Below are 60,948 nucleotides of genomic sequence, written 5' to 3'. Positions count from 1 at the left end.
CTGGCCAAGAAAAAAAGAGTCCTGTCACTTCGATAGAGGTCTAATCTGCGGAAACAGGCAAGTTAAGATTTTCATGGCACAGAGGTAAATAATATCACCAGTTAGCTGCTGCAGACCAAACTGATATTAAAGTCGGCTGCGACTTGACGGCACTTTACACACACACACAAAGAAACAAGCTTAAAAGCTCTGCAACCCTAGGGCCAGGTTGGGGGGGGGGGAGAGAAAGTTGCAATTGCATTAGTAACTGTGTTTGTGTCTTTTGAAGTCTTGAGTATCAGTATCTCTAGCTAAGCCTGGTCAATAATAGTAGAAAAGAGCAAGAGTCCAGTAGCACCTTACATAAGAAAACGTCTGGCAGGGTATCAGCTTTCATGAGCTACAGCTCTACCACAGAACACAAGGAGCACACCCATGTGCCACCTCCAGGATTGGGAAAGCTCAAGGAAACCATCCTCAGAAGACTCCTATCGGGTGGGAGAGGTGGGATGGGACATGGAAAATGCTCTGAAGCGGCTTCTGCCTCATTTGGGGGGGGGGGGCTCTTTGCCGAATGAATGTAAAGTGGACCCTCTGTCAGTTTTAAGGCTCCAGTAAACAATCTTGCTGAACTTCAGGATCTGGCTTTTGGAGAGCCCCAGATTCCTTTACACAAAGAATACAAAGCTGCATCTCTCAGATTAAATAGGTGCAAGTGCACAGCTACAAACAGGTGCAGTAGGCACTTCACCAGAAAGATTTACCGTCCCCCCCACCCATCCTTTCTCACCTTTTCCCAATCAAGTCCTCCTCCAGGATTTCCAGGTGGATCTTCTTCTGCTTCTCAGCTCCTGCTCTCTTCCAACAGGAAAGAAGGAGCCCTCTCTCCCTGTGCCACTTAGAAGACTGTATACCGGCTCTAGGCTGGACATAAGAAGAAAGTGTAAGGGGGGAACCAGGAGAGCAGGGCTTGTCAGTGCCGGGGGGTGGGTGGGAGAGAGAGGTTAGCCCAGGACATGGGGCAGAGTGATCAGCCATCTACTCCCTGGGTATTAATCACCCTCTGAGCTCATGGAAACTCAAAGAACAGCTAATGAGCTCAGGGTGAAAGAAGGAGATTGTCACAGGAACCAGCACAAAGGGCGGGGAACGGCAGGAGATGCCTTGGTGAAGGAGACAGGGGAGGGATCCGCCAAGGTGGGGAACCAGGGCACGGGTGGGGGAGGTAGGTTGGCCTGAAGCCCCTGCTCCTGTGCCTTTAGATGCATCTGAATCTGCAGATATCAGAAGGGGAAGCTCTTCATGCTGTGGAAAGAAACACTTGGGCCTGCACAGTGTCAGACTCCACACAGCCAGTCAGTGATAAAGGCACAGGATCAGGGTTGCCAACCTCCAGGTGGGGCCTGGCGATCTCCCAGTATTACAGCTGATCTCCAGACGACAGATCCATTCCCCTGGAGAAAACGGCTGATTTGGAGGGAGTACTTTCTGGCATCATACCCTGATGAGGTCCCTCCCCTCCCTAAATCCTGCCTTCCCCAGGTTTCACCTCCAAATCTTCAGGAATTTCCCAACGTGGACCTGGCAACCCTGCAAATTAAACCAGTTGGCAACCCACAGGAAGACCTTCGGGAAACAATCTGTTCTTCTTCCAATATGAATTGTTTATCCAGCACCAAGTCCTCACATCCCTCTCCCAGCCTGCGGACTGTTTCTCTGCCACGCCCCGTGGATAATCCCTTGGGATTACATGACAAGGCTCTCCTTAATGAGATCTCAAGTTGCCACCTTTCTTTTTTTTCCCCTGGCATTCTCCAGGGCCTTTAACAGAAACTTAAGCTGGGCTGAAGTTTATTCATCCCTTTTTCGTCATGCCTGGAAAAGCTTCACCTGTTGAATTTCTGCACATTAAGCTGCTGTTCAGGGCGAAGGGAAAAAAGGGGGGGCTAGCAATGCTGTAGCTATTCCAAGAATCTTCTGTCCCTCCTGTCTGGCAGGATAATGTTTAATATTATATTTAATAGTTAATATTGAATCTTCCACTTTGACTTAAGGATGATCAACGATGTTAAAGCTTGCTGGGTGGGGTAATAGTTGAAAACACAAAAAACGCGGGGGGGGGGGTGTTGGAGAAAAAAAAGTAGTATGATGCAATATATAAGTGAATAAATTCAATTATGCACATAAAGCACCAGTAATTTAATATGCTTGCCAGGTGACCATGGGCCAGTCACTCTCTCTCAGCCTAACCTTATTGTTGTTGTTGTGAAATAAAATGGAGAAAAATGAAAAATGAAAGCTGCATTGGTTCTCCATAGGGGACAAATGAAGTAAATAATGAAGCAAATAAAAAAATAAAAGGAGCCCAGTGGTGCAGACTGGTAAACTGCAGTCCAAGCTCTGCTCACTACCTGAGTTTGATCCCAATGGGAATCAGTTTCAAGTAGCCGGCTCAAGGTTGACTCAGCCTTCCATCCTTCCGAGGTCAGTAAAATGAGTACCCAGCTTGCTGGGGGTAAAGGGAAGATGACTGGGGAAGGCACTGGCAAACCGCCCCGCAAACAAAGTCTGCCTTGGAAATGTCGGGATGTGATGTCACCCCATGGGTCAGGAATGACCCGGTGCTTGCACAGGGGACCTTTACCTTTTAAATAAATAAAGGGAACAGAACCAAAACAGACACTTTAAAAAACGTTTCGCCTTACGCTGTGCTCTTGCTCTGTTTGAAATGCAAATTCTGCATGTGAAAATGAGGCATTAATATTAAGCTGACACAATGGCACACTGAAGAAGGTTGCTTGCTGAAACGGTGGAATATCTAGATTTACCGTATGTGCTGTGGCTAATGGAGAAGTCGTCATCAAACTCTCCTGAAGGATTTGGAGCTTGGGACTTTTGATGCCATGATCCAGACTGTTGGATTCTCCTTTGTGACCAATTGATCTGTTGTAATATGTTTTCTGATATTGGTTATGAGTTTATCTCAAGAACTGTATTTGTGATAATACAACTATACTGAATTTGTAGTTACCTAACAGAATATGCAGAGTCACTGGAAAAGACAGTCATGCTAGGAAAAGTTGAGGGCAGCAGGAAAAGAGGAAGACCCAACAAGAGATGGATGGACTCAATAAAGGAAGCCACAGCCTTCAATTTGCAAGATCTGAACAAGGCTGTAAAAGAGAGGACATTTTGGAGGACTTTCATTCATAAGGTCGCCATGAGTCGGAAGCGACTTGACGGCACTTAACACACACAAACAGAATATGCAAGCTTCGAAGCAGCACAGACCTCCGCATCAAGCAGATTGCATGGATTAGTCACTCGTGATGAAACGTCAACTCTGGATTCAGACACGGCTCCCCATCTGGAAGCGTTGAAAGGGAGCTTTGGTTGCCACGGTTACATTCCCATGCCTTGTTTCATGCTTTATAGACTCTCTGGCCCACGGCCAAATCGGGGACGACGACGACCATAGCCCAGATATCATAGGAAAGTGAATGACAGAATCCTAATCCTTGGAGATAATTCACAGTGGGTAGCCGTGTTAGTCTGTCTGCAGTAGTAGAAGAGGGCAAGAGTCCAGTAGCACCTTAAAGACTAACAAGAATATTTTCTGGTAGGGTATGAGCTTTCGTGAGCCACAGCTCACTTCTTCAGATATCTGAAGACTGGCAGCGGCTCTCCAAGGTCTCAGATGGGCCTTTCACATCATCTGCCTGCCTAGTCCCTTTAACTCAGTGGTTCCCAACCTTTTTTTGACCAGGGACCACTAGGACTTTTTTGTTCGGCGCAGGGACCCCAAAGTTCAAAATAAAAATTCAGAAAATTTGAAAACAAACTTTAATCATAACTGTTAGTTAAACATTAAACTTAGAATAATATTTGAATATATTTTTAAAATAGAGAGCTTTTAATTAAAATATTAATTTATTATGGGTTTATAACTTTGTTTAATGGACCTTAGTTCTCATGGACCCCTGGGGGTCCACGGACCCCTGGTTGGGAACCAGTGCTTTAACTGGAGATGCCGGGGACTGAACCTGGGACCTTCTGCATGCCAAGCAGAGGCTCTACCACTGAGCTATAGCCCCTCCCTTATGTGGCTTTTGCAGGAGGTCTCCTGTGCAGACGCTGGTGAGACCCAGACCTGCTGTTTCAGAAAGCTGCGGCATGAGGTGCTTTCTAAGCAAACCCTGGTTCTAGTGCTTGGTCATGGGTGTGCAGGAAGAGCGTTCTTCAGATATCACTTCTTCAGCTCATACCCTGCCAGAAAATATTCTTAGTCAAAAAGGGCAAGAGTCCAGTAGCACCTTAAAGACTAACAAAAATATTTTCTGGTAGGGTATGAGCTTTCATGAGCCACAGCTCACAAGCTGTGGCTCACGAAAGCTCATACCCTACCAGAAAATATTTTTGTTAGTCTTTAAGATGCTACTGGACTCTTGCCCTTTTTGACTACTGCAAACAGACTAACACGGCTACCCACTGAGAAAATATTCTTGTTAATCTTGAAGGTGCTACTGGTCTCTCGCCCTTTTCTACTAAGCCTTGGAGTTCAGGCCCCGTAGAGGAAGCTTCCCCACTTCTTCGACCGAGACGCTCTGGTCTGGACAGGCTTCTCTATGGTCGTGCGCCGCCTCTGCGCTTCCCCCCCCCCCGGCCCCGCCCGTCGAGGAGGCCGGGCGTTCCCTCCGCCCCGCCGCCGCCGGAGCCCCCGCCGCCATGGCGTCCACGCAACGGGTGGTGAAGGCGGTCGCGGGCATGGTGGGGATCCTGGGACTCGGGGTCGGGCTTTGGGCGGCCATGACGCCCGACGAGGCGCAGCTGAAGGAGAGGATCAAGGTGGGCCAGGGGTCCCGCCGAGCGGCTGCACCGGTCGGGCCGAGCGCAGGTGGCGCTGCGGAGCGCGTGATGGGTTGCCAGGTGCCGCTCCCTAACCGGCGGGAGGGTTGGGGGCGGAGCCTGAGGAGGGCGGGGCTTGGGGAGGGGAGGGGCTTCAGTGCCATGGAGTCCGGTGGCCAGAGTGGCCGTTTTCTCCAGGGGAACTGATCTCTCTTGGCTGGAGGTCAGTGGTAATAGCGGGAGACCTCCAGCTAGGGCCTGGAGGTTCAATCAACACGATGTGTACTGATAAAAGGTACGCAATCCTAAATATTAATTAATTAAATAAATTAATACTCAGTACACAGCCACTGATAATTACAAATATTCTACTGTAATTATGACGTGAACATCAGTGTGTATACAAGTTACCAACTTTTCACATTCAATTAACCTATCTTTGGTTATAAATCCAGTTCACGGTGATCCTGGAATCAGAAAACACTGTTGGTAATAAGTGGAGCGTTCCGGAGAGATGGTCTATATATGTTTTCAAACAAAATTAGTCCTGTTGTGATGAAAGGATGCACACTCAGTGTGCATCCTTTCATCACAACAGGACTAATTTTGCTTGAAAACATATATTACCAACAGTGTTTTCTGATTCCAGGATCACAACAGGACTACGGTAATTTTGCTTGAAAACATATATTACCAACAGTGTTTTCTGATTCCAGGATCACAACAGATCTAATTTTGCTTGAAAACATATATTACCAACAGTGTTTTCTGATTCCAGGATCACAACAGGACTACTTTTGCTTGAAAACATATATTACCAACAGTGTTTTCTGATTCCAGGATCACCTATCCTATAACCAAAGATAGGCTAATTGAATGTGAAAAGTTGGTAACTTGTATACACATTGATGTTTATGTCATAATTACAGTAGAATATTTGTAATTATCAGTGGCTGTGTACTGAGTATTGTTTCCTTTAGGATTGAGTACCTGGAGGTTGGCAACCCTAGTGATGCTTGCACAGCGTTTCACTCTGGCAAGGGCTAGAATTGGGGGTCATTTTAGGGTTGCCAACTCTAGGTTGGAAAGTTATTGTAGGTTGGGGTTGGAGCCTGGAGAGGGGCAGTGTTTGGGGAGGGGTGGGAGCTCCACAGGTATAATGATGAAGAAGAGTTGATTTTTATACCCTGGTTTTCTCTACCTTTAATGAGTCTCAAACCGGCTTACAATCCCCTTCCCTTCCTCTCCCCATAACAGAGACCCTGTGAGGTAGGTGGGACTAAGAGAGTTCTGAGAGAACTGTGACTAGCCCAAGTTCACCCAGCAGCCTTTATGTGTATGAGTGGGGAAACCAACCCGGTTCACCAGATTAGAGTCCGCGGCTCATGTGCAGGAGTGGGGGATCAAACCTGGTTCTCTAGATGAGAGTCTGCCACTCTTAACCACTACACCACACTAATGCCATATAGAGTCCACCCTCCGAAGCAGACATTTTCTCTAGGGAAACTGATCTCAGGCCCCCCATCTGGAGGTTGGTAACCCTAGAAAAGATCTCCAGGCCCCACCTGGAGGATGGTGACCCTAGAAAGCATGTAGAGGGGACAGCAGAGTGTGATGGAGTAATAGACCACTTGCTTTAAAAGCCAAAGATTCCAGGTTCTTTTTGTGGCATCTCAGGGCTGAGAAACATCCTTTCAAAAGCAGTTATGCATCTGAGTACCCCATACCAAGCGGAATGGACCAATAGTTTGATGTGATACATTAATAGATTATTTTAAAGTTGTGACAAAAGAGGTATGATTTCACGTTAGCTTAAATTCTGCTGAGTACAGGAATTTGTGTATCTTGTTTATTATTTCTTAAATTTTGGATCCCATTGTTCTTTGAAGGAATTCATGGCGGCGTACATGTTTTTATTCTTACAACAATCCCATGAGGTAGATTAGACTGAGAGCTACTAGCTCACGGTTATACAGGGAGCTTCACAGCAGAGTGGGGATTTGAACTCAAATTTGAAGTCTGACACTCTTGACTGCTATCTCCATGCTTAACAAGCGTGGTGTACTTTATAAGTGATCCCATTTTGCATCACAGCTGCCGTTTAAAGGGAAACGCCTTTACTTTTTGAAGTGATTTTGAATTGTTTCTTCTAGAAGACCATAAAAAATAGTGAAGAATTCTAAAACTATTCTTTGTTATTTCTCGGTTTTTAAAAATAGAACATTTTGGAGGTCGTTAATTCATAGGGTTGCCATATGTTGTAAGCAACTTGACAGCGCTTAACACACGCTCACAATAACATACATCATCTTCACAGAGTAAAATGAACAAAAACTAGGGCCCTGCTCCCAGGAGCCTGCTGTCTAAACTTTGACAGTGAGAGAGGTAACTGACAAGGGTGAAGAGACAGAGAAGAAGAGTTGGTTTTTATATGCCAATTTTCTCTACCTTTTAAGGAGAATCAAATGGCCTTACAATCTCCTTCCCTTCCTCTTTCCCCAACAGACACCTTGTGAGGTAGGTGGAGCTGAGAAAGTTCAGAGAACTGTGACTAGCCCAAGGTCACCCAGCTGGCTTCACTAGCCATAGTGAGTAAAGGGATCCTTCATATACAAAGGCAGCAAACCTATGAATACTAGTGCTAGGAGGCAACCTTGGGGGAAGGCCTTAGTCTCTATGCCCTGTTTGTCTGGTTCTCCAGGGTGACTGGGTGGCTTCTGTGGGAAACGGCATGCTGGACTAGATGTACCATCAGTCTGATCCAGCAGGGCTCGTCCTGTGTTCTGTTTTCTCCTCCAGGACCTTCCTCGTTCCAGCCCTCAGCAGCGGGCTGAGCGGCGACATCTGAATGCCCAGGTGATGGCAACTATCAAAGAGGCAGCTGAAACCAACGAGAATGTGGCCCGGAGGACGTGGCCCTGGCACAAGTAGCGGCAGCTGGCGGTGGAAACAGTCTGATCAGCGTGCCTGTGCTCCAGAGTCCACATGGAGAGAGAGACGGTTCTTTGCCGAGGATGCTCGGGGACTGGCTAGTAGTGGCATGACGGAACTTGGAGGATTTTTGAGGTTTGCCTACTGAGGATATCATCTGGTTTTCAACTACAGCCGTCTACCTCTGCCGTGGAGTATGGCATGCTGTTGTGGAAACAATGACCGACGAAAGGGCCTTCATAAATGGCAACTGCACCTTGCAACGGCTTGTTGGGCTTATTTATTGGCTGGCTGTCCAGTTTCTTGACCAGTCATGATGACGAACGGGGAGAGAGAGCTTATACATTGCAGGGACCAAGGGGTTGGGAAATGTGTCTCTGTGCATTGCACACATGTACATACCTTGCTGTGGGTCTGGCCACCCAGTGTACAGAGTGGGCACCAGTTTTTGCAACAGTGTCCCCATGCAGGGGGTTGGACTAGATGACGCTGGTGGACCATTCCAACTCTATGATTCTATGACGGGTTCCCCCCACCACCACCACCAGGAGTTAGCAGCCACCGTACAAGAGAAAATAAGGGTGTTCAGGGGAGCCGGCAGAGTAGAAGCTACACCTATTTGCTGCCACAGATCAAGCCTGTTCTTCTCTGTGTTGCTTTGCTGACAGAGCCCCCTTCCCCAGCAAAGCCTTATTCTGGGGTTCTTTATTTTGTCATGCCTGCTACTTCCCCAAGGCGGCTTATGAACACATGAAGCTGCCTTATACTGAATCAGACCCTGGTCCATCAAAGTATTGTCTACTCAGACTGACAGCGGCTCTCCAAGGTCTCAGATGGGTCTTTCACATCTCCTACCTGCCTAGTCCCTTTAACTGGAGATGCCGGGGACTGAACCTGGGACCTTCTGCATGCCAAGCAGAGGCTCTACCACTGAGCTACAGCCCCTCCCCTATGTGGCTTTTGCAGGAGGTCTCCTGTGCAGACGCTGGTGAGACCCAGACCTGCTATGTTTCAGAACGTTGCGGCATGAGGTGCTTTCTAAGCAAACCCTGGTTCTAGTGCTTGGTCATGGGAGGGTGTGCAGGAAGAGCGTTTCCTTTTTCCTAAGCCCTACCTCCAAGCATTTCTCCCCTACTCTAACCGAGCTGACTATATTTTGCATTGTCCCTCTGCACCCAGAGTTCCTTCTTTGCAACACTCCTATATATGAAGTTCCTACACATGAAGCCAGCTGGGTGACCTTGGGCTAGTCACAGTTCCCTTAGAGCTCTCTCAGCCCCACCTACCTCCCAGGGTGTCTGTTGTGGGAAGGGGAAGGGGAAAGCTGGTTTGATTCATCCTTAAGTGGTAGAGACAGTCGGTATATAAAAACCAACTCCTCCTCCTCCATTCTGACTAGGATATAAGGGCTCAGGTATCTTATGTGGCCTTTGCAGGAGGTCTCCTATGCAGACACTGGTGAGACCCAGACCTGCCGTGTTTCAGAAAGTTGCAACATGAGGTGCTTTCCAAGCAAACTAGTGCTCGTTCATGCATGGGAGGGTGTGCAAGAAGAGCATTTCCTATTTCCTAAGCGCTGCCTACCTCCAAGCATTTCTCCCCTACTCTAATCGAGCTGATTATATTTTGCATTGTCCCTCTGCATCCTGAGTTCCTTCTTTGCAACACTCCTCCCACATTCTGCCTGGGATGTAAGGGTTCAGGGATCTCCATTTCTACTTGGTGTCTGATGAAGGGGAGCTGTGACTCTCAGAAGCTTATACCCTATTGGTCTCTGAGGTGCTACTGGACTTGAATCTTGCTGTTCTACCGCAGACCAGCGCAGCTACCCACCTGAAGCTATGTGCACACTTGTTTTCCACAGGTGAAAACTGGGAGACTCAGGTACCTTTTCAATGTCCTTATTCTCACATCAAGGGCTACCCTCTCTATTCACAGGCAGAAAACTTTTAAATACCCTTACTAGGAGGAAGCATTGGGGAAGGCCTTGGTCTCTGTGCCCTGTCATTGGCCTGCAGGGCAATTGGTTGACTAGATGGACCACTGGTCTGATCCAGAAGTGCTCTCCTGATACTCTTATGGGGTCTTTCACAGAGTGGCAGTTCTCTTGAACTTTTCTTGCCACTGCAGATGCTGGCCAAACGTGGTGGCAAAAGGGCTCCCACAGGCAAGTTTCCTTCCACTTTCCCTAACTGATTCCTGTGGCTGCCACGCCTCTACTGGAGGGCTTTTTTCTAAAGCAGAAAAGTCCAGGGAGGACTAAAGCAGTCCTTTCTAAAGCAGAAAAGTCCAGGGAGGGGGGGATGCCATGGGCAGGAGACTGGGACAGGATCCACTCTTCCCTGTCCACACAGCTCAGTTTGTAGAGCTTCTGCCTGGCATGCAGAAGGTCCCAGGTTCAATCCCTTGCATCTCCAGTTAAAGGGACTAGGCAAGTAGGTGATGTGAAAGACCTCTGCCTTGAGACCCTGGAGAGCTGCTGCTGGTCTGAGTAGACAATACTGACTTTGATGGACCAAGAGTCTGTTTCAGTATAAGGCAGCTTCATATGTTCATGTGTTCACAAGTGGCAAAGTGTACAAAGGCAGCATAGTGCTGTGGGGAAGATGGGAGAAAAGAAACTGCTTGTCAGTAGCACTCAAGCTGTAACCAAACACCAGTGTAGAAGACTCTTGCATTCATTTTATTTTTTTATTTCAGTGGAGGATTGGTCTGACGCTGGCTGTTTAGCCACAATAGTTTAATGGGAACCTCTGAATTCAGAGCAGCCAGCAGGCTCTGGTTGCACATTTCCCTGTGGCACCTGGCTAGCCAGTGTTGAATACTGGACTATAGATGGACCCTTGAGAGAGCTGCCAACTCTGTATAGGGAAATTCCTGGAGACTGGCCTGTTGTTCTGATGTTTCATGGGCATTGAAGATTCATCACCTTTCCACTTCAAAGGGAAAGGAAGCTGGAGTACGAAGAATGGTGCTTGTGGGTAGAGAAGGAACTATTTAAAAAGCCAACCGGAGGATTTTGCCAAAATTGGGACTACGTTTCTTAGGGCTGGGTAGCAAAAAACAGGGACTCTCCCTTGAAGACAAAGACTGGTGAAGCTGATTATCTCAACAGCAGTTGCGTTTTGCAAGGGTCTGTAGGGCGAGGGGAGAGTGCAATACATGTGTGCTCTGATCGGGCTGGCTTCTACCTGCTTTGCTGTTGGGACATTAAAGACCTCTTGTTCTGGGAGCGAGGGACTGGAGCATTCACTCAGCAGTGGGGACTAATATATTAAGAATGAGAGGAGGAAGAAATAGCAGGAAAATTCTGACAATAATAGCAATAGCCAGTGTGCCCCCTTTGCATCTCTGCAAGGCTAGATCGTTTTTATGGGATTAAAAATCAAATCAATCTCCATTTAGAATATTCAGCTCCAGGAGGGGCTGTCCTTGGAAATAATTTGGATGTTTCAAATAAGGCTGCAGCTGGCTGCCTTATGCATTCGAGGCCTTACAAACGAAGGCTGTTGTTGAAAGAGCTGCTCTGCTTGCCAGTGGGCTTCTGGGTTCAGGTCAAGGCGCCGGTTCTTATCTTTCGACACTGCTTTAAGTGCCATCTCTGCTGATGTGACCCCATGCCAACTTTGGGTCCGCCCACCACGCCCTCCCGACTGTTCTTTCCATTTGAAGGCTGCATTCAATCTGTAACATCGCAGGCGTCTTCCGTTGCTTCTCTGAACAACTGCGTATCGCTATTTCTCCATCTATGTACCCAGCAGGCTGTTTCTCCTGGCCATTTTGCACGCTTCGCAGAGAGGCAAAACCCAAATTGGACACCGATTCGCCTCTTCCCTCCTAGCCTAACCCCCCACTTTTAGAAATATTTTCTGGCAGGGTATGAGCTTTCGTGAGCCACAGCTCACTTCTTCAGATACAGAAAGCTCATACCTTGCCAGAAAATATTCTTGTTAGTCTTTAAGGTGCTACTGGACTCTTGCTCTTTTCTACCCCCACTTTTAGGTTACACATTTTTACCCTCCCCCCGAAATTCCCTTCAGTCTGCCCACCCCTGACTACCATGCGGAGCAATTGCATAAAGCGGAACTAATGTCCGCGAAGGCATCGGCTGTCCGGACTGCAATTGTGGGTGGCACACGGCTGGCTTCCTTCCATAGAGACGGAAAAATAATAGAGGGTCAAAAAAAACAAACGGGCTTCCGTCGTCCTACGCGAGCCGCCGGCCGCGCGTGTTTGTGGGCGCTGCCATTTTTCCTTCCAAGGGGGTGGCGAAGGATGGCGTCCGACTCCATGGAGGCGGCCCCTCCAGCCCCCCACAAGCCTCTGTTCGGGTCCTGCTGGGCCTGCCGCCTTCTGAGCGGGATGGCGCTGATCGGCTCCAGCGTCTGGGTCTACCTGGGGCCTCGCAGGGTCATGCAGCAGAGGATCCCCCCCAACATGTGGCACATCACCCAGCTGGCTTTCGCCATCGGTAAGTCTTGGGGGGGTGGGGCTCACCTGGATGGCCCGGGCTAGCCCGATCTCGTCAGATCTCAGAAGCTAAGCAGGGTCAGCCCTGGTTAGTATTTGGATGGGAGACCACCCAGGAATGCCAGGGTTGCTGTGCAGAGGAAGGCACTGCCAAACCACCTCTCTTAGTCTCTTGCCATGAAAACCCCCAAAAGGGGTCGCCATAAGTCGGCTGCGACTTGAAGTTACTTTACACACACACACACACAAGTCTCAGGGGCGCGGCTGGCCAAAATGCCTCTAAGCCTGGCAGAAGCTCCACCGCTGGAGCATGTCGGTGAAACGGTAAATAGTGCCTCTGAGCATGTGCAGACCTGCATTTTTCTTCTCGTCGTACAACTTAGGCCACATTTGAACCCTCCAGGTTAAGTAATAAGTGTGGTATTATTTACTGTGATACATGTGTATAATGGTACAGCCATAGCATCACGTGGTGGTGTGTTAAGTGCCGTCAAGTTGCTTGCGACTCATGGCGACCCTATGAATCAACGTCCTCCAAAATGTCCTATCCTCGACAGCCTTGCTCAGGCCTTGCAAATAGAGGGCTGTGGCTTCCTTTATTGAGTCAATCCATCTCTTGTTGGGTCTTCCTCTTTTCCTGCTGCCCTCCACTTTTCCTAGCATGACTGTCTTTTCCAGTGACTCTTGTCATCTCATGATGTGACCAAAATACGATAGCCTCAGTTTAGTCATTTTTGCTTCTAGGATCAGTTCAGGCTTAATTTGATCTATAATCCACGGAATCCGTAACACTCTCCTCCAACACTACATTTCAAAGGAATCTATTTTCTTCCTATCAGCTTTCTTCATTGTCCAGCTTTCACACCCATACATAGAATAGAATCATAGAGTTGGAAGGGACCATCAGGGTCATCTTGTCCAACCCCTTGCCCAATGCAGGAAATTCACAACTACCTCCCCCACACACACCCAGTGCCCAGAAGATGGCCAAGATGCCCCCCCTCCCATGAACTGCCCAAGTTCATAGAATCAGCATTGCTGACAGATGGCATCCAGCCTCTGCTTAAAAACCTCCAGGGAATGAGAGCTTACCACGTCCCGAGGAAGCCTGCTTCTCCCCCATTATCTGTAGGAGTTAGGTCCCACAGGGTGGAGTTCTTGCTATCAGTTTCTAGTTTAGTTGATGTTGCTGTGAGCTGTAGATGGGGCCTGTTGGAGTTGATGTTATGCAAATAAAAGCTGTTGGATGGACCCGGAAGTGAGTACTCTTGCCTGATTCTGTGTGCCTTGAAAGGAGATAGGTACAATAAGGTTTTTAGGTTGGGGGAAAATTGGAGAAGACCCCAGCTGGATTAGGTCCAGGGTCTCAGCATCTTGTTTCTGCTCCAACCAATGATTCTCCAACGGAGCAAAAGCCTGCCAGTTATTATTTGTTCCTAGTATTTGGTACTGAGAGGTAGTTGCGCCTGGTTTGCTATAATAAATAACCGTTGGTTAACCGCTTTGAATGCTGCCTTGCTGTTATCAGCCTTCTTTACTGCGTCTTAATTCCAATTTCAAAACCATATAGAGGGACCACCAAACAAAATCTAGTAAAATATTGTCGAAGGCTTTCACGGTCAGAGTTAATTGGTTCCTGTAGGTTATCCGGGCTGTGTGACCGTGGTCTTGGTATTTTCTTTCCTGACTTTTTGCCAGCAGCTGTTGCAGGCATCTTCAGAGGAGTAACTCTGAAGGACAGTGTCTCTCAGTGTCAAGTGTGTAGGAAGAGTAATATATAGTCAGAAAGGGGTTGGGTTTGAGCTGAATCATTGTCCTTTTTGCAGGACAATGATTCAGCTCAAACCCAACCCCTTTCTGACTATATATTACTCTTCCTACACACATCTGTTGCAAGATCCACATACTGGCCATACTCAGCCTTTCTATGCTTCAATAGAATAGCTGGATAATGTTCCTTCCATTGATAATTTGGGTCTGTGAATCTCAAGGAAGATTGGCTTCTATCCTAGGTGTTAGCTTCCTCGCGTCTCTCCACATTGCCCCAAGCCTTTGGCATTCCCTGCAAAGCCTGTTTTCAGCGGGTATTCAATTAGATAATAACAGTCAAGCCTTTCCTCCACTTCTAGGGAGTTTTGCTGGTTATGGGATAGGCCCCTTGTTTTGCTGTGTAACGTTAATTAAAAAAGTTATGCTGTGTTTGAGTTTCACTACCTTGGTGGTCTTTTGATGGAAAGGCTGGATGAAAACCATTTAACAAACATGCTTCTCTGCCGCTAACATCTGCCCTCTATTCTCCTAGGTCTTTTCTCTTGGGGTGCTGTAGTGATTGTTGATCCGGTTGGGAAACAGAAGCGGAAAGGGGAGTGAGCAACGTCGCTTTATTGTCAGGTCACCCACCTGTCTTCTCTGTCCAGCATTGCTTTATGTTACCTCCAGGAAAACAGTGAGATGTTGGAAAGAAGAAACCCCAGAGGTTAATGACAATGATTGCATCACAGCCTAAGAGAAGAAACCAGGCCAGCATCTTCCTCTCACTTTAAATTGACGGTTTTGTTTTTCTGTTTCCATACAGCCAATGCTAGGTTGCTTGTTCCCACCTGGAAAGTACAGAGAGTCTACGTTCTTTTGAATAATAATAATAATAAACCATCTTGTACAGAAAACCAACTTTGTTCAGAATAAATCAGACTCAATCCATGAGGCATAAATAGCATGTAGTATCTATCAGTGGTTACAAACTGAGATGGGGGTATGTTATTTTTGGGTTATACTTTCAATGCACTTTGAAGCTGGATTTTACTGTGTGAACTGGCAAAATCCACTTGCAAACGAAAGTGTATTGAAAGTGTATTGAGGGTGCACTACTTGGCACTCCTATTAAGTGCCCTTAATAAGAGTATCCTTGCGGGTCAGGCCAAAGGCCCATGCCATCCAGCATGAAATCTGCCCATGGCATTGTAGGTCAGAAAAGCAATAACCCTCTTCTCCCCTCCCCTCAATAATATTTAGCGGTAGATTGCCTCTGGAGGTGGATGTTCTCTGTCAGGAGTCTGCGGTAACCCATTTGTGAAGGGGGGATGGCAGGCAAAGACTTTTTATGGGCCTGAAGGGCTCCTTGAAGATGCTTTACAGAAAGGGAAATGATAGAACACACCACTCAGAGTGCTCCTGGATGTGTTAATTACATATGAGTTCTCATATATTCCACTGCATAATAAAGGACTCACAATCACCAATGTTTACTAGTTATATAAATTTCATTTATGCAGATGGGTCCCTTACACTAGCTCTTTGTTAATCACTTGCTCAGAATTTTAGTATAGCTTGGCCTTCTGATTGTAAAAAATTGGCAGACCCCCTAGGTCATTTGGTGCTCACATGCCCGATATGTGATAGGGCCCTTCCTCTATTAATCTAATCTCATTTAAAAGTAGTTTAAATTGGAGTCCGTTTTGAGCAGCGAATTCCATGGATGAAGCAGCGTGTGGGAAAGTACTTTATCTGTCCTTGAACCAGTTACCACACAGTTGCATTGGATAATGGCACGCTGTAGCAGAAACACTTGGACTTGTTCACGGAGCTAGATTATCGCATTTTGCAGACATTTAAGAAACCAGATCCAGTGACTTCAGCCACACAAAAGGGAGGGGAGAGAATGGTCTCCTTGAACCACCACCCCAACAAGCAGAACCCAGATTTTTTTTTTTGCAGTGCAAAAAGATGTGTACACCCTAGGCAGGCCCATGGGAGCACAAACATGACTACCTAAAAAAAAAAAAGGTCCACCAAGCCCCAATCCTCGCTCTGCCTCTCTGCAGGTAAAGAACAGCCAGAACAAGAAGCAGAAGAGAAAGAGGTTTTTTATTCGTGGTGCAACCCCTCCCCCCCCGCAGGGCAGCCAAGTTGCAACACTGCCCCTCCGCACCAAGAGGCTGGGTGGGGGTCAAACACCTCTATACCAACCCTCCTGCCTCCAAGCATAATTTATTCTGAATCCCAGCCCGAGTTATGTCGCTGCTTTTGGAGTCTCTGCAGTCAGAGCCGGTTGGAAAACCAGGGGGAGGCCTGTGGGGCAGCCCCCGAAGGTGGAGCACAAGGAAAGGAGAGATTCACCTCCAGCAGCTGCAAAGGAAGGAGAGCCGAGACCAAGGTTGAGAGTGCAAAGAGGGTCCCCTTTTCAGCTGTTCCCCTTCTTGGCAACGATCAGCACAGCTGAAGGCACCAGACCTGCGGAGAGGAAAGAGAGGAGTTGAAGGGGGAGCTTAGCAAGGACACTTGGGGCGAGGGGGGAAGACAGAGAGACAATGAAGGAAGAAGAAGAGTTGGTTTTTATATGCCGACTCTCTACCACTTAAGGGAGACTCAAACCAGCTTACAATCACCTTCCCTTCCCCTCAACAGGACACCCTGTGAGGTAGGTGGGGCTGAGAGAGCTCTAACAGCTGTAACTTGCCCAAGGTCATCCAGCTGGCTTCGTGTGTAGGAGCAGGGAAACAAATCCAGCTCACCAGATTAGCCTCCGCCACTCATGTGAAGGAGAGGGGAATCAAACCCGGTTCTCCAGATTAGAATCCACCGCTCTTAACCACTACATCACGCTGGCTACAACTCCACACACACACAAACCGGGCTACCCATTCCCTAGATGGGCAGAACTTACAGCGGAAGAAGGAAATAACTGAAAAGAGGGGGTAACTTCCCTATGTGTGAAACACCCAACAGTTCCTTTAAGACCTCCACCTTTGGGCTTCAGGGCACTCCCAGCAAAATTTCCCTCTTGTTATTCTTAAGGACAGCTTTGGATACTGCTACCAGGAGAAAGTGGAGCCATCCTTTGTCACGTGATTCTGCCCAAATTATATTGGTGGGGAAGGCTGGGAATCTTCAAAGTCTGGACAGTCATTTTGCCAGGGATGCTACAGCTTCAGATTTCCTGTACAGAAAAGGGGCTTGATGACCTATATGCCCCCTTCCAATTCTGTGGTTCTGTGTTCCAACAATCCAATATGAGACTCATATCTAACTTTTGGAGATGCCAGAGCTAAGTCTAGGTCATACACCCACACCTAACTATTTAGCCACAGCAAAGATGTCAGCTTTTAACCAGCATTTCCAACACCACCCATTTTCACAGCAAGTATCACACACAGCAGTCACTGGAAACTGAAGAATTTCTGTAGTTCATCCATCTCTTGTATTTGCTCTACAACACGGAGGAAACAAGCCCCCCTGCTGAAGGGGGTTCGCAGTCTGGTGGGATGCGGAAAAAAGACCGGAGGAAAATGAGTCCTGGTGGTTTACAACAGGCAAGGATCCAACAGTCAGGATTCTCAAAGGGGCAACTCAAGGTGGAGGCCAGATGTCTATGCTCCGAGGTGCGGGGGGCAAAATGTGCTGCTACTCAAGGGGGAAGCTGCGCCTCTCACTCTAGGCAAGCGCTACTGAAACCCCAAGTCCTGCCTGGAGCTGCAGGAGAGGGAACCCCGCGAGCCACCCCAGCTGTCCCAAACTCACCCAGCTCCTGCAAGGGCTTCTCCATGTCTTCCTCAGTGAAGACGCGCCGGGGGAAGCTCGTGAGGAGGACGAAGGGCTCTTCGCCGTTGTCCTTGCGATTCAGCTCCACGTAGAGCCGGACGGCCGCCAGCTGCTCTTTGGCTCTGAAGGTCTGTGTGAGTGACGTCCCGTCCAGCAGCCTCACCTGTCAAAGAAGAGAGGTTGGTCCAACTGAGGAGGCTATGCGTGCCACAGGAAGGGGGGGAGCCTTCAGTGCCCACAAAACCGACGGCATCTCCCTTACAGAAACATTGGCCCTGACTATGTGCAGCTGGCCAGTCTGCAAACGTGTGGAGGGAGGGCCTGTTTGTGTGCCCCTCCCTGTGATCCGTGACGCTACTTTCCGAATGTTGCCGTTCATGGGGAAGAAGCACGGACTGGGCCGCTTGCTCTGCACATGTGCAGATTCTTTTTTTCACGTTTGTTGATGTTATACATATCCTGAAATGCTGGACACCATATACTTTACTTTAATGATATTGTTCATATGGCCAATTCGCCCCTGAACAATGTCACACTGAGATAAAAAAGAAAAGAAAAAGTAACTATCTAACTAGCCCATAAAGAAATTAATATTTTTTAATCTTAATTGTCTGGGAAAGAAATTTGGCGACTGCCAATGTAATGTTAAAATCCACCCCTGCTAAAATAACCCTCAAATTGTCCAATTTGGAGTCAGATTCCCGGATAAAAGGATTTATCCATCTGTCTTTAGCCTCGCTGAGCAAGTCACAGCTATTTATTTATTTATTTATTTATTTACCTTGTACAACATTTGTGTATATGTCAGGATGTGTACTGTAAAATTGTGTATGTATGACCACTGAGGAAGGCCTGTAAAAGGCCGAAACGTCTCTGGTCAGATTTGGGTCAATTTATGTACTAACACCAACTGTTACATGCTGGTAATATTTGTAACTAGGTAGATGATTCCACTGTCGAACAACTTCTACTGTAAAAAATTTCCCCCCTAATATCCACCTTTTCTCCTGCAATTTAAACCCATTATTGTGTCCTCTCCTCTGCTGCCAATAGGAACAGCTCCCTGCCCTCCTCTAAGTGACAGCCCTTCAAATACTTAAAGGGAGCAATCTTGTCCCCCCCTCAACCTCCTCTTCTCCAGACTGAGCATTCCCAACTCCCTCAGCCTTTCCTTGCAGGGCTTGGTCTCTAGGCCTCTGATCATCCTTGTCGCTCCCCTCTGCACCTGCTTGATTCTGTCCACATCTGAAAGATTTGGCTAGGCAATGAGAATAATTTTCTCTGAAAAATTTATATTCCTTTTTTTTAAAAAGCAGCCAAACATCTTTCAATGCTGCTTCCAATACAGACCAGAGCAGAAACATAAATAACCATAACGGCAGCAGAAAGGACTCTGTTACACCAGTAAAATGTTGAGCAAATTTCAGCAAAACTAATTGGCGCCGACTGTGACTGATGCAGAACTCAAAGGGATAAACCAGGAGCAAGGCGGAGGTGGGGGAGGGGAAGAGAAAGAGTTCTCCAATCAACCTAAAGCCTAAATTAAAAATGCTTTCATCTGACACCTCGGAAGTGTTCTGGGCAAACAGACTTTGAGAGGGAAAGGCTAGGGGGCCGCTGCATAAGAGGTGCTGTCTTAAGCAAGCAAACACTCACCTGGGAAAGGGGAATACAACAGAAGACCTTGGGATGGATCCACACTTAACTAGCCATTCCCACCATTTCCCCCTTCCCAACACAGCCCCCTCCCGTGTCATTCCTCAGGGTCCCCCAGGAGAGGCATTTTGTGGAGATCAGTGGGCTGCAGTGAGAGAGGGGAGGTCCGGTACTTAGACTTCTTTTATCAAGAATACTTATCTGCTGCTTTCCCACTACTGTTCAATGCAGACTGCAACAGGATTTATACAGAGCTGGATCACTTTCCTGAGTGCCAGCCTTTACAGCAGGGATCTGCGGGATTATACGCTCTAGCATGCATTCTCCCTCTGTACCTTCAACAACCACCTTACCAGGTGAACCAGTATCCTCACTTCCACATTGCTGCAAACCGAAAGCAGCCTGACCTTAAGGAATACGTGAAACATTCGTGGAGCAGGAGAGGTCAGAACCGGGGCTTGCACTGGCCCTCTAAGATCGAGATTGCTCTTAGGGGCTGCCTGGAACAACCGGAGGACTGGGGAGAAGCTGTCACACACCAAGCCAGACTGCTGGTCTGTTTAGCTCAGCACAGTCTCCTTTGATTGGCAGTGGCTCTGAGACCTGCGATCCTTTGAGCTGGAGATGCCAGGGATTGAACCCAGGACCTTCTGTGTTCTTCTACTGAGCCACAGCCCTTCCAGTTCAGTCTCAGCCCAGGCGAGGGAAGCTCCACCCAACATCCAGCATGATCAGGTCTGGGCTTGCTGCCAGAGCACACGCATGCGCTTCCCCTTGCGGCTGCTGCGGTCATCAGAAACTAACTGCAGCGGCAGCAATTGGAATACCAGGAGAACTGGCGTGAGAGCTTACAATGCCGCTAACCACGACGTGGCCTGGAGCCAATGCTAGCTCCAAATTTACTTACTCGCTGCTTTCGGTTCTTCTGTGTGAATCATTGGAGAGCACACCCTATGAGGAACGGCTGAGGGACTTGGGAATGTTTAGTCTAGAAAAGAGGAGTTTGAGGGGGGCATGATTACTTAATACCCTATTAAGTAAATACCCTCATTTGAAGGGCTGTCACTTAGAGGGGGCAGGGAGCTGTTCCTGTTGGCAGCAGAGGATAGCACTCGCAATAATGGGTTTAAATTCAGGACAGAAAGATACTGTTTGGATATTTAGGAAAAAGTTTTTTACAGTAAGAGTTGTTCAATAGTGGAATCGGCAGCCTAGGGAGGTGGTGAGCTCCCCCTCACTGGCAGTCTTTAAGCAGAGGCTGGACAAGCACTTGTCAGGGATGCTCTAGGCTGATCCTGCATTAAGCAAGGGATTAGACTAGATGGCCTGTATGGCCCCTTCCAATTCTATGATTCTATTATTGTCTTTGGTCTACTGATCTCAATGCGGATCGCAGTGGTTGCAATCCAATCCGGGAGCCGGCTGTGGCTGAGAAGCAGGGTACACACAGAGGGGCACACACACATAAAATACACATTTTTAACCAGGTAGGACGGCAACCAGCAAAGCCTTGCCTCTCCACTGCCACCTCGGCAAGAGCATTTGTCTTTAGCAGAGCCCGCCCTGTGCAAGAAAAGCTCTGGAGGCCTTCCCCCCTCCCACGCCTGCCTGTGATCCATTACCTGTATTCTGCACTGATCATACTCTCGCTTGACAGGGGGTTCTTGGCTAGGCGAGGAAGGAACCGGTGCAGGGGCGATGGGCTCGGGTGGGGAGGATGCCTGGGAAGAACTGCTGCAGCCACCAAACTGGAGAAAGGAGAAAAGAGAAAACGATTCAAGCCGCCGTGCACTACGCCAGCTGACCGGAGTTGCTCCAGAGGGATGGAAGCCCCTGCGTGAAGAGGAGCTTGCGGGGCATTCCTCTTTTGTTTGCTCTGAGCGCAGCAGATCCAGCCAAACAGCTATCAGCACTTGGCGATCTGCACTCATTTTGTTAGGCCTGGCTTGACAGCATAAGCAACCCAAGCCCCTGCTCCAGGTAACGTTATTGCCAGAGTGCCAATGTGTACTTTCTCCAGCGGAAACCGTTGTCTAGGGCCCAGAGTCAAATGTCTTCAGTGCCCGAACTAAGGTCATTTTCTACTGGTAAAGCCAGATTTCAATCCAATAGCACCTTAAAGACCAACAAGATTTCCAGGGTATAAGCTTTCAAAACAGAAGGATGTATTTTATCTCCCTGTTTCTTCAATCTATACGCAGAACTCTGATCTCCTCCCCACACTGAAGACCAGCAGCACAAACACCCCCTTCCTCTGTACACCCACCTTCTTGGCTCTCTCAGCCTTGTCTCGTTCAATCTTCTCTCGCACCCGCTGTCTGGGGGGGGAAATAAAAGAACAGCTCTAATAGAGGCAGGAGAGGATGCTACGTCACAGGTCCGGTCTCTGTAGAAGTCCTTGGTGCAAAGACTGGATTCCACATCCCAAAGCCTTACATATACTGAGATCAGCCTTTTCAGTGGTTTTTAAGCTTCTTCCCAGGCAGCAGTGCCCAACAGAGGCAATCTGGGGAAGGCTTCCTGTGTCCTAGAGAAGCAGGACCGTTTTCCTCCCATGTTCCTCCAGCCGCTGCATTCTCTCCACCTCCAATTTCCAGTGACACCCCTCCTTCCAAGCCCTCCTTTCCTCCTCCGCAATGCCTTTCCCTCACCCAAGCGCCTATCCCTAAGTGCTAACTAAGAATTCCTCATTCACCAAAGCGATGTCCACCTGCCCAACATTTCCAAATGCAGAACAGGAATGGTTGAAGCTGGCAGAGGAGTTACGTACAGCTAGAGATCAGTTCACTCCTTTCCTTGGGTCCAGATCGCCCCTTCCACCCCAACACCCTCAGTTGCTTAGGAATGTGTCTTTAGCTGTCATCTAGCAAGTCATAGACCAGGAGCCACTTTCTGGTGGAAGAAGGAGGCAAGAGGGGGAGTTTCCCATCCCAAGCTTTAGTTAAAGACAGTGCCTTCTGTGTGCAGAGCAGGGGCTCCTTCACTAAGTGAGGACTCTTATCCAGTAGCAATACAGGAAGCTGTCTTATATCCTTAGCCAATTTAGTCCAGTTTTCTCCAGTTCTGCTTTACAGTGACATCCTTCTGTCAGGAGATGCCAGAGACTGAATGGGGAAATACCCTCAGCACATAAATACGCAAAACACACACACACACACACAAAGCTGCCTTATGCAGAATCAGACCATCGGTCCAAGGTCAGTGTTGTCTACTCAGACAGGCAGCGGCTCTCCAAGGTCTCAAGCAGAAGTCTTCCGTATCACCTGTTACCTGACCACTTTTAACTGGAGATGCCGGGGATTGAGCCTGGGACCTTCTGCAAGCAAAGCAGATGTTCTTCCACTAAGCCCCTTATGGCCTGTTACTTTGCCTAAACCCACAGCTAGGCTTCCTGCCATCCAGCCCATAGACATAGCCTCCCTGCTTAGGGGAAGGCTTTCCTTTCCCTCTTACTTTGCCAGCTTCTCCTCCATCTTCTCCTTGCGCCGGTCTTCAGCCAGCTTCTTCATCTCATCCTCTTGCAGCTTCTGGCGGATGAGGGAGAGCTCCTGGCCCTGCTTTCGGCGCTGCTTCTCCCGCTCGATGCTCTCCCGTTTCTCCCGCTCCTCTCGCTCCCGCTGCTTCTGAGAAATCAGCTCCATCATCCTGAACAGGCAGAGGGGTGGGTCAAAGTGTCGCTTTGTAGCCCTGGGCTCTCCCAGAACCCCCTGCTTCAAGGCTGCACAGAACAAGTTATATTAGTTTTAACATGCACACCTGCACGCAAACGCACGCACACACCCTGGATGATTACCTCTTTGTCTGTTCCCGTTTCTCTTCTTCACTCAGGGGGTGCCGGTTATCCTCCTCAACTAACTCCTCTAATGTGGGGTCTATGGGGAGAAAAGTATATTATCCTCTGACCAATGGAAGGGGAAAGCTGAGTGTTTTTTAGGAGGAGACCAGGGAACTAAATACTCATTATTTGGGGAACTGGATTCACCCCTCACCAAACACCTCAAGGATGCTGTTACTAAACAGAACTTGAAAATGTACCTCTTCTCTAAAGATTTTGACCTTGAACCTCTGTCTCTCCTTCCCTAAATTATACCACTGCCTTAGACAGAGACAGGCCACTGGTCCATACAGCTCAGTGTTGGGCAGCAGCTCTCCAGGATCTCAGGCAGGGAAGAGTCTTCTACAGCTACCTGCTGCCTGAGACTCTTTTGTCAGAGATACCAGGAAATGAAATGTGGGACCTTCGGCATGTGGTGTACCATTGGCCACAACCCCTCCTGTAAAGTAACTAGAGAATACCCCAGTACATGATGCTGCTGTATCACCAGTCATTGGCACATCTAGCTCAGTGTCCTCTTCTCTGGGCCCCAGGCAAAGAAAGGGACTTCCCAGCACCTACTCCTGAAGATACTATAACTGGACCCTCTTTCCCTTGGTGTCCACTTCCCTTTTCCTGCTGCCTCTAAGCAGAGCCTATCTCTTTTTAATATATGTTTTGTACAGCGTTTAGTTAACATGGCGCTTTATAAGTAACATATATCAAGGGTATTCAGATTTTTCTTTAAGGTCTGAGATGGTGAGAGAGGATTCAGAAAGAAACAGAAGCAGTTAACATGATGGACTTGTGGGGTTTGGCATAGCATTCTCTTCCTCCTGCAAAATTCTGTGAGCCTCTGCATTTATTTTAACAGGCAGAAAGTTTCCACAGGCCACCTGTAGTAATCAAAGTCTGGATTTACGAATCCTTAGAGTCTTGCTGCCTGACTACGGGCAATGCCACGAGAGTTTCTTGCAATTTCGCACCAGGTCTTCCTTAGCCAGCTTGAAGATCTGTTCTTTGGCACCTCAAGGAGTTATATTTCAGCCATATGAACACTGGGATGTAAAGTCATTTAAATTTGTTTTCAATCTAGAGTTGTTGTATTCACAATTCTGAGATATAAAATATGCAAAGATTAATTGGCAATTGTACAAACGTTTTAAAAAGAGAGACTGTCCAATTGTACAAGCGACATTTTCTGGTTGCACAATTCTAAAGTCACTGGAAGAGCAGCCTGTGACTGTCTCAGCCTAGCTTGAAAGAGCAGCCATGAAAGGTAACCAAATTTACCTCCTTTACACCCTCCACCCACGGCAGATGTCGGCAAGAACCAAGCCGAGATAAAGGTGATTCTCTGCTGACATCACCACATACCAGCTCTCCCACCTCAGCACGTCCCAATTTGCTCTGACCTGTTTCGCCTTGCACCGCCTCAGGTGTCCTTCCCTCAGGAGGCTCCTCCGTGCTCAGCACGTGGCCCTGGGGTGGTACGTACGGATCATCCAGGTCAGGGTCGTTCTCATGTTCCATTAGCCTGGAGAGGAAAGAGGCGCACTAGTCAGGGGGAAAGAAAGGGGAAGGCTGGGAAGGAGTCTGCAGTACAGACAAAACACAGATAACACTCACCAATCCATCGCTTGTTCAATGCCCTGGTTCCCTGTTAGAGCCAGGGCCTTCTCTCTGAAAGAGAAAGGGAAAATATACTTGGGCTGGGTTTCACGGCTCCCTTGAGAAAAGCTGGCAATGTACATGTGCAAGCCCACCCCACCTCTCCACTGGCAGATATGCAGAGTAGTCCCTACCCATGCCCATTAAAAAGCCCAAGAATCTGGAGACCAAGTCCTATGAGGAAAGGTTGAAGGAGCTGGGTATGTTTAGCCTGAAGAGAACACTGAGAGGGGTTATGATAACCATCTTCAAATACTTGAAGGGCTGTCATATAGAGGAGGGTGCTGAGTTGTTTTCTGTTGCCCCAGACCAGAACCAACGGGTTATAATTAAATCGAAAGAGTTTCCATCTAGACATTAGGAAGAATTTTCTAAGAGTTAGAGTGGTTGCTCAGTGGAACAGGCTTCCTCGGGAGGTGAAGTGCTCCTTCCCTGGAGGTTTTTAAGCAGAGGCTAGATGGCCATCTGTCAGCAATGCTGATTCTATGACCTTAGGCAGTTCATGAGAGTGAGGGCATCTTGGCCATCTTCTGGGCATGGAGTAGGGGTCGCTGGGGGTGTGTGGGGGAGGTATTTGTGAATTTCCTGCATTGTGCAGGAGGTTGGACTAGATGACCCTGGTGGTACTTTCCAACTCTATGATTATATAATCCTCCCCTTTTTTCTGTTACTGCTTTCTATAGAACCAGCTGTGTGCTCAAGCACAGATGGACAGCAGGGAAGCATTCTCGCACAGACACACAAACTCACTCCCATGTGCCTTTCTGAATTAAGCTTTGGATGTGGCACTTCACTTCCAGTGCCCCCCAGAATCATGGAACCATTTCCAAAAGGGCTGCTTCCCCCACTTTTCTGTTTATGTTCTTATTTAATCTATCAAATTTGTATCCCACCCTTTGCAGGGATAGAGACGTACGCTCTGTTCTGGGGGAAGCCCATCTCGATGAGGCTCTCCAGGGCCGTGCACTCCATCATGAACTGCTGCAGCAAACCCTGCCGAAAGAAAACAACAGAAGCCCGGGGGTTGATCGCTGGTCTCAGCTGCAGAGCGCTGCCCACTCACCCCTCCCTTGTACCCCTTTCAAATCCAGCACTGTAGAGAAAGTGGGTAAAGAGAACTTTCCCTCGCTCTCCCGTAATACTAGAAGTTAGGGGTGATCAATGATAAGCAGAAGACTAAGGGTAGACAAAGGAAGTACTTCTTCAGTCAAAAGAAACAATTGGCAACTGGAATTTGCTACCATAGAATATAGTTGGTTTTAAAAATGGAGAGACAAATTGCAGAAGGATAGATCCATTGTTGGCCATCAGCCATGATGACTAAATGGAATCTAAATAGCCAGTGTAGTGGTTAGAATCGGACTAGGATATGGGAGGCCCACGTTTGAATCCCCACTCTGTTGTAGAAGCCTGCTGTGTGACCTTGGGCCAGTCACACACTTTTAGCCTAACCTACCTTGCAGGGTTGTTGTGAAGATAAAATGGAGAAGAGAACTACGTAAGCCACTCTGGGTCTCCAATGGGAGTAAATAAATAATAATAAAACCTTCATGTTCAGAGGCAGGAATTCTCTGAATACCAATATGGGGGAGGGGGCAACAACAGCAGGCACTTTGCCTTCCAAGCCCTGGCACACTACTTATGGGCACATCTGGTTAGTCACTGAGTCAAACTAAATGATGGGCTAGACAGATCATGAGTCCGATCCAGCACAGCTGAGCTTGTGAAGGCAAAGTAGCTCATTTCTGCATGCCAGCGTACTGCAAGGATAATACAATAAAAAGGAGGAAGACCCTGCACATTTGTGGGCAGCTCCAACTTTAACAAATCCAACTATTGTAACCTTAGCAGATCATGAGAGGGAGGACAGGAAGGGATGAGTCAGTATATTGTCGAAGGCTTTCACGGTCAGAGTTCATTGGTTCTTGTAGGTTATCCGGGCTGTGTGACCGTGGTCTTGGTATTTTCTTTCCGGACGTTTCGCCAGCAGCTGTGGCAGGCATCTTCAGAGGAGTAACACTGAAGGACAGTGTCTCTCAGTGTCAAGTGTGTAGGAAGAGTAATATATAGTCAGAAAGGGGGGGGGGTTTGAGCAGGACAATGATTCAGCTCAAATCCCCCCCTTTCTGACTATATATTACTCTTCCTACACACTTGACACTGAGAGACACTGTCCTTCAGTGTTACTCCACTGAAGATGGCTGCCACAGCTGCTGGCGAAACGTCAGGAAAGAAAATACCAAGACCACGGTCACACAGCCCGGATAACCTACAAGAACGGATGAGTCAGTGCTCGGCTCTCGTGGCCCTTTCTTACATGCCCAGGGAAATGCTGATTGATTGCTGCTTTGGGGCCAGGAAGCAATTTTCCTCCAGGCCAGATTGGACAGGGATCCTGGAGTGTGTGTTTTTTTTTTTTGCCATCTCCTGGGCAGGGAGTAGGGGGTCACTGGGGGTGTGGGGGGGGGGGGGCCAAGTAGTTGTGAATTTCCTGCATTGTGCAGGGGGTTGGACTAGATGTCCCTGGTGGTCCCTTCCAACTCCATGATTCTATCCACATGAACCGGCATAATGCAGAGTCCGGCCACTTGTCTATCAAAGTTAGTCTCGTCTACTCCAATCAGCGGCAGAGTTCTTTTGCCTCACCTACCACCTGATCCTTTTTTGACTGGAGATACCGGGGCCTGAACCTGGGACTTTCTATGTGAAAAGCAAAGGCTCAGCCAATGAGCCATGACCGCTCGCCATGGCGATGTCTCATTCTTATAACAGATAAAGTGCCAACTCATTCCCGGAAAGTCCTCCAACGACGTCCAGTTCCACCCCCTAGAAGATCAACCCAAACACAATCCCCCCCCCCCACAGTAAGTCCACTTGCCACCCTGAGGGATGAAACCACCCCCCCCCAATTACTCCCAGGTTTCCCCCTATCATTGCGCCCCCCTACAGCTTCCCCACGCAGACTTCCCAGAATAAAAACAGAGGGCCCCCCCCGGGTCTTAAAGCAAGCAATCTGGAAAGTGGGAGGGGCTATTGGGGGGTCCCTGGGGGCTCCTCCCCCTTCCACGGGGCACTGCCCCCCAAGGAAACCAAAGGGAAGGGCAGGCTTGGTCACGCGAGGACGACCCCCTCCCACCTTTCCCGTGCCCCCCCGGGGGGGGGGAAACAAGGGCGCCCCTCACCCCCCGCTGGGCCTGGCTCCGGAGACTCCTCCCGGCGGCGGCAGCAGCACCGGAAGCGACGGTTCTGTCGCGCGGCCGCTGTTTGGGTCACCTGAGGAAGTTGCCGGAAGGAACGGCGGTGGCCGTAGAGGGACAAACGGGTGCGTGAGCGGAGGAACGGGAGCTTCGCCTTAAAGGCCCAGGAACGTGTCTGCTCTTTCCTACTGTTCGAGCCTCGTTTTCCATTCATTCGAACGTTCGTTCAATCTTTGCTCCCCTGATTGGCTTGCCTGGGGGGGGGGAGCCCTGCCCCCCCTTTTTAATAATTTTTTTATTGCTTTTTATAATTAAACACACACAAAAAGAAAAAAAGAAAAGAAAATATAAAACAAAATTAAAATCATAATTCAGTACAAAAACATAGATTATACAGAGCACTATTACATCCGTTGCTAATACATTGTTTACTATCCTTTGTAAAATACATAGTGCCCGAACCTCCACCACCCACCTTGGTGCCCTCCACCCTTGGACTTCCGGAGCGGTGTTATGACAGTATTCCCCCCCCTTTTTTTTCTTTGAACCCCTAGGTGCCTTAGCTGCTTCCCGCGCCAGCCACATTACTATTAAATATAAAGGGACCCCAATGCCGGCTGAGTTCCTTGCGTGGGGCTGGGACCCACAACGCCGCCTACTGGCTGTGACTGGAAGAAACATCCAAGGTTTGAACTGAGCAAAGGTTGACAGACGCACGGCGTCTCCCCCTCCATCCCAAAAGAAAATGGCTGGGACATGTGCAGAATGACTTGTCAGCTTGTGGCTGGATCTTGCATATCTGGAATCAACGAGTGAAAGAAAGGGGAACGGAGCTTTGGGGGCTGCGGGCAAGAATTCTATTCCAGTGCACAATCCTTATATTCTGTAATCTTAGTCCTATTACATTGCTTATTAGATGTCTCATCCTATTGATTGTATTGATTTCTTCTGTGACTGTGTAACCTGCTTTGAGTCTCAGTGAGAAAGGCATACTATGAATAAAGTAATAATAGTAGTAGTGGTAATAATAACACTAATATCCATGCCTGTTGTCCCTGTTTATCAAAGGCAAGCCCTGTCCATGGTAAATGAGCATCCCTGTTTTTGCCTTTTCGGTGTGTTTTTGCCTTTTGTTAATGTGAGTAGGCAGCACTGCCATTATTCTGGGTTCAGCTCCCTAAAGGTCTAGAAAAGCAGGTCTCTGGAGAAGCGGCATACAAATTCAGTAAATAAATACTATCAATAGTCTGAGTGAGGTAGGGTTGCCAGGTCCATCTTTGCCACCAGCAGGAGGTTTTTGGGGTGGAGCCTGAGAAGGGCGGGGTTTGGGGAAGGGAGGGGAGGGACCTCAGTGCCATAGAGTCCAATTGCCAAAGTGGCCATTTTCTCCAGGTGAACTGATCTCTATCAACTGGAGATCAGTTGTAATAGGAGGAGATCTCCAGCTAGTACCTGGAGGTTGGCAACCCTAGAGTGAGGAATGGGTGAGTCTTGTCTCTACTGCAGATGCATGAAAATGTGCATGAACATGAAGGCCCCACACAGTGCACTGCCTCCCATTTAACGCATTACAACTGCTGCGGTGAGCTTTAAAGAGCTGATCACATGGCAGGACCATTCCCTTGCTAAGAATCCCTTTTGTAGCTTCTCAGTTAGTGGTAAAGCGAGGTTTATCAACCTCCAGGTGGGACCTGGAATTCCAGCAGAATTCCAGCTGCTGTCCAGACTACATAGATCGGTTTCCCCGGAGGTAACGGCATCTTTGGAGGGTGGACTCTCTAGCATCATATCCCTGCTGAGTTCCCTTTCACATACCCCAAACTCTGCTTCCTCCAGGCGCCATCCCCAAATCTCCAGGAATTTCCCAACCTGGAATAGGCAACACCGGGTCACTTGCAGACCAAACCACCAGATATTGCAGAGCCTTTGGTCAGGTGTGAAAAAGCATGAGGTAAGATTCAGATGGGTTAACATGCATGTGTTTTCATCTGTGAAATGAGGGAGAGCCTGTGATCACAGAATCGAAGGGGCCACCAGGGTCATCTAGTCCAACTCCCTGCACAATGCAGGCCTGGAGGAACATTGCTTCCTGAGCCCAAAGTGGCAATTGGCATTACCCTGGACTTGTAAGAAAGGGCCACGAGAGCCGAGCACTGATACAACCCTTCCTCCCCTCCCTCTCATGAACTGCCTAAGGTCATAGAATCAGCATTGCTGACAGATGGCCATCTAACCTCTGCTTAAAAACCTCCAAAAAAGGAGAGCCCACCACCTCCCGAGGAAGCCTGTTCCACGGAGGAACCGCTCTGTCAGAAAGTTCTTCCTAATGTTTAGCCTAAAACTCTTTTAATTTCAGCCCGTTGGTTCTGGCAACAGAAAACAACTCATAACCATCCTCTCTATGACAGCCCTTCAAGTACTTGAAGATGGTTATCATATCCCCTTTCAGTCTTCTCCTCTTCAGGCTAAACATACCCAGTTCCTTCAACTTTTCCTCATAGGACTTGGTCTCCAGTCCCCTCACCATCTTCATTGCCCTCCTCTGGACATGTTCCAGCTTGTCTACATCCTTCTTGAATTGTGGTGCCCAAATCTGAACAAAATAAAGCGATACCATCACTTCGTGTGATCTGGACATTATACTTCTGTTGCTACAGCCCAAAATCACATTTGCCTTTTTTTAGCTACCGCACAAGATTGGCCAGGGATCGTGGAGGGTTCCCCCCACCCCCATCTTCTGGGCATGGAGTAGAGGTCACTAGGGGTGAGGGGGGAGGTATTTGTGAATTTCCTGCATTGTTGGACTAGATGACCCTGGTGGTCCCTTCCAGCTCTATGATTCTATGGTTCTAAGCCTGGGACAACTTAATAGGATCGCTGATTTAGAGTTGCCAGCCCTGTGCTGACAACTGCTGGGAGTGTTTTGGGATGGAACCTGGGGGAGTATCACTGACATCGCAATGCCATTTCTGGATGAGCACCCAGACGTGACTATGTGGTGTCCACAACACTACAGGTATCCCTGTAGTCTCTGTGGTGAAAACCATAGATATTTGAGGAAGCTCCTAGAGTGTAAAATATTGTCGAAGGCTTTCACGGTCAGAGTTCATTGGTTCTTGTAGGTTATCCGGGTGACCGTGGTCTTGGTATTTTCTTTCCTGACTTTTTGCCAGCAGCTGTGGCAGGCATCTTCAGAGGAGTAACACTGAAGGACAGTGTCTCTCAGTGTCAAGTGTGTAGGAAGAGTAATATATAGTCAGAAAGGGGTTGGGTTTGAGCTGAGTCACTGTCCTGCAAAAAGTATCAAAGGTAATGTGCTAATCATTGTCCTGTAAGTATCAAGATAATGTGCTAATGAGGGTGTGGTATGTTAATATGGAGCCATTGTATCCTGAAGTGATCTGTTAACATGTGGAATGCAAAGCTAATCTGCATGGCTATTGTGGACTGTAGTCTTTGTTAGTCTGGAGGTTTTCAGGACAGGAAGCCAAGCCTTATTCATTCTTAAACTCTCTTCTGTTAAAGTTGTGCTGATGTTTATGAATTTCAATGGCTTCTCTGTGCAATCTGACAAAATAGTTGGTAGAATTGTCCAGTCTTTCAGTGTCTTGGAATAAGACCCTGTGTCCTGTTTGTGTCAGTCCATGTTCAGCCACTGCTGATTTCTCAGGTTGGCCAAGTCTGCAGTATCTTTCATGTTCTTTTATCCTTGTTTGTATGCTGCGTTGTGTGGTCCCGATGTAAACTTGTCCACAACTGCAAGGTATACGATATACTCCTGCAGAGGTGAGGGGGTCTTTGGTTCTTGTAGGTTATCCGGGCTGTGTAACTGTGGTCTTGGTATTTTCTTTCCTGACGTTTCGCCAGCAGCTGTGGCAGGCATCTTCAGAGGAGTAACACTGTTACTCCTCTGAAGATGCCTGCCACAGCTGCTGGTGAAATGTCAGGAAAGAAAATACCAAGACCACGGTTACACATCCCGGATAACCTACAAGAACCAATGAACTCTGACTGTGAGAGCCTTCGACAATATTGTGAGGGGATCTCTTTTGTCTTCTGCTGATCGTAGCATCTGTTGTATTTTCTTGGTGGGTTTAAACTGTTTGTAGGTTATGTTTTTTCAAAGGTTTCTCCATCCTATCAGTGACTTCTTTAATAAATGGCAAGAATACCTTTCCTATGGGAGACTGTTTTTCCTGAGTTTTCTGATTTTTGTTTGGTTTAATGGCCCTTCTGATTTCATTTCTGGAATAGCCATTTGCTAGCAGTGCGTGATTTAGATGATTAATTTCGTAGTGTCACTGGGGATTCTCTTCTGCTCCAGAGGGTTTTCAAAGCAAGGGATGAGCAGAGGTGGATTGCCATTGCCTTCCTCCCTGTAGCAACCCCGGTCTTCCTTGGTGGTCTCCCATCCAAGTACTGACCATGGCTGACCCTGCTTGGCTTCCGAGATCTGGTGAGATTGGGCTAGGCTGAGCAAGTTGCAATCTGTGGCATTTCTATGCCAAACTCAAGTCCCCCAATTAAGCTGGTACAGACATTCACTAAGCTTGTTGGCTGCTGGACAGTTTGGAGGAAGGGGAGGGCAGCTGCATGAGTCATAAATGTGCAAGCGGTCTTCTCCCCCTGGATCTGCAAGAACAATATTGTGCTACCGGAGGGATTTCTCTCCCCCCACCCCATGCACACTTCTGTTCTGTAAGGGAGAATAACATGCATGGTTATGACTCGCTTCTGCAGCTGGTAGAAGCCTGGGCATGGAGCCAGCAAAAGAGATTGAGAGGGAGAGAGAGAGAGAACTGCCTCTTTAAAGGACCCCTGGAGTCTGTGGGGCTGTGTGCACCAGCTATTCAGAGTGCAAAACTTCAGCCAAGAGCAAAAACTTGGAAGAGGCAGCAGGGCAGAGGCCAGCAAGGAGGGCCATCGAATGAGGCAGCTTGCAAAGGCAGGAGCAGCCAGAGTCCAGGCTGAAGGTGGCACGGAGAGGTGGAAACTGAAAGAGGGCTGGTGGGAAACTGGGCTTTAAGCAGGTGCCCTGAATGTGCACTTGGCGCGGCAAAGAAACGGACGAGGATCGAGGATCGGAGCAGAGAAGTGAAACGGAAGGGGCAGCCAGGACTGGAAGCTGGTTGGGAAGAAGGGGAAAGCCCAGATGGGATTCTGGACCAGTGTGGGGTCCCTGTGGACTTGGGGTGCAACGGGTGGCCCAGCCGGCCAGTTCTGTCTTTCCGTCACCCTCTTTGTGGTGGAGGTGGTTGCAAGCCGGGCCACCGGGTCTCTCCTCTTGCTTTCTTGCTCCTTCCACACCCTGGCAGGCACCTTGGCTTTAGGGGTTTCCTTGGCAGATGGCTGGCTGGCCACCGAAGGCTGCCTCGGTGAGAGGAACACTTTCGGGTGGGCACGGGCACGGGTCACGGGCACCTTGGTCAGCACTGTGTTCTTGAGTGCCCTGAGCTTGATCCTGGTCCCTGAGGCGTTCCGCAGGGTAGCTGAGCCACAAGTCACAGAGCATGCGCTGGTGCTGATGGGCATCGGGGCAGTGGGAATCCCCATTCACCTGGCCAGGACTGAGTCACATGAAATGCACCGCCTGGTGCCCGGCTTGAGACCCTGCTGTAGCAGAAAAGCCACACAGACTGACAGCTCTGCCCAGGAGACGGAAGGTGAGTCTGGGGTGTATTTTTATGGGGAGGGGAGGGGGACACAGTGGAGGAGGGTCTCCACTACCACCATTCCAGAGGAGTACTGTGTTGGTCTGCTTCAACATTAAAAAAAAGATGAAGAAGAGTTGGTTTTTATATGCCGACTTTCTCTACCACTTAAGGAAGAATCAAACCGGCTTACAATCACCTTCCCTTCCCCTCCCCACAACAGACACCCAGTGAGGTAGGTGGGGCTGAGAGAGCTGTGACTGGGGTAGGTGGGGCTGAGAGAGCCCAAGGTCACCCAGCTGGCCTTATGTGTAGGAGTGGGGAAACCAACCAGGTTCACCAGATTAGTGTCCACCGCTCATGATGAGTAGTGGGGAGTCAAAGCCGGTTCTCCAGATCAGACTCCACCTCTCCAAACCACCGGTCTTAACCAGTACACCACACTGGTGGTACCTTAAAGATTGACTAGGGCTGCCAACCTCTAGGTGAGGTCTGGAAAAATCCTGGAATTACAATTGATCTCCAGACTAGAGAGATCAGTTCCCCAGGATCCATCCCCAAATCTCCAGGAATTTCCCAGCCCAGAGCTGGTAACCCTAAGACTGACCAATTTATGCTAGAGCTCATTATATTTATTCTGACACAGTTTATTTTTACTGACACGATTTATTCATCACCTGAATAAAGTGTACATCCATCGCAGTTGTATTGATTCTGGAAGTTACAAGCAACAGAAAGGGAGGTGTTACAAAGAGAGGCGATCAAGATAATTCATGCCATAGTATTTCCCATCACTATGTATGGGTTTGAAAGCGAGACAAAGAAAGCTGTCAGGAAGAAAGTTTACATTTGAAATGTGGTGTTACAGATACAATGGACCGCCAAAAAAACAAATCAGTGAGTTCTAGAGATCAAATCAAGGCTGAACTCTCCCTAGAAGCTAAAATGGACAAACTGAGGCTATCGTACTTTGGTCACATTATGAGAAAGTAAGACTCACTAAAAAAGACAATAACGTCAGGAAAAGTGGAAAGGCAGCAGGAAAAGATTAACATGAGATGGGTTGACTCAGTATTGGAATCCACACCCCTCAGTTTGCAAGACCTGAGCAAGGCTGTCAAAGATAGGACATTTTGGAGGCGATTAATTAATAGGGTCGCCATATGTCGGACGTGACTTGACAGCACTTAACACACACATGAATGTGTATGCTATGGATGTGATCTTCATGCATCTGAGGAAGTGAGCCCTGACTCACACTCTGGAATAAATGTTGCCAATCTTTACAGTGCCATTTAATTTCTGGAATCTTCTGCATTTATTTATTTTAAATATTTTTCATCCTGTTTCCCTCCATACACCCCCCCAAAAAGGGAGGAGCAAGGCATCACCTTTTTCGCACAATCTGTGATTCATGTTTTATGCTCTATTTATGTCTATATAACGGATTGTATGGCCTTTGACTGCATACAATCAATACTGTTTCTAATAAAGTAACTAGGGTTGCCAGCTCTGGGTTGGGAAATACCTGGAGATTTTGGGGGTGGAGCCTGAAGAGGGTGGGGTTTGGAAAGGGAAGGGACTTCAATGCCATAGAGTCCATGTAGCAAAGCGGCCATTTTCTCCAGGGGAACTGATCTCTGTCGCCTGGAGATCAGTTGTAATATCGGGAGATCCCCAGCCACGACCTGGAAGTTGGCAACCCTATAAATAACTGAATCAATAAACTCCCCCTCCATTTCAGTTTTCTTGTTCTCCTTTCTCTGCAGACCTTCTGGGGAATGGATCCTCAGCCAAGAGTTGGCTCTGGCTAGAGGAACCCGCGGACTGCAACCCTGCGTCACCTGTGGAGAAGCCTGGACCGTGGCGAGCCCTTTGCTTTGGCTGGATGGTGCCCTGTTTGGGACCCGCGGCTGTCCTCTTGTATTCGCTCACTCTTCACATCCTCTGGACTCCGTGCCTGGGTCGTGCCTCCTGCATCAGGCAATGTGCTGGACCCCCATGTCAGGCCTGGCCTGCCTCTGAGCCACTGCCACATGCCCAGGTCCCTTGCTGGCTGCTCTACCTGGACCCTGGGCTCGCCGTGGCCGTGGCCGTAGCCCTGCTGCTCTTGGCGTGGCCAGCCTTACGTGGCTCCGCCCTGGTGCTCCTGCAGGCCATTCCAGAAGACCTGGACTTGCGGCTGCTGGAGCTGCGGCTGCGCGCCACAGAAGGCGTGGCGGCCGTGCGGGAGCTCCACGTTTGGCAGCTGGACGGCCCGGGCAGTTTGGTGGCCACGGCCCAGGTATACTGCTTCGACGCTGCCGCCTTCGAGGCAGTGATGGAGCGGGTCCAGCGGGTGTTCTGCGAGCATGGCATCCATGTGGCCACAGTGCAGCCTGAGCTGGGCGCTTGCCAGGGTGGGGAATCCCACAGAGTGGGTGGCCGGGCCCCACACAAGAGGTACCTGGCCCCCTGCCCTAAGGTGATGACTGAGTATGAGACCACAGTCTGAGTATGGCAGACTGACCCCTGAAGGGCAGGTGGGCAGGAAGGAAAGCGATGCCACAGTCACCTACATTGTGAATAGGCTTGACAACTTCAAGCCTGGGGCTGGAGTTCTTCTGGAATTACGACTGATCTCCAGACCACAGAGATCAGATCCCCTAGAGCAGGGGTGGGGAACCTTTTTTCCGCCAAGGGCCATTTGGATATTTATAACATCATTCACAGGCCGTACAAAATTATCAACTTAAAAATTAGCCGACCAAGCCCCAAACAGGCAGCTGCCCCAGATGACCCCCCTCTGGCGTGGTCAAGCAGGCAGGCATCCAACTGGTGGTGCACTGGCCCACCTGGTGGCACAGGATGGTCTGTTGCACCAGCCGGGCGTAGCCGTCCAGCCACACGCTGGAGTTGCTCCTGCTCCACATGGTCGGAGCCAGATTCTACAGCCAGCTCATGCTACCTGCGCCTTCAGGGATGAAACGAGGGCACACTGGCTAAGAATGCCTCTCCCCCGTGTGCGCATTCTGGCTCTGCCTCCTTTAACCACTCCATTGTCACCACTTCCACCCCCAGCCCTCTTGTAGTACAATTGGGAATATGTTTCTCCATTGCCCGGGTGGGAAAGGATTAACAGTTCCTTGAGCGGTCCTAGCAGCTCCATAGCTAAGGACTCTTCTGCAAGGGGGAAAAAGGTTCCTTTTCTCAGCAAAACAAACTCACATCCGCCTTGAACAGAGGCTATTCCTGTCCACGGGAGGGGGCGGATCACCAGTCTTAGATCCTTCTGAGCTAGAGATCTGCCAGGACCATGAAGGGCCAGACCAAATGATTTTGCGGGCCTTAAATGGCCCCCGGGCCTGACGTTTCCCACCCCTGGTCTAGGAGAAGTCCAATCGTGATGTCACATCCCTGCTGAGCCACCCCGGCGCTACCCCCAGATCTCCTGGGATTTCCCAAGCTGGAGTTGGCACACCTACTTCTTGCATTCTGCCTCCACAGATCTGCTACGGAGGCCCCACTTTCTAGCTGGATGCTACCCCAAACCACAAGAGAATTGCCACAAAAGGAAACCCGTCCACTCCGATGAGTGGAGTGACCTTTAAGGCCGGGCGGAATGGCCCACAGGGATGGAGAGAGATTTATACACCTACAGTAGCCCTTAATTCTGTGTGGACGCTACAATTCCATGGAAGCACAAAAAGTAGAGATTCAAAATCCTGGGCACACAGTTTTTTTTCCCTGGAGATAAGTGCAGTTACCGCACTTATAATTGAATTCCCTCCACTGAAAATGGACTTCAAAGCATGAGGAAATCTTAGATGCCTGAGGGCAGGAAGGAACCTGAATGGCATCTTGCCTCTTCCCAGGACTAGAACAAATGCTACAGAAGGCCTATAAACAGATCACAGAGGCTATAATCCCCCACCCCAGTAATTGGTATTTAGAAGTACACAGAAATCTGAACCTTTAGCTACTGATTGATCTCTCCTTCATGAATTTGTCTGAAGCCATCCTGTGGCCATGAGTTCCATAGGTTAGTTATGTGTTGTGTGAAGAAGTATCCTCTTTTCCCTGTCACCATCTTCATTGAGTGCCCTGCTATCATAGCACAGAGAAAGTTCTCTTTTGCCACTTTTGCCACACCATGCATTTTTAAAAATATACAGACAGATACAAGTGTAACATGACACATATAGCCCTGGATACCAGGTAGGCAGTGCTGCAAGAGAAGATTCAGCTCAGAGACTTTGCAGAAATTGTGTTCTCAGGTTTGGATGTTCTGAGTTCTAATTCTGAAATCTTTGCTGCAATGTAGATAACAGCTAGAAAGTGGACAGGGAAAGCAAAAACATAATGGTTGGTTACGGTTGCCAACCTCCAGGTACTAGCTGGAGATCTCTAGCTATTACAACTGATCTCCAGCCGATAGGGATCAGTTCACCTGGAGAAAATGGCTGCTTTGGCAATTGGACTCTATAGCATTGAAGTCCCCACCCTCCTCAGGCTCCGCCCCCAAAACCTACCGCTGGTAGCGAGGAGGGACCTGGCAACCCTATGGTTGGTCCTGAAGGCCAGAATTACAAAACGAAATACTCCTTCTCACTTTCTCCCCCAAGAAAACCTGAGAATAAACAACCTAGGAAATAAAACCTAACTTCTTTTTTTGGGGTAATCTTTTATTGTTTGCTGGCCACAGCAGAGGCAAGTGTGTAAATGGAGCTGCAAAGGGCAGAGGGGAAAATCAGGTATCGGCCACGGCTGTTGCTCCCTTTCGGTCGATTCCATCATAAATCTGCCTCCCACAGCTAATTCACATCCTGCAAGAAGACAGACAAGATTAGCGGGTTGGGGTGTGCGTTCACCAACAGCTTCAGTTATGGAGTTGGTGTTAGGGTTGTCAACCTCCAGGTGGAGGCTGGAGATGTCCTGGAATTATACCTGATCTCCAGACTACATTGATTGTGTATTTATTTATTATTTATATATTTAAAACATTTATTCCACCTGCTGGAGAAAATGGCTACTTCGGTAGGTGGACTGCATGTACGGTTGCTAGCTCTGGGTGGGGAAATAACTGGAGATTTGGGGGATGGAACCTGGAGAGGGTGGGGCTTGGGGAGGGGAGGGACCTCAGCAGGGTACAACGCATATAGTCCACCCTCCACAGCAGCCATTTCCTCCAGGGGAACCAATAGGGTTGCCAGCTCCAGGTTGGGAAATACCTGGATATTTTGGGGGTGGAGCGTGAGGAGGGTGGGGTTTGGGGAGGGACTTCAGTGCCATAGAGTGCAATTGCCAAAGCGGCCATTTTCTCCAGGGGAACTGATTTCTGGCACCTGGAGATCAGTTGTAATAGCAGGAGATCTTCAGCTAGTAACTGTTGGCAACCCTACCCATCAAAGTCAGTCTTGTGTATTCACACTGGCAGCAGCTCTCCAGGGTCTCAGGCAGAGGTCTTTCATATCACCTACAACCTCATCCTTTTAACTGGAAATGCTGGGGATCGAACCAGGGACCTTCAGTATGCAAAGCAAAGGCTCTTCCACTCAGCCTCAGCCACAGCCCCTCCCCTTTCCATCCACCCCAGATGTATCCCTATATGTAAGTACCAAGAGTCCTTTGCTGGAGCCCTTTCCCACTACCTTGCTGCTTATGGTGCTGGGTTACTTTTTGTTTGCAGGCCAGCATTCTTTGCATCCTCCTGTCTCGAACTCCCGTCAGCCTCTGGCTCTGTTTTGCTTGTCTGTTTGTCTGCCTCTGTAGTTCTTGCTTCATTGCCTAATGTCGAGCTCGGCTTTGGTCAGCCGGTCACCATCATTTGCTTCTGATCGAACATGGGCCTCTGTGGCTTCAGCTTCGTCTTGATGGTGCTGCAGATCCGTTTGACCTTCTCATTGGAGTCCACATACCCATCGCCATTCTTGGAGGGAGGAAAAGGGACTATTCACTGCCATGAGAGACCCCTTCCTTTCGCCGGTTTTCCAAAAGAGAGACCCAAGCCACGTCTAAACCTCTGACCTAGCAACCCAGGCTTTGCAAAGCATATTGGGATTAGTTCAGGTTTTAGAGTGTTTAATTTGCAAACCCGATTGCATAGGAAATGTCAATTGGGAGTGGAAGAGACCTTCCAAGATCAGAGTTGTCTACTGCCTGGAGAAAAATCCAGTCCCTTTAATAGAAATTTAGTGGGATGTTATTTACCAGAGGATGTTATTTACTGCCCTGCCATGAGAATTGGGTCGCCAACCTCCAGGTAGTGGCTGGAGATCTCCTGCTATTACAACTGATCTCCAGCTGATAGAGATCAGTTCCCCTGGAGAAAATGGCCGCTTTGGCAATTGGACTCTAGGGCATTGAAGTCCCTTCCCTCCCCAATCCCCACCCTCCTCAGGCTCCGCCCAAAAAACCTCCCACTGGTGGCAAAGAGAGACCTGGCAACCCTACATGAGAAGCTTCAGTGGCCCGTTTCTACAACTGAAGCCTGAATTGGAGCAACATTTTCCTTGCCTATCAGCAACCCTGCCTATTTGTTCATATTGCTAGATTCTTGCCCTAGTTCCTTCCTGAACAGCTCTGCCACAGACCCTTCAGGTTCCTCACCGACCCCTCCAAAGAGGCTAGCATCTTTGAAACCAAAACCCTGCCACCTCTGCTTGATGTTTCCTATGCAATCAGTTTTGCAAATTAAACTAAACTCCTTAAATCTTGAGCAAATTAAACTAAGACTTGCAAAACCTGGGCTGCAAAAGCCCAGAGCAGCTGGCTCTCAGGATTTTAGTTCCTTTGCAAACTGAATTTAATATGGACCACCAGGTAGCTCTAATCTGAGGTATTTTGCCAGTAGATATAGTAACATCTTAGGTTTGTTTGGTAGCACACTCATATGGCAGTTATATTGGAACTGACAAACAGAACAAAATAATAAAGATTTAATTTACTATCCATTATTAAGCATTGCCATAGATTTTGCATTTAATGAATGCAAACTTTAAAAAAAAAAAACCAACACCTTTTTTCTTGGCTTTCCCTGCAATTCCAGAAGAGGGAACTTTATTTTCATTTGGTGTCTTCTAAAATTGGGAAATATGACCTTTGCCCACTAGGTGGCATCACTGTCCCAGATGTTCTGGGTCTCTGTCCCACAGAGATGTCCCAGCTTGGCTTGACACAGTAATTCCAGAATCCTGACTCCATCCAATCTTTACAGGCCCCATTCCTTGTTCCCCAGACAGTGAAAATCATCAATGAATGAGACCTTTCAGTGTTGGCTGCTCATGAACACATGAGGCTACCTTGGACTGAATCAGACCATCTGTCCATCAAGATCAGGATTGTCTACTCAGCTAGGGCAGTGGCTCTCCAGGGTCTCAGGCGGAGGTCTTTCACACAACCTACTCCCTGGTCCTTTCAACTGAAGATGTTGGGGAGGGGCTGTGGCTCAGTGGAAGAGCATCTGCTTGGCATGCAGAAGGTGCCAGGTTCAATCCCTGGCATCTCCAGTTAAAGGGACCAGGCAAGTAGGTGATGTGAAAGACCCCTGCCTGAGACCCTGGAGAGCCGCTGCCAGTCTGAGTAGACAATACTGACTTTGATGGACCAAGGGTCTGATTCAGTAGAAGGCAGCTTCATGCGTTTACCTTCTGCATGCCGAACATATGCTCTACCACTGAACCATGGCTCAGTTCTTTCCCAATCCAGCCATCTGAGACCCTTTTCGGAGGAGATGCTTAGGAGTGGACCTCAGACCTTCTGTATTCAGTGCAAGTACTCTGCCACAAAACCAGGGCCCCTCAAAGCAGATAAAATGTAGCTGAAGGATTTTTGCTCCTGAACATACAGAGTTGCCTTCTGCCGAGCTGGACCTTTGGACTCTCTAATGTGCTATGGTCTACTCTATGGACTTGAGGCAGCTACTCAGGGACTCGGGCACAGAAGGTTTTTTTCTGCCAGCTGAGATGCCAGGGAACTGACTGTGGGAACGTCTGCTCTAGAAGCATGTGCTGTACCCATAGAGCCATGGTTCCCCAGCATAGTAATATGCCCCAAAGTACACCTCTTTGCCAGCTACCCAGAACTGAATGCATACCCCGGCATGGCCCCTACTAGGAACTTCAATAGCGAGGTTAGTGCCAAATAAAGGATCCATTCGGTACTCACTTTCTTAGAGTGCAGTAACTCGCCACTGTCTAGGAGAATCACCTCAAAGGCACCACGATCCGGGGCAATTTCACCGCTCTGGAGAGGAGGCAAGGAAAGGTTAAGAGAGAGAATCTGTCTTGTTCACGCAGGACAAAGTTGATAGACTTCACAGGAACAGTGTAGTTTCTTTGCTTCTAACTAGGGACAGCTGAACATGGCAACTTCAACGGGGACACGCAAAGGCAGATCCGCACAGGTTTACTTGCCTACGATGAGTCACAGCCCTTTCTAGGTGAGCAGATCTCCCTACTCAAGCCATACTGACACGCAGGGAGGTGTTGGTGTTACAGGCGAACTTTCCCTGTAACACTTTCCATTCCAAGAGAAGACATAGCTGCCTAATACACAGTATGGTGTAGTAGTTAGTGAGTCAGCCCAGGAGTGGGGAAATGCCACTTCAAATCCCCAGTCAGTTGCAAAGCTTGCTGGGTGGCCTTCAGCCAATCACTCTCTTCCAACCTCACCTAACTCACATGGTTGTTAAGAGGAAGAAGAAGAAGAGCTGGTTTTTTAAACCATCCATCAGGGCCGCTCTTACTTTCATGTTAGCCTCGAAAGCTAAATGGAACCTCCAGGTTCAGAAGCAGTATCACTCAGTATGCTACCCACTAGGGAGCAAAAGGCAAAATGGCCTATCGCCTCCCTGCCCTGCTTGTGGGTATCTAGGGTTGCCAGGTCCCCCCTCTCCTCCGGCGGGAGGATTTTGAGGCGGAGCGGAGGCATGGATCACATGCGCTTGGCCGCGCCAACACAATCGCATCACTTCAGGTTTACACCCAGAAAAGACGCATCGCAAGGGGCCTTTTACCACTCAAAGTGGTAAAAGGCCCGTTGCGATGCAGTTTACACCCGGAAGTGAAGTGGGTCGGCGTGCAGGAATGCGTGCACGCTTGCCCCCAGACCCTCAGCTGGTTGGTGGGCAGCCGGGTGGATTGGCAGGGTTTTGCCCACCACCACCAGGCACTTGCCAACCCTATGGGTATCCCAGGGACACAATCTGACTGGCTGCTATGAAACAAACAGGGTGTGGGACCAGATAGACCTTTGGGTTGATCCAGCTGAGCTCGGCTGATGTTCACATGAGCAGGGCCAGTCAAATTACTCCTGGTTCCTCCCCTCCACCCACCGCCCCACGATCTTGTTGCATCTCTCTCCCCCCCACCCCCACCTGCCCGCCCTTGTTCCCAGTCACTTACAATGTCTAGCTGCTTTGGGAAGCTTTTTTCCAGGGCTTGCTTCAACTGCAGGTACTGGAGAGAGGATCACAGTAGTGCGAAGTCAGTTCGTTCTCAAACCAGAGAAGTGTTGTGGGTAACAGAAAGAAACGTGCTGCCCCTCCCCACACTGGGTGGCATCAAAAGCATAGGGGGTATTAAAATGGGGGGTCACAAAGCTTGGGGAGAGGAGCTCAGAGACAATCAAACTTAAAGGAGATTTAAAAATTTGTTGCTGTTCAAGTCACAGCTGACTTATGGTGACCTCATGGGGTTTTCAAGGCAAGAGAAGTTCAGAGGTGGTTTGCCATTGCCTGTGTCTGCATCTTGACCCTAGTATTCCTTGGAGGAATTCCATGCAAATGCTAACCAGGGCCGACATTGCTTTGCTTCCGAGATCTGATGAGATTGGGCTAGCCTGGGTTAGCCAGGTCAGGCAAAGGAGGGCGAGGGTTTAAAGAATGGAACGGTGGGGCTAAATGGCTAAATAGGATGCTGGAAAGGGGGAATAGGGTTACTTACCCGACTTTGGTACCCTCATCCGCCTCTGTAAAGCAGAAGTGAAAAAAACTGTAAGTAGGACTGCTAATTTTTAACAGGGCCTTGCAGATATTAGCAAAAAGCCATGGCAATGCTATGACAACTTTCATCATATCTGTGTAGGGTTGTCAGGTTCCTCTTTGCCACCGGTGGGAGGTTTTGGGGGTGGAGCCTGAGGAGGACAGGGTTTGGGAAGGGGAGGGACTTCGATGCCATAGATTCCAGTTGCCAAAGTGGCCATTTGCCCCAGGTGAACTGATATCTATCAGCTGGAGATCAGTTGTATTAGCAGGAGATCTCCAGCTAGTACCTGGAGGTTCAACCAAGGACAAAAACACTAGTGCTGTATCACAAAGTATAGGAAAAAAAACAGCACACGGGCTCACTATGTAGAAATACTCTATGTTGTAATAAATTTTCAAAGAACAATTTAAAAAATTATTACAACATAGAGTATTTCTACATAGTGAGCCCGTGTGCTGTTTTTTTCCTATAGTACCTGGAGGTTGGCAACCCTATATCTGTGTGATAAGGCGATCAGGGACAATCAGATAGTTGAACTTCTGTTTTATTATGACTGCATTATAATCGCTTTTCATAAGCTTTAGACATTTCTTATTGGGAAATAAAGGTAGAAATAAAATAAACAAAAGGGTGTGTTTTTTTACAGCTGTGAGAAAAAAATTAAGGGGTATTTGGAGGTAAAAGTTGGGATATAAAAGGAACAGGACATTCTTTTCTCCAGTATGTTGGCAACCCTAAAACTTTTCAAACATTTTTTTCAGGTGAACTGATAAGAGTTGCCATCCTCCAGGTACTAGATGGAGATCTTCTGCTATTACAACTGATCTCCAGCCGAAGAGATCAGTTCATCTGGAGAAAGTGGTCGCTTTGGCAATTGGACTCTATGGCATTGAAGTGCCAATATCTCCCCAAGCCCCGCCCCCTCAGGCTCTGCCCCAAAAATCTCCCGCCGGGGGCAAAGAGGGACCTGGCAACCCTATGAACTGATCTCTTATCGGCTGGAGACCAGTTGTGATAGCAGGAGATCTCCAGCTAGTACCTGGAGGTTGGCAACCCTCCCTCCAAAGCAGTCATTTTCTCCAGGGGAACTGATATCTTTCATTTGGGAATCAGTTGCGATTCCAGGAGATCTCCAGGCCCCAACTGGAGGATGGCAACCCAATGTGGGTGGGTATTAAAGGGACAGGGGGACCAAATGACTGACCCATTCCCGCCTTACCAGAACAAGATCTTGATCTGAAGCAACTCTTGGCTAGCCATGGCAAGGGTTGTGGGGTCAGTTTGGGGAGCGCCAACTCCCAACTGCCCGGCGGCCACAGCCTCTTGGTTGGAGTGTCCTGCCTAGCCTTTGGGAGTGGAAGGGGGGGGATGGTGAGAGTTTTGTCCACTTAGTTGGGATCAGAGGCCTAACCCCAAACTAGGTGTCCTCTCCTAGATAGCTTTGAGAGGGTAAAACTGGGTTTGGGTACAAGAGGGATTCAGAAGATGCTGCATTGATCCCTCGCTGCAGGTGACTGGCTAGGCCTCAGAATTCATCGTTGCTAAGCAACGCCTGGAAAATTCTCTCTAGGCTCACACAAAGAACATTGTCCTCCAACTCCTGTGTAACTCAGGCCTCATCCTGTACTCTCTGTTAACATGTGATAAAATATCTCAAAAGGAGAGACTGTCGGAGTTAGGTTGGTGTAGGGTGTGTGTGGGTTAAGTGCCATCAAGTCGCTTCCGACTCATGGCGACCCTATGAATCGAAGCCCTCCAAAATGTCCTGTCTTTGACAATCTTGCTCAGATCTTGCAAACTGAGGGCCTTGGCTTCCTTGAGAGAGTCAATCCATCTCTTGTTGGGTCTTCCTCTTTTCCTGCTGCCCTCAACCTTCCCTAGCATGATTGTATTTTCCAGTGACTCTCGTCTTCTCATGATGTGACCAAAATACGATAGCCTCAGTTTAGTCATTTTAGCTTCTAGGGTCAGTTCAGGCCTGATTTGATCTATAACCCACTGATTTTTTAAAATTATTATTATTATTTTGGCAGTCCACAGGATCTGTAACACTCTTCTCCAACACCACATTTCAAAGGAATCTACTTTCTTCTTTGGTTCAGGGTAGGGTAACAATTTTTCTAGTGTACCAAAAAAATTTTTTTTTTGAAAGAGAGAGACATCCTGTACTCTACCCTGGATGTAGAAGAGCCTAACCAGTGTCATTCGTAGCAGTGAGTTGGAGCCTGTGGATCCCTTCCACTAACTGGGACACTTTTTCCCGGCACAAAGAGCCGACCCCAGTGCACCTTCAAGGAAAGTCTCTATGCGGCTGGGGAAAGCTCTGCTTAGGGTTGCCAACTGCCAGGTAGTAGCAGGAGATCTCCAGCTGATAGAGATCAGATCACCTGGAGAAAAATGGCCGCTTTGGCAATTGGACTCTATGGCATTGAAGTCCCTCCCCTCCTCAAAACCCCGCCCTCTTCAGGCTCTGCCCCCAAAATCTCCCACCAGTTGCGAAGAGGGACCTGGCAACCCTAGCTCTGCTGTGAGTGGTACGAATCCACGAGATCCAGCTCAATAGTATTCTTCCCATTCCATCTGAAATAAGATACCAAAATGGAAGCAGTTGATTCTCCAGCACTGGGAGTTTTATGAGAAAAAAAGGTCAACATCTGTCCAGCTGGAGCCTTTTTGCATCATTTAATCCTGTTTCAAAGAGAAATAAGAAAGTTTCTGTGTTCATGTGTGGTCAGCTGACTGCCCAAATGTCTGCCTTTTTGGCAGAGGGAAATGGAGACTCTTGTTTCATAGCTTGCCTATAAATGTGGGGGTCGCTCTACAGACAGGCAATAAGCTGGCCAAAAATGAATGTGCCTCTTTTGTGGGTTGGGGCGGCACATCGCTACTGAAAGCATTTTTGGAATCTTGTAGGTTATCCGGGTTGTGTGACCGTGGTCTTGGTATTTTCTTTCCTGACGTTTCGCCCACAGCTGTGGCAGGCATCTTCAGAGAAGTAACACTGTCCTTCAGTGTTACTCCTCTGAAGGTGCCTGCCACAGCTGTGGGCGAAACGTCAGGAAAGAAAATACCAAGACCACGGTCACACAACCCGGATAACCTACAAGAACCGATGAACTCTGACCGTGAAAGCCTTCGACAACATTTTTGGAATGCTTATTGTGTTATTTATTGAGGACTACGTGTGCTTCTATAACAGGCGATTGAGAAAACACCCTTGGAAGTAGGGCCAGCCCCAGGATTTGGGTGCTAGTTAGGCTGGGCCACCCAAGCTGCCATCAAAAAACCACTGCTTACCTCCTCTCCAAACCCCACCCTTCTCAGGCTCCACCCCCCAAATCTCCAAGTATTTCCCAACCCAGAGCTGGTACCCCTATTTTGTGAGGCAGAAATAACCTGTGTGGAAATGGCCTTCGTCTGACTCACAAAAGCTTATGCTGGGATAAATGTTGCTTGGCTTGAAGTTGCCGCTGTGTCCCAGTTTTATGTTGCTGTTACAGACCAACACGGCTACCTCTCCGCAATAACCAAGACACAAAATGACCACCTCCTTGGTGAAAACGAAGCCACGGGCTTCATATACTGGTAGCAAGGCCGCCTTCAGCAGAGTTGTTTTTATGTCCGGGAAGCGGAAAAAGCTGCTGTAGGGGAGAATCAAAGACGCTTTGTGCACCACCTGTTTGGGGCTAGCCCAATTGGCAACTCTTTCTGCATTCCTTAGCCTCCCCCCCGCTTCATCCCATGCCAACGTTGCCAAGGCTAAAATAAGCTTGGAAAGAGAGAAAAAGAGGGAGACGCAGACCGCACAGGAATTAATTGAAACTGTGAAATCCCTGTAGTGAAGAGGCCAGGATGTGGCCATGTTGAAGTTAAAGGCTAAATTAGAGAAACTTCAGCACCTCCCTCTTCACCCTTATGCTTGCTTCTAGAAAAAGTATGTGCTGGCTGGCTGGCTTATCAAGAAACTTGCAAGCTTAGAGACATTTGAAGGAAAAGGCACTGTGTGCTAGAACTGGCTATGCTAGGGTTGCCAACCTCCAGGTACTACCTGGAGATCTCCTGCTATTACAACTGAGCTCCAGCTGACAGACATCAGTTCACCTGGAGAAAATGGCCGCTTTGGCAATTGGACTCTATGGCATTGAAGTCCCTCCCCTCCTCAAACGCCACCCTCCTCAGGATCCGCCCCAAATACCTCCCACCAGTGGCAAAGAGGGACCTGGCAACTTCACTTTTGATCCCCTGCTTTGGGACTGAGTAATACTTACCTGGAATCCACACCTGAAAGAAGAAGAAAAATCTTGAATTGGTATCTGTAGGACTTTTTGTCTGTCTTTAGTATAGTGAATTTTGGAAACCTTGGAATATTGTGAGTTTGTGTCCTTATGCTTAAGAAATAGGACTTTTTGTGTGTGTTTGTCAATGTTATTGTATAATACAGTCTGTTGTTTAGCTATACTTTGTATAGTGCCTGGAGGTTGGCAACTCTATGGAGTATGGCTGGTTGTGTACATAGGAGAATACACACCAGGCATAAGTGCCATTTGGGCAACACTCCTATATGGAGGGAAAGCATGCGTGAAGCAAGATGATTACAGATTCATTTCTCTAAATTCCCCTTCAACATGCAAAGAGGGATGAGCTTATAATCTTCCATGTAAGGATAACTGCCCAAACCCCACCCCCCCCAACTATTACACATTGCTGAAATATCTTCTCTGCCTGCTGTATTAATTTACCTTGAAATAGGCCTGTCTTCTGCTAATTTAAAAAGCAAATGTGGTTTGTACTTTTGGTTAACAGTATCCTTGGAAACGCATACTTGCCCTCCAGTGTTTCCTGTGTTTCTTTCGGAGGGATCTACTGCCCTGTTGGAGAGCTACTTGGCTGCCACTCAAGATTTTTAAGTAAAGCATTTATCACAAAGACATCCAGTGTACCCTTATCCAAAGCCCCTGCTCTGCTCCCGTCCAAAGGAAATGAAAAGGTCTTGTTGCCCGGGAAGGAGGATGGAATATGCAACAGTTGGTGTCAGAAGTGAGATATTGTTTGTTAAAGTGGGGGAGAGAACAAGAATTGTAAATTGGTAGATGAGAAGCATCTCTCTTTCTCTGATATGAAGAGTATTACCAACTCTCACTCGGGAAATTTCTGGAGATTTGGTGCTGGTGGTGCCTGGGTATGGTTGCTAGCCTCCCAGTTACTAGCTAGTGATCTCTGCTATTACAACTGATCTCCAGCTGTAATGCCCAGATATAAGGGCTGGTATAAAATACTATGTACTCATATGCACACACATGGAAGCTTTGGGGAAGTTGGCATCCGGGAGCCATGAACCAACAAATCATGCTCTCTGTGCCTGGTACGGCCTTTCACCAGTAGAGAGCTCTGAATTACCTTCATCCTTAGGAATGTGTTTTCTACTTCCAAGATCACAAGATTTAGAGACGCCTTCGGGCAATATCTATAGGCTATGCTAATTAGAGTGGAGTAGACACCTAATGTGCATTGGTGCTTTTGTGCATCAATCTGCTTGTCAGCAGCCATGGGCCAGCCCCATGCGAATGCATAAATGATAGTAAGCTTCCTTTGTTTCTCTGGTGAGTAACTCTGCATCTTATTTGTGGGTTATTTCACCCCAGGGTCTCTGTTTAGCTAAATAAAGAACTGTTGCTTTTAACCTCCTCCTAGTTGTCTTTATTGGACTCTATAAGACAACCAGGCACTTCACAGCTATTACAACTGATTACAACTTCACCTGGAGAAAATGGCTGCTTTGGCAACTGGACTCTATGGCATTGAAGTCCCTCCTCTCTCCAAACCCTGCCCTCCTCAGGCTCCGCCCCCAAAACCTCCCGCTGGTGGCAAAGAGGGACCTGGCAACCCTATGCCTGGGTAGTGGGGTCAGGTGGCCTTAGGGTTGCCAGGTCCCTCTTTGCCACCAGCGGGAGGTTTTGGGGGCGGAGCCTGAGGAGGGCAGGGTTTGGGGAGGGACTTCAATGCCATAGAGTCCAGTTGCCAAAGCGGCCATTTTCTCCAGGTGAACTGATCTCTATTGGCTGGAGATCAGTTGTAAGAGTAGGAGATCTGTAGCTAGTACCTGGAGGTTGGCAACCCTATGTGTCCTGCAACCCTACGTGGCTTGCTATGGTCCCTCCTGTTGCCCACCAGTGCCTCAAAGGCCAGTGGGAAGAAAATGGCGGGGGGGGGGAGGGCATACCAGCCTTATGCTTAGGTTTTCCAGTCTCCTAGTGGGGGGTTCCTGGACCCCTACTTTCGCTGCAGGTTGTTTTTTTAAAGGCCGTTGGGCCGATGGCATGCCATCACTTCCAGAGAAAACCTGGAAGTTACACCATACCCTTTTAAGAATCCCTGGAAACTCTATGGTAAACCCCTCCCCCAGCATGATGATGTCACTTCCAGTTATTTGCCAGAAGTGGTCGTGCATCAGCAGAACACCAAGGAGCCCTCTTATTTTTTCCCCTTCCAGCCTGTTAATTGGCTGTGGAGAATGGGAGATTCAACCATGTCTCTCCTATCTACCACCTCCTGTGCAGACATCAACCAGGGAAAAATGAGACAGAGCAAAGGTGTGCACCAGCCATTTAACTGAACCTTGTCAATGTGAACGTGCTAGGCAATCCTGCCCTCTCCTAGTCTCTAAACTGCAGAGACCATAGAGTCTAGTAGAGTGTAGAATGCCTAGAATATCCATCCTTAGTGGCTTAGGGCAAGCATCCACCACCACTAGTTTTTTTCTCTTGGCCCCCTGATCTCTCTAGTCTGGAGGTTGAAGTCTATTTCCAGACAAGTACCAGTAACTGGATAACCCTAGAGAAGGGGAATTGTAGATCTTTACAGGAGCACTTCTTGCCTTCCAATTGTTGTTCTGCTTGAAAATTTGAAAATAAAGCAGATAAGTCTCTGGTGTGCTCTCATCCAAAGGATACGGAGCCCAGAGCGTGTGACAATATTTATAGATGATATCATATGTTCTAGAGATGATTTTTAACAATCTGGTGAGCCTCGACTCAAGTGTGGTATTCTGGTCCACATGTCTGTGAGCATGCAAAACTCTGAAGCGGTATTTCCTTATGTTTTTGAGGTCAGAGCTGTTTATGTCCAACCTGTGGGAGAATTCCTGTTCCTCCCTCCCTTGTCGAAGTCCATAAACACTTTCTATCTGTCACCACCTTCCAGTGCTTGGTCTGGGGGTGGAGAGATTACTTAATCCAAATTTGTAGAGAAAACAGTTTTATATTCCTGGCATGGAGAAATTAGAAATGGTGTGAGCGGTTGAGGGGGGAGACACTATAAGCAGCCAATTATTCAACTGGGACTCCACCCATGGTTAAATTTAGCTAGGACCCTGGGGGCGGGGGTCACCAATTAAAAACATTGTGGATCTCAGCGCTTCTACATAATAAACAACTTCAGAGCATTTTTTGGGAAGTCTCCCTCCCCTATTCAATGTATTACAGGCCAATATTTCAAAATAAGGACACAGTTCTCTGTAACACTTAAGAAGAAGAAGAGTTGTTTGTTATGCCAACTTTCTCTACCACTTAAGGAAGAATCAAACTGGCTTACAATCACCTCCCCTTCCCCTCCCCACAACAGACACCCTGTGAGGTAGGTGGGGCTGAGAGAGCTCTAACAGAGCTGTGACTAGCCCATGGTCACCCAGCTGGCTTCATGTGGAGGAGTGGGGAAACCAACCTGGTTCACTAGATTAGCACCCACTGCTCATGTGGAGGAGTGGGGAATCAAACCCGGTTCTCCAGATTAGAGTCACTGTCTGAATGCTAATCACTGCGGTTGTGAATAGTCTTGGTACTTGGTTAGGGTTACCAGGTCCCTCTTCTCCACCAGTGGGAGGTTTTGGGGGCAGAGCCTGAAGAGGGTGGGGTTTGGGGAGGGGAGGGACTTCAATGCCATAGAGTCCAATTGCCAAAGCGGCCATTTTCTCCAGGTGAACTGATCTGTATCGGCTTGAGATCAGTTGTAATAGCAGGAGATCTCCAGCTAGTACCTGGAGGTTGGAAACCCTATACTTGGTAGTTTCAGACGGTAGCCATCTTGGTCCGAAGTAGAACAGCTAGATGTGAGTCCAGTAAGCACAGTGGAGACCAAGGATTTTAGAGTTTAGGCTTTTGAGAGTCAGAGTTTCCGAAGGACTCTCGAAAGCTTATACTCCGAAAATCTTGTTGGTCTCTTGTTACTTTCCTTGATTATATTTTATTCTTATAAATTAACTCTCAGACTGCATTTTCCTGGACATTTGAGCCTGCTGTTTGTAATATTTTTTCCTGCCTGTGTGTGTGTCTCTCTGCCAAGTCAGGATGAGCTTCATGTGTTTGATGAAATGGGCTCCAGACCTAAGTCTTGTTAGGTGTTGCAAGACCCTTGTTTATTTGATCAGCAATCAAATGAGCCCCAAACTAGACGTTACATGTAGCACGTGATTGCCTGAGGGACTAGCAGCCAGACAGCATCCGCCAGTTCCCCATCATGAGTCCTCAATTATGAAGAACCACAGGGTCTCAATTCAGATGGGGACTGGAGGGCAGATGGAGGAGGGGCTTCCGCCTTCCCCAGATGTTGTTTTCCTGACCTGAAACATTCCTGGGGGTGTTATTTGCTCATTGGGAAGCTACAAGTGTGAATACTAGCACAGGGGAGGGGCTCCACCAGATTGTTACTAAGCTAGTCAACCCTTGTAATGTCTGAGGAGTCCCAAATCTTCCTTAAATCTGTCAAATTCTTTCATGGAGATAGATCATGATGGGTAGCCGTGCTAGTCAGTAGCAGTAGAAAAGAGCAAGAGTCCATTAGCACCTTAAAGACGAACAACATTCCTGGCAGGGTATATGAGCTTTGGTGAGTCACAGCTCACTTCTTCAGATACCTGAAGATACCGGAAGAAGTGAGCTGAGACTCATGCCCTGCCAGAATTTTTTTTAGTCTTTACAATTCTTTCATGAGTGAAGATTTTGTGGAAATAGAGAACCCACCACCCATCAGCCAATGCTGAGTTTGGTTTTAATTGCAGCTACGGCTGCCAACCTCCAGGTGGTTACAACCAAATTGACACAGAAACAACCTCTTATACAAATATAACAAATTCTATATTATACCACAACAAATCTAATAATTATACAAGCTTACAGAAATACAAAAATACAAATTACACACTACAAAATACAATTTTTCAATATCCAATATGGTATACAACCAACACATGCAATATTCCTATATCCAAAACGGTATGTATTTTTTCTTCAAGTACAACAGGTATGTATCCTCTGTATTATACATAAAATTCTTTTTTATAATTTTTCTTTTCTTTCACAGGTGTCTGGTAGAAAAGGAATACGGCCGTTTCAGTCCTTTCCTCAGTCCCTTCTCAAACCCTTAAACTGCAAGTTGGTATATCCTCTCCAATATTTTCACATAGCTCCCATGGGTAGCATTAATTTCATATTATCTGCCAGCAAGGGCTAGTATATGTCCATATATTCCTAGGTTCCCTCCTGGGATACCCCAAGTGGTAGCTGAAGTTCTCCTGTGATTGCAACTGATCTTCAGGCGACAGAGATCAGTTCCCCTGGAGAAAATGCCTGCTTTGGAAGGTGGATTCTATGGTATTATACCCTACTGAATTTCCTCCCCACCCCAAACCCCACCCTCCCCAGGCTCCACCCCAAAAGTCTCATCCCAGAGCTGGGAACCATAAGTTGTAGTCAAAATTTGGGAGGCATCAAGACAACCAAGGTTCTTCCTGTGTATGTTTTGTTTCCTTGTATTTAAATTATTCTTATCGACATTATTGGATCTGTGCGTGTAGTAAAACCATTGACTGATTTAATTTGATTTTTGATGTAACTGCTTCATTTTATTCAACCCGGTGTTTTTAATCTTTTGAGGTTTTCCGTTCTTCAGCCTCTTTTAGATGCCGGGCTAGGCACGAAAGCTTAGCAAATCTGTTCCCTCTTTCAGGTGTGAAAAACCTTCTTTGTTCAGGAGGCTGAAGTGGGTTCTCTTTCCTCTGGTAACAAGTTGAGAGCAGACAGGATGTAGCCAGTCCTGGTTCCCTCCCATCTTCCATTTCTAGACAGGGCAGGACGGAGTGTTTGCTCTGAATGAGCCACAAAGATTCCAAGGACACAAAACAACAGGAACTTGTTGATGCTCTCCAAATTTACCCAATAAAGAGGGGAAGGTTCAAGCATGAGTCAGCCCCTCTTCCCGATGAAGTTAACAGCCGTGCCCGTGTGGGCGATGAGTGGGCGACAAAAACCACAGTAGGCCCGAGTCAAGGCCGGCAGCCTCTAGAGCTGAGGGATGCAACGTGAGGCTGGATTAGAAATGCATTGAAAAAGCATTTCTTTCACAACACAAAGAGGCACAATCAAGCCCTTTTTCCTACCCTGTGCCCACTTCAGGCGGAGTGTTGTGTTTGTTTCCATGTTCGCATGCTGCGTCCCATCTCCTAGCTGTAGAAAGTATTTAGCCTTGGGGGTGCGTAATGTGTACTTAGGACCCTAGAGTCCAGGGAAAGCTTTCCTGCTTGATTCTGCTGAGACTGTATCAGCAGGACCCACCTAAGAGAGGGGCCTTTTATGCACGGGTTGTTTCTGTAGTTATTACCACCACCCCCCGATAGGGTTGACAACTTCCAGGTAGTAGCTGGAGATCTGCTATGACAACTGATCTCCAGCCGATAGAGATCAGTTCACCTGGAGAGAATGGCCGCTTTGGCAATTGGACTCTATGGCATTGAAGTCCCTCCCCTCTCCAAACCCCACCCTCCTTAGCCTCCGCCCCAAAAACCTCTAGCCAGTGGCGAAGGGGGACCTGGCAATCCTACCCCCCAACTACTTTGGGGCTTCATTTCCGTTATGCACATGTTTTCCGACCTTTAGAAATAACCACTCTCTCCTTGGGTTGCCAGGTTCCCCCTTTCCTCTGGTGGAAGATTTTTTTTTGGGGGGGGGGGGCTGCACGTGGCCACACACGTCACTTCTGGGTTTATCCTGCTAGCGTTTTGGGGGGGTTGAGTGTTAAAGCATCCCAGCGCAATGCAGCACTTCCGGGGGTAAACCCAGAAGTGACATAATTGCGTGGTGTGCGGCCACACATGCGTGCGTTCCCTGCTCCGAGCCAGCCGATGGATTCAATCCAAGCAACCTGGCAACCCTACTCTCTCCCCATGTTTTATGGATGCTGTTCTGGCATCATCCAGAAAATGTAGGAAAATCAGGGATTTAGAGCAAAGTGGCTTCTAAAGGACGGAAAAGACGGGCATAGTAAAAACGAAACCCCAAAGTAATCAGAGGTGATAGCCACGGAAACATGAAATGCCAGAGTTTGTCCGATTTGTCTCAAAACAAGTCAGATTAATTAATGCAAGCTCTTGAATAGCAGAAAACCATAAGAAGCAGTGTCAAGTAGTGATTGTAGTGTTTATCTAGTATCAGGGAGACCTGGATACAAATCATGCAGCTTGCTGGGTGATCTTGGGCCAGTCTGGTTTTCAATCTCATTTACCTTGTAGGAGTTTGTGAGGATAAACTGGGGAAGGGAAAACCTAGCCTAGCCTACGCCTAGCTCCTTGGATAAAAATGCACTAGATAAGTAGAATAACATTAACAGAACCTTCCTCGGACAGACCAAATGTCTCTTTAGTTAAACATCCTGTTTCCAACTCAGCCCTCTTGGAAAGCCCATGGACAGACTTTGATCAAATGCATGTCTCATGTACTTTGCCCCAGCATTTGCCATTCAGAAGCATACTGCCTCTGTCTTGTTTCGCCAACTTCAGACTATCCTCCATGAATTTGTCTTCAGCTGGACTGGAGAGGCATACAGATCCTCAGAACTTCCCTGCTGGATCAGGCATATCCAGTCCAGCATCCTGTACCCAGCATTTAACAGCCAGATGCCTCTAAGAAACCCACAAGTGGGCTTATGAAGCTGAAAGAGGGCTTTCTTTAGAGATAGACTGTCTCCACTGTAGAGGTTCCATTATTTAACCTGTTTGTCCATTGTCTCACCCATGATGATAAACTACTTAACAGGAACATGATTCTGGCACCAAGGCCTGCAACAAACCAAGGTGCCAACTTTGCCCTCATATAGATTCTAGGAACATCATCTCTGGACCCACCAATGTCAGCTATACTATCTCAGGTTCATACGCCTGCTCATCTTCTAATGTGATTTATGCCATCACATGCCAGCAATGCCCTTCCACAATCTACATTGGACAAACAGGTCAGTCTCTTAGACAAAGATTAAATGGACATAAGTCTGACATCAGAAACCACAATATTCAAAAAACAGTGGGAGAACATTTCAACCTTCCAGGACATTCTGTTGCAGATTTAAGAGTAGCAGTTCTCTTACAAAGGAATTTCAAAGGGAGATTGGAAAGAGAAACTGCTGAATTACAGTTGATATTCAAACTAAAGACAATGCATTTACCTGGGCTGAATAAAGACCTTGCATTCATGGCTCATTATCAATGCTGATTTATCCACACCCATCTCTCCCCTGGACATCACAGACTCTTCTGCATACCACACCTAATCCCATCACGCCTGCTATTCACATTTACATACTGTTAACATTTACATACTAATGCTTGTCTGAATTCACTCTCCTCTACTTAAAGACAGATGGATTCACATTCTAGCTGTATCTGAAGAAGTGAGCTGTGGCTCATAAAAGCTCATACCCTGCCAGAAAATATTTTTGTTAGTCTTTAAGGTCCTACTGGACTCTTGCTCTTTTCTACAATTGTGGCAAATAGCACTAAAATTCAAACTGAAGAAATTGTGCTACCACGTGTAAATTAATCACGAAGAAATACAGAGTCTGTGGCAAGGGTCCAAGGCAAGGACGCGTTTCGACTATCCATCAGCTTGCCGACACAGGGCTTGCCAGCCGATTTTAGAGCGTGAAGACTGCTGTCAATGATTGTTGTCAATTTCAATTTCTAAGGTATAGCAGACAGAATACTAAGTAACCAAACACAGGTTGAAATATAGCCAATATTAAAAAGTTACTTTAAATGTATCAAAGGTTAAGAGGATGGCTTACCCACTGTTTCAGATATGGTATAGAACATCACAAGGTCCCATTTTTTTCATTGTAAGAATCTAAGATGTAACAAATAAACAGCTATGTAACAACAACTGTAAGTATTGGACATTAAATGTGGGAAGACCTATTATTAACATGAAGAAAAGCTTACCCATATGGAAAAGACTGGCAACATCAACAGTATGAGTTCTTCAGTGTGCCAATGAGGTAAGAACCTGTTCCTAAAGTACATGTAGCTGAATGAACTCAAGGAACGTGTAAGCTAAGCTGGGACAGTTGTTAAAGAGGCAGTGCCAAATTTACAGAAAGCATGAGAGATCAAAATCAGTGTTAAGTCCAGATGGGGCTAGAGTTTTGAACAAAAATATGAAGCGTTTTTCTTGGCAATTCAAAAGTTTCTTTACGTCCTGAGCTTGATAAGGCTTAGGTAGGTATTGCCAAAGGACAAAGAATTTTAAATGTGGTCACTATGACGGTGTTCAATGAAATGGCTGACAACTGGCGCGTCTTTTACTCGTGCCCTAATCCTGGCACGATGTCTGCCAATGCGAAGTCTCACTTGTCTAACTGTACAGCCTATGTACATTTTTGGGACTGCTCAAGAACAAAGTAAAGCGTACACCATGTATGAAGAGGCACAATTAGAAAAGTGCTTAAGTGTGTAGGTGAATTTGCCGTCAGTGGAGGTAACCTGCTTCATGGGAAGACTGAAGGGGCAGGTGGAACAGCCATTGCGTTTAAAGTGGCCGCATGCTGATATTCGAGTTTTGCTTATGTTCAGCATGTCAGTTTTAATCAATTGGTCCCTAAGGGAAAAAGTTTTTCTTAAGCCTAAGAGGGGTGGCTCAGTGCAGCCGGGGATGTGATCAATAATGTGCCAATGGCGCTGTATAATCCTTCTGATGTCATAAGACATATGGGTATAACTAAAAGAAGCTGTTAATCTTGAAGAGGATTGTGTGTGTTTAGATGAGATTAAATTGCTGCGGTCCATTTTTGCAGCTCTGTCAAAGGCTGAGGTGAGAACTGAGTCAGGATATTTGCGGGATCTAAGGTCCCTAGTTAGAGCTTTGAGCCGCAGAGAAAAAATCTTCAGGCTTAGAGGAGTTGCGTTTGAGACGTAAGTACTGACTATAAGGGAGGTTTTTCCGAAGATGAGCAGGATGGTGTGATAAGAAATGGAGACCACCTCCTCAGTCTGTGGGTTTCCTGTATGGTTTAATTAAGATTTTGTTGCTTTCAGAGTGAATGGTTTCAATATCTAGAAAGGAAATGGCTGTGGCATGAAAATTTCCAGAAAATTTAAGATTAGGATCTAAAGTATTGATCCAGTTCAAAACAGCCCTATAGGAATCAGAAGATTTGCATATCAGATATAAATCATCCACAAACCGGCGGTAAAAGATGACGTGGCTCCTAAAAAATGAAGAAGATGGTTAAAGGTATAGTTCCTCAAAGTGAATAATAAATAAATTTGCTACAGAAGGAGTGCATGCTGCGCCCATCGATACACCTTTGATTTGCAAATAAAATTGTTGATCATATCTAAAGTAATTGCTTTCAAAAATGATATCAATTAGACTAAGGAGAAAATGAGTAGGTGGGTCTTGTGTGCGGCTTGAAAGTCTACTTTCTATAATGGTTCTAACCTCCTCTAGGGGGATGTTGGTGTAGAGAGCAGCTACATCTAAAGTAGCAAAAACCGCTTCAGCTGGAATATGAAGACCTTCCACTTGGGAAATAAAATCCTTAGTATCAGCCACATAGGATGGTGTGTCAATGGAAAAAACATGAAGAAAAGATTCAATGTACTGAGAAATAGGTTCAATGGCTGAGCCTACTGCGTTGACAATTGGTCTTCCAGGGGGAGAGGTTAAGGACTTGTGAATCTTTGGAAGAGTGTAGAAAATAGGCACTCTGTATTGCAATGGAATAAGAAGGTTGGCAACCCTGTCCCCAAACCCCACCCTCCTCAGGCTCTGCCCCAAAAATCTCCAGGTATTTTCCAACCCGGAGCTGGCAATCCTGTGCCATTAGTAGCTGGGACGAATCACAATATATTGGGAGGTTGCAAGCTAATTATCCTCCTGTGATGGAGGCAGCTGTTTCGGCTGCATTCTCCCTGCAAGCACAAAGATATCTGAGCTCTTCTGAAGCTCCTCTTCAATGAAGTGGAGGAAAGCCAAGACTGGTGCTTTGCTTTGGGGAAGAGGTGCTCTGTTGAAGAAGCAAACAGGTGACAGGAAACCCACCAGCAGGTGGTATGTAGGATTGCCAGGTCCCTCTTTGCCCCTGGCGGGAGGTTTTTGGGGTGGAGCCTGAGGAGGGTGGGATTTGGGGAGGGGAAGGACTTAAATGCCACAGAATCCAATTGCCAAAGTGGCCATTTTCTCCAGGGGAACTCCTTTCTATCGGCTGGAGATCAGTTGTAATAGCAGGAGATCTCCAGCTACTACCTGGAGGTTGGCAACCCTACTCCTTCGTAGGGGCACCACGTGGGGAGCACTGGTTCAAAGGAAGAATCAGGGTTCAAATCACATAGAAATAAATAATTGGATGGGGATAAAAAAAATTGTCTTACCTGTGGCTATTCATTTGTACCTGTCTGACAGTAACATGAATGGCTTCCAATCTGTCTGGATCTAGAGAAGTTAGTACGTGCACACCTGGGAATCATAGTTCATCCCCAACACGCACATCATTTAAAATTAATGCTTTTTTACTGTAAAATTAATAAAGGGGTTCCTTCCATGCATAGCCAAGTGAACTATAAAAGCACCCCAACTACCAAAAGGCATAAAGATATGAAACTTATTTACTACAGCTACGGCACAGCCACAAAGCTGCCCGGCTCGGTGCCTGAGGAGGAGAACAGTGAGGGAAGGGTGAACTGATCTCAAATCAAACTCATGAGGCTCATCTTAGGAGTAGGACGTGGCTGGCTGTCAAACAAGGTTTATTCAGTCAGTGAGCATGTCTGCTATGAAGTTCTCAGAAGTTGTGAAATGTCTGTCCAGAATTGCTCCTTTGCCTAAGGGAGCTGGAAGAACTGATGACTGGCATTTCTCTCCCTCATCTCAGGTTACCAACACTTCTTGGGAAATACCTGGAGATCTGGTGGGTGGAGCATGGCAACACTGTGGTTTGAGAGGGAAGGGACCTCAGCAGGGTATAATGCCATACAGTGCACACTCCAACGCAGTTATATAAGGAAACCAGAGGGACTGGTGCTTTTTTTGGCTGGGGCTGTGTCCACAGAGGTGAACTGCACTGGGTAATCCGCTGGGCAAAGTTGGGGCAGAGTTGGGGGCGGGCATGAGCTTTTCAGAAGGGGACAGACCAAACCGTTGTAGAATACTGCTTGCTTTGTTCCCATGAAAAACCAAAACTACTTCTGGATTGACGGGCATATGAAAGCATGAATTTAAATCGCGCCCATGAAAAATAAATTTAAATCGCTTTTTTTTTTTTGCTCCGCGGCAAGAGAGCATCAAAATCTTACGTGAAAAGTGGGCCTAAGGGAACTGATCTCTGTCGTCTGGAAATCAGTCATAATCCCAGGAGATCTCCAGCTGCCATATGGAGGTTGGCAACCCTACCCTCATCCCCATAAGAAAGAAAGAAATATATCATTCTGATTCTCTGGGAGGTCCCTGCTGTGGCCAGGAAGTTCCCAATTTGAATACCAGAAGAGACAACTTGCAGAAAGAGTAAGATGTTTGCCGTGGTCATAAGACCATCTGAAGTCCAGCATCCCATTTTCTCACAGTGGTGATCTAGATGAAGCCCGCAAGCAGGGAAGTAAGGAATTCATTCATTTGTGGTGTTTGTATATTATCTTTCCCTTGAGGCTCAAGGGGGAAACATGTTCCCCCTGCCAATGCCCCACAGCCACTAGTCTTAAGAGGCACATTGCCCCTCCACAAGGAGGCTCTGTTTAGCCATCACGGCCTCCTCTTCCATGGATTAAACTAATCCTTTCTGAAGCCAACTAAACTAAAGGCCATCACTATATCTTGCGGTGATGAGTTCCGTAAGCCACGTATGCATTGCGCAAAGAGGCACTTCCTTGTACCTCTCCTGAATCTGACTTTGTTGGGTGAGCTCAAATTCTGACATTGTGG

General features: G+C 47.7%; 4 protein-coding genes across 5 annotated transcripts; 3 read left to right on the top strand and 1 right to left on the bottom strand.

Moving 5' to 3' along the window:
* The first annotated feature begins 4,704 nt into the window (after positions 1–4,704).
* On the top strand, positions 4,705–7,755 carry LOC130479935 (ubiquinol-cytochrome-c reductase complex assembly factor 3-like). The gene is made up of 2 exons (XM_056852286.1): positions 4,705–4,824; positions 7,624–7,755. Exons 1-2 carry the CDS (start codon positions 4,705–4,707, stop codon positions 7,753–7,755), a joined length of 252 nt encoding a protein of 83 aa, XP_056708264.1.
* A 4,275-nt stretch (positions 7,756–12,030) lies between these two features.
* Positions 12,031–14,596, top strand: DMAC1 (distal membrane arm assembly component 1). Its single transcript, XM_056852285.1, has 2 exons — positions 12,031–12,226; positions 14,528–14,596. Exons 1-2 carry the CDS (start codon positions 12,031–12,033, stop codon positions 14,593–14,595), a joined length of 264 nt encoding a protein of 87 aa, XP_056708263.1. The 3' UTR covers position 14,596.
* Positions 14,597–16,299: 1,703 nt separating this feature from the next.
* Positions 16,300–28,106, bottom strand: UBXN1 (UBX domain protein 1). 2 transcript variants are annotated; one of them, XM_056852278.1, is made up of 10 exons: positions 28,087–28,106; positions 25,821–25,897; positions 24,863–24,916; positions 24,649–24,770; positions 23,213–23,291; positions 22,873–23,064; positions 21,686–21,737; positions 21,042–21,167; positions 17,743–17,926; positions 16,300–16,455 (listed from the first exon to the last, which is right to left on the bottom strand). In XM_056852278.1, exons 2-10 carry the CDS (start codon positions 25,877–25,879, stop codon positions 16,406–16,408), a joined length of 918 nt encoding a protein of 305 aa, XP_056708256.1. In that variant the 5' UTR covers positions 25,880–25,897; positions 28,087–28,106; the 3' UTR covers positions 16,300–16,405. The 2 variants fall into 2 exon arrangements, with proteins under 2 accessions (XP_056708256.1, XP_056708257.1); XM_056852279.1 differs by lacking the exon at positions 28,087–28,106 and having other exon boundaries at positions 25,798–25,892.
* Positions 28,107–33,253: 5,147 nt separating this feature from the next.
* LOC130479928 (proton-coupled zinc antiporter SLC30A1-like) lies at positions 33,254–36,246 on the top strand. Its single transcript, XM_056852277.1, has 2 exons — positions 33,254–33,764; positions 35,522–36,246. Exons 1-2 carry the CDS (start codon positions 33,254–33,256, stop codon positions 36,244–36,246), a joined length of 1,236 nt encoding a protein of 411 aa, XP_056708255.1.
* Positions 36,247–60,948: the final 24,702 nt, after the last annotated feature.

The sequence above is a fragment of the Euleptes europaea genome, chromosome 7 (assembly GCF_029931775.1).
Source record: "Euleptes europaea isolate rEulEur1 chromosome 7, rEulEur1.hap1, whole genome shotgun sequence".
Lineage (NCBI taxonomy): Eukaryota > Metazoa > Chordata > Lepidosauria > Squamata > Sphaerodactylidae > Euleptes > Euleptes europaea.
This window is presented reverse-complemented; position numbering and strand designations above follow the sequence as displayed.

Coding starts and splice junctions, on each gene's coding strand:
- LOC130479928 (XM_056852277.1), top strand. CDS start 33,254: ATGGGATTCTGGACCAGTGTGGGGTCCCTGTGGACTTGGGGTGCAACG. Junction 33,765..35,521: donor CTCTGCCCAGGAGACGGAAG/GTGAGTCTGGGG, acceptor CTTTCTCTGCAG/ACCTTCTGGGGAATGGATCC.
- LOC130479935 (XM_056852286.1), top strand. CDS start 4,705: ATGGCGTCCACGCAACGGGTGGTGAAGGCGGTCGCGGGCATGGTGGGG. Junction 4,825..7,623: donor AGCTGAAGGAGAGGATCAAG/GTGGGCCAGGGG, acceptor TTTCTCCTCCAG/GACCTTCCTCGTTCCAGCCC.
- UBXN1 (XM_056852278.1), bottom strand. CDS start 25,879: ATGATGGAGTGCACGGCCCTGGAGAGCCTCATCGAGATGGGCTTCCCC. Junction 21,168..21,685: donor AGGCTGAGAGAGCCAAGAAG/GTGGGTGTACAG, acceptor TCCTTTCTCCAG/TTTGGTGGCTGCAGCAGTTC. Junction 17,927..21,041: donor ATGATCAGTGCAGAATACAG/GTAATGGATCAC, acceptor CTTCTTTGACAG/GTGAGGCTGCTGGACGGGAC.
- DMAC1 (XM_056852285.1), top strand. CDS start 12,031: ATGGCGTCCGACTCCATGGAGGCGGCCCCTCCAGCCCCCCACAAGCCT. Junction 12,227..14,527: donor CCAGCTGGCTTTCGCCATCG/GTAAGTCTTGGG, acceptor CTATTCTCCTAG/GTCTTTTCTCTTGGGGTGCT.